Source organism: Chanodichthys erythropterus, chromosome 2 (assembly GCF_024489055.1).
Source record: "Chanodichthys erythropterus isolate Z2021 chromosome 2, ASM2448905v1, whole genome shotgun sequence".
Classification (NCBI taxonomy): Eukaryota; Metazoa; Chordata; class Actinopteri; order Cypriniformes; family Xenocyprididae; genus Chanodichthys; species Chanodichthys erythropterus.
Genome location: NC_090222.1, coordinates 11,466,203 through 11,538,291, shown reverse-complemented (window position 1 = coordinate 11,538,291; position 72,089 = coordinate 11,466,203). Strand labels below are relative to the sequence as shown.

General features: G+C 38.9%; 1 protein-coding gene across 1 annotated transcript; it reads right to left on the bottom strand.

The window, feature by feature from the left end:
* Window positions 1–23,484: 23,484 nt before the first annotated feature.
* On the bottom strand, window positions 23,485–66,999 carry gask1a (golgi associated kinase 1A). The gene is made up of 5 exons (XM_067392610.1): window positions 66,700–66,999; window positions 45,295–46,656; window positions 31,997–32,119; window positions 28,421–28,524; window positions 23,485–24,609 (listed from the first exon to the last, which is right to left on the bottom strand). Exons 1-5 carry the CDS (start codon window positions 66,700–66,702, stop codon window positions 24,405–24,407), a joined length of 1,797 nt encoding a protein of 598 aa, XP_067248711.1. The 5' UTR covers window positions 66,703–66,999; the 3' UTR covers window positions 23,485–24,404.
* Window positions 67,000–72,089: the final 5,090 nt, after the last annotated feature.

The window sequence follows — 72,089 nt, the reverse complement described above, 5'->3', positions numbered from 1 at the left end:
CTCATCATGATACACGAAACATACAGAAAAATATTATTACAATATAAAGTAATGGTTTTATATTATACTTTAAAATATAATGTATTTCTGTGATGCAAAGAGTCTGAATATAGGCTTTTAGTTTAAAAGCATTCATATTTGGAGAAATATTGGATTCTCATATGCTTATGTACATTTTCTATACAGAGGAGTTATATTTATTTAATATTCATTGTCATTATTATGAGCGCTGGTGTTTTCAATTCATACTTGAAGTCAGAGGGCGCTCTCTGTGCCTTTTTAGTCCACAAATTCATCTAAGAAGAAGAGGCTATTCCATGAATGGAGTTTCCCATTCATACTGCAGCCGGAGGGCGCTAAAGAAACAAAAACTCATCAAAAATTCATCTATAGAAGAAAAGAAAACAGGAACTAACTGCATGTCTTCTAGAGCTCCCTAACCATGACTTTTACATCCAGATAAACACTTTTCAAGACAATAAATACATGATTGAGACGATGAATGCATGTATTGCCTCTGAATTTGCATCTGAATAGCACTGGCTCCGTGGGCGTGGCCGCATTAGCAGATAATGAGTTGAATCACGGACTTCTGACATGGCTCTCTCTTCATACAGATTACATAAACACAGAAGGTTTGTTTTCGATTTGACTTACATGATTTAAAACCTGACATCTTAACATTTTTTTTAGACATAAGAGTATTTTTTCTGTGATTAGTATTCACTAAGTTACAGTTCATTTTCTGAGAACTATCAGACTTTGCTCAGAGGGAGAGGAGAAATCACGCATCATGTTAGTTTTCTTTATTTTACAAAAAGCACAACATTTTGTTTTTACTCTGAGTGTATACAAATAAAAGAAGATATTCTATAGTTTCAATTGATATATTACTTATGTCTCTATGACAAAAAATGACAGAGTATTTTAAGTCTGTTTTGCTGCAATGTGAAAAAAACCTGCAAAACGCACCGGCGCGTTTTCAGACCTCTGAGTGTTAATGAGGGGTCAGAGGCAGGAATGCTTAGCAGACTGCCTTCACTATCCCTAGCACTTAGCCTAGACCAGCTGTCAGGGTGGCCCTGGTGAGGGCCAGCCCACAAAGCATAGATCTACCTGGCGCTCCTCACAGCAGTGGCCTCACCAGAACAACTCTCAAAGAGGGGAGGCATAATCACTCAATCTGAAACCACTCAGGTGGCAGATTTCTCTTTCTTAAGAGAAATCTGCCTTAACTATCCTTACTAGAATAGGAGGAGTGGTGCAAACCAGGTAACAGTGTCAGGCGGCCCCGTGGGTCGACGCTAGAAATTGAATCCATCTGAAGTCAAAGTGCTCGTCTCTTTCCAAAAACCTCTTTCCAAACCTATAGGAGAGGAGAAAAACTACTCTACCCTGAGGTGGCTATCAGGGTGGCCTGAAGAGGGCCAGCGTGCAACAGAGCAGCGGCCACAAAACCACTCTCAAGTGGGACAAGGCCAACTTATTCACTAATAAAGAGAAATACAAGAGTGTGGTTTCTCCAGAGAACATACAATAGGCGAAAACCCACACTCACCTAAGACAACCCAAATGATACTTCTTTCTCTCTAAAAATCGTTCTAGCCAACCTATAGGGAACTTCAGGGCCCTAATTATATTTTTACAATAAAAATAAAAAATCCTTCCTAATTAGATGAATGCCCACGCACATCCTACACGGGGTACAGCGGTCTAAAAGAAATACATTAGTATTTTAAATAGATACAAGACCTGGTTTCACCTGCAGCCACAGGGTGGCGACCAGGGTGGGACAAATGCCCCTACAACCTCAGTATGCAGGTCAGGAAGGAATGGAAAGCTCACTTGAGCTGTAGGATTATGGCCTGAGAGAAACCGATCATCATGCCTTTTCGAATGCTTGCAGTCTCTCTCCTAACACGCTGCCATTGGCAACATTAATCTGCCGGCAGCTTGTTCCATAATCTACAACAGCTCAGCATACGCTGGATAGGGGGGAAGAGGACAACGTATCCTCTCCCAGCAGCTCACTCCCACAAGCCGCTGAATCACGCGAGTGGTCACACCCCTCTCAAAATTATGTTTTATTAACAAAATTCGGGAGGAGCAACGTTCAAATAATCTGACTAATCATCACGTCATCTCGGCCAGCTGTCAGCAATCGGTAATCAACATATCTACCCAATCAGCATGAGTGAAAGCATATATATTAGACACGGTCGACTCACCCATATTCCTCAACAGTTTGACAGCATCTGACCCGCCCTAAGTTCCCACCATGTCCGAAATTAATCTCTTTGTGTCCGATGAAGAATCTTTCGTCCTCTAGGAATCTTTGCCACAATCCTCTGGCCTTACTAGGAGCAATTAAGTTACACCGCCATCTTTCATCTCGGGGGAGCGTCAGCCCAAACAAACGGGTCCCCGCATGCCAAGACGCCGAGGCGACTCTCGTCACTGCGGTCGAAACATCCGCGATCTCCTTCCGTGTATTCCTAGTCCTGCCCATTCTATCATTCCTGCCATAAAGAAATGGACAACAAGGCAGTCGAGCACCAAGCTCGAGTCTCGGGCAATACCGCCTCTTCCCGCGAAGGAACGGGCCTTGTTCCAGCATCAGGCCGCCGCAGCAGGCCTTCAGCAAGCCAGAGCCGCGCCACAGCGCAGATTCAATCCCAGCCAGCTCGGACTTTCCTCCCCATCGACTCAACCCCGTAAAAGCACAGTTAAAATCCTTCTCGTTTTCCGTCCCTGAATTAATTTCCACATTATGACAACTGTATCAATGCTGATCGGGGGAATTCACGTTTTAAACTGTTTCTGTAAAGTTTGCCGTTCTAATTAACGTGCCGCTTGTGGTTTAAACACTCAATCAGCTGTATATGCTCGTAGCCTATGACGTTCAGATTGCACGCACGGTCGCATAGATTCATTGAAACACAGAACTTATTGTCATCGCTGTCCTGCGATTCATCAACAAATCGCTTAGAATATGTATTTCTGTTTCGAAGTATAACCACAGCTTCACTATTGGAGACGCAGAGACTGGTAGGACAAATTCTTTTCAAATCGTTATTTTGATGCATTTAAATAAATCTTACCGTCCCCTTTTCGTCTGTATCCGTTTTATAGCGAGCAGAAAGCTGTAAGTAACTTAACAAACCATAGACAGATAACCAATGAATAAACTAATTACCTTACAGTTTGGAAAGTATGGAATTGAGTAATTTCCAGGTTTGGATGGAAAATATAATAAATATAAATAAACAATATTAAACAAGCAGCATGTCCATGGTTAAATGTTAGTGATTGTTGAAAACAATTAAATAAATTCAAGGTGCACATTTTTATTATGCAAAGCTGTCTTTTACAAATGTGACTCAAACCAGCAACAGTTAAAAGAACAAGGATCATCCAAATTATATTGTACTTCGTTTGATGTTGAATGATCATCAAACAGCAATGATAGTACAACAGTGTCATTTACAGTATCAAACCATTGTGTCAGAGGTGAATATGCAGGTTTAAAGGATTTCAGGCTGCTTCTGAGAAAATAAGAATATGTAAAATGTTTAATAATCTATCTCTCGGCCCTGCACTTTCGCTGAGCTCAGGTTTCCAATCGCCCCGGATAAACGATGGGTCCAGCCACGTCCATTAAATTTCTGGGATTTAACTTGAATACAGTTAATTTCCAGGTACAAAGAAACAATAGGACATTTATGTTCGCTTCCACCTTCTTAAACAGTCCAAACTGTTCTAAACAGGAATTACTATCTTTGCTCAGCTACTTAAACTTCATGATGCGAGTAATTCCACAAGGCCAGTCTTTCATCTTACATCCTCACTCTTGTATCTTCAATTCATGTGCTAGAAACATGCATCAGGCCACAGCAGCAGCAAGCCTGGGTCGTGCCCCAGATTCCCCACTTTCCTCCTCCATCCGCTTGGCCACACACCGCGGCTTTCACCGGCGCCACACACCATCCAACAATGCCTGCCCCTCTTGGTAAATGCCTTCCCTCTTAACATGAGGATGCCTCTACTAGCGGAGCAAGCTCAGCCGTCTCAGCCATTTCATCCCACCATCTCTCACCCTACCTCTCTTTGGTCTTTGGTCTACAGTGTCAGCTACGGACCTTAGCGTGAGGCTGCCTCCGCTATCGCCGCAGGCCTAGACGTCCTATTTTCCCCAGCTTCCCTCTTTTTCTAACCACCCTTCTCCTTCCCAGTCTCCAGCGGCCAACCCGAGCAAGAGGCTGCCTCTGCTAACCTTGCAGGCCCGGACACCCCAATTTCCCTTTCTCAGTTTCCCTCTTTTCTAATCTCCTCATCCCTCCCCTGGCTCCAGGGGCCGACCCGAGCGTGAGGCTGCCTCCGCTATCGGCACAGGCCTAGACATCCTACTTTCCCTTCCTTCCTTTTCTAACCACCCTGTTCCTTCCCAGGCTCTAGGGGCAAACCCGAGCGTGAAGCTGCCTCCACTAACGGTGTAGGCCCAGATGCCGCAATTTCCCTTTCTCAGTTTCCCTCTTTTCTAACCTCCTCATCCCTCCCCTGGCTCCAGGGGCCGACCGAGCGTGAGGCTGCCTCCGCTAACGGCCTCGGTCCCGGCCTTTCTTCCTCCTTCCTCTGTCCCACAAGCAAACGCAGTTCACCCTGTCTACTACACTGATGCCCATCCCACCAAATGCTACAGCCCTGGAACCAAACCATGTTGCCAACAACATCAGATCCTCTTAGAAATTTAAGCTGTTGTCACCAGAGGTGGACCCATTCTCAACCCCGGTAGCTTATTCTGAGCTGATATTTCCATAAACCACCCGCAAAAAACTCTCCTTGACACCTCTCTCAACTTCATTCTTCAAGCTGCCTCCCCTAGAACCCTACAATCCATTCTGCATAGGAGCAGCAACTACAGCCACCCAAAAAGGCCACTCCCAGCATCAGATTCAAACATTTGGTCACTGGAAGCTTAAGAACTACATCCGATCTGATCGCTTCCATATTTAAGAAGCCCAACGAACACCTATCGGTTAGTTTCAGCTCCAGCTCGTTCTCTCACACATACCTGCAAGCCGCCATATCCAACTCAACTAATACCATCATTCCAATACAACGAAAAATTTCTATCATTGCCGCAGCAGTGATGTCGCCTCGGCTCCCGCAGGAGCTCAGTTCTGGCTAATTCCTCCACTGCCGCAGCAGTGTTGTCACCTCGGCTCCCGCAGGAGCTCAGTTCTCAGTTCTTCAGGAGGCCAACTTCTCCACTGCCGCAGTAGTGATGTCGCCTCGGCTCCCGCAGGAGCTCAGTTCTGGCCAATTCCTCCACTGCCGCAGCAGTGTTGTCACCTCGGCTCCCGCAGGAGCTCAGTTCTTCAGGCCAACTTCTCCACTGCCGCAGCAGTGATGTCGCCTCGGCTCCCGCAGGAGCTCAGTTATTCTCGCTTTTCTCTCCACTGCCGCTGCAGTGATGTCGCCTCGGCTCCCGTAGGAGCTCAGTTCCTCTGGCTGTTCTCTCCACTGCCGCAGCAGTGATGTCGCCTCGGCTCCCGCAGGAGCTCAATTCTTCAAGCCGATTTCTCCACTGCCACAGCAGTGATGTCACCTCGACTCCCACAGAGGCTCAGTTCTGGCTAATTTCTCCACTGCCGCAGCAGTGATGTCGCCTCGGCTCCCGCAGGAGCTCAGTTCTTCAAGCTAATTTCTCCACTGCCGCAGCAGAGTCGTCACCTCTGCTCCCGCAGGAGCTCAGTTCTTCAGGCCAATTTCTCCACTGCCGCAGCAGTGATGTCGCCTCGGCTCCCGCAGGAGCTCAGGTCTTCTGGCTATTTCCCCCACTGCCGCAGCAGTGATGTCACCTCGGCTCCCGCAGGAGCTCAGTTCTTCAAGCCAATTCCTCCACTGCCGCAGCAGTAATGTTGCCTCGGCTCCCGCAGGAGCTCAGGTCTTCTGGCTATTTCTCCACTGCCGCAGCAGTGATGTCGCCTCGGCTCCCGCAGGAGCTCAGTTCTTCAGGCCAACTTCTCCACTGCAGCAGCAGTGATGTCGCCTCGGCTCCCGCAGGAGCTCAGTTCTGGCTAATTCCTCCACTGCCGCAGCAGTGTTGTCACCTCGGCTCCCGCAGGAGCTCAGGTCTTCTGGCTATTTCTCCACTGCCGCAGCAGTGATGTTGCCTCGGCTCCCGCAGGAGCTCAGTTCTGGCTAATTCCTCCACTGCCGCTGCAGTGATGTCGCCTCGGCTCCCGCAGGAGCTCAGTTCTTCTGGCTAATTCCTCCACTGCCGCAGCAGTGTTGTCACCTCGGCTCCCGCAGGAGCTCAGTTCTTCAGGCCAACTTCTCCACTGCTGCAGCAGTGATGTCGCCTCGGCTCCCGCAGGAGCTCAGGTCTTCTGGCTATTTCTCCACTGCCGCAGCAGTGATGTCTCCTCGGCTCCCGCAAGAGTTCAGTTCTGGCTAATTCCTCCACTGCCGCAGCAGTGATGCCGCAGCAGTGATGTCGCCTCGGCTCCCGCAGGAGCTCAGTTCTTCAAGCCAATTTCTCCACTGCCGCAGCAGTGTCGTCACCTCAGCTCCCGCAGGAGCTCAGTTCTTCTGGCTATTTCCTCCACTGCCGCAGCAGTGATGTCGCCTCGGCTCCCGCAGGAGCTCAACGCTGTCCAATGTCTTCATCCATATGACGATAACTCTACCGGTCCTTTACTAACCCTCCTAGCAGCACATTCAGCCTAAGCAAGGCAATTTTGGGGGTCATCAGTAATGTTCCGGCTGCTGTCCTGCATTGGTTTGCAATTTTTGGGGGGAGTAATCTGGGTTCGGGCCAAAATACCGAGCTCGGAGCCCTCTCCTCGGACAGCACGCCAAATACGCATTCTACTACGCATACTATTTTCTATCTGATTATTTGTAAGTGTGAACTCGTGAAATGATGTTTTATTAACAAAATTCGGGAGGAGCAATGTTCAAATAATCTGACTAATCATCACGTCATCTCGGCCAGCTGTCAGCAATCGGTAATCAACAAGCATATATAACAAAGCATATATATTAGACACGGTCGACTCACCCATATTCCTCGGCAGTTTGACAGCATCCCTCCACCACCCCGTCTCCTCACACCTGCACTGGTTACTTTCCAGAATACTAACCAGGATGGGGGGGGGAGTAATCTGGGTTCGGGCCAAAATACCGAGCTCGGAGCCCTCTCCTCGGACAGCACGCCAAATACGCATTCTACTACGCATACTATTTTCTATCTGATTATTTGTAAGTGTGAACTCGTGAACTGTGCAGCGAACTCTATCTGAGAGCCCCATGATCTGAGTCTCTTCTCTGCCTCAGTGCGAGTGGGACCCGAACCACCAGGTCCAGATGCTGAACTCTCTTCCTTCGAAAAGAGAGCCAAACAAGAATGGAGCATTCTTAACATAGGAAAATGCAGTAAACAGTTTGCACAGGCAACTCCCTCGAGAATTTCCTGTGTGTGCTCTTCCCCAGACAGAGAATGCACAGCTGGTGTGTGTCATCTGGTGTAAGATAACGAGAACACGGATCCACACACTACATAAACCTTCTAGTTTCTCTGTGCGTTTTATAAATGCCACGATAGTGTTTCACACAAAACAGTCCCTGAAGACGAAAAGAGGATGACATGTTATCTGGGCGCCCCTTATATACTTGTGGGTCGCATTGTTTTGATGTCATGAACTGTCACCGGTCAATATGAAATTGCCGAGATTGGCAGGGGGAACAAGATGGCGGGCTAAGCACATGTAGATTTCTCTGCTCTCCAGCAAATCTTGATTTTTATGTCAGCATTCAATTTTTAATCATCCTAATTGTTGTGTATCAGCGAGTACTGGACTATGTCAACAAAAAAAGCTGACAAAAAGGGATGCCTGTAAAAACTTTGGGTGCTCTTGCTGAACGCGAATACGTTATGGAAGTCGACCACGTCGATCATAAAGAGAAATGCAAAGAACCTTCCTCCTTGCAGAACACTCCAACTAAAGTCCAGGCTAAGAAACAGAAGGGTGAAACCATAGTTGCCAGATTCGATCCACAGGACGGGAAGTTGAGCAGCATTGAGCATAAGATCACTGAGAACAGTCTAAAGCCCGGAACACACCAAGCCGACGCTGATGAACTAGTGGCGATGAAAGCAGACTGCGGGGTTGACTCACGTCGGCAGCATCTGGATTCCAAAGTTGCCCTGACACACCAAACCGACACTCGACACCCGACGGCCAAATAGCACGTCTGTTCTGTGGCTGCGTAAGAAGAAATGCCTTTCCGTACCAGCAGGTGGCAGTAGTTGACCAGCCAATCAGAATGATCAGATGGCCAGACTGACCGACAAGCTCCGACGCCGATTCAGCATGTCGAATCGGCTGAAAAAAGCAGACGAGGACCAACTTCAGTTGACGATGCGGAACACACTATGAAAACTTAGTTGGCCGACGAACAAAAACTGCCCAATGGCTGACCGTCGGCTTGGTGTGTTCCGGGCTTAATGATCGTCAGCCTGACAAAAGCTGTGGAATTCAACGAATTGAAAGAAACCCCAGGTGAAGATATCCGAAGAGAAGTCGTCTCCCTGTTAGCCGAAAAAGCTCCTCACCTGCAGCAACAAACTTGAAGGCATCGTGGATACAGTCCACCGCGTTGGCCCCAAAACGAAGGATAAATCCAGGCAGGTGATCATTCAGTTCTGCATGCGGAAACACAGAGACGAATTCTGGCACTCCACCAAAGTATCGGATGTCTGTAAACTCAGGGGAATAAAGTTTACCGAAGATTTATCTAAGGAAGATTGCGAAGCCCGCGCTGCAATATGGCCGAGGATCAGTGAGGCTAGAGCCACAGGGAAGAAAGCCTACTACCGTGGTCCCTATGGCTACATAGAGGGCACCTGAATAGTCAAGGATGGTTGATCTCAACAACCTCGAACACACTCGTTTTCCTTTTGTGTTGGCAAGAGGTGTAAGTGGGATGTTTGTCTTTGCTGTTGAGCGAGATATCAGTGCTCTGTTTGAGAGAGACATTGTTTTGTGTTCATTAGGGCACGGTTACATATTTTCTATTTGACTGTTTATCTTCTTATTTCACATTTATTTTATTTATTATTTGTTTCTATCAGTTAAATGTTCTCAGTGAGATCGTCTTTTTCCTGTATTTCTTTAAACGCAAGGGGTCTCTGTAACTCAATCAAAAGAAAAGCTTACTTTCTTTTTTGCAAAAACAAAAACTCATACTGTATATTTTTGCAAGAAATGCATTCCAGCCTTGATGACGTGAAGTTCTGGATGAGTCAATGGGGGGCAAAATCATCTTCAGCCATGCATCTACACATTCTGCACGAGTGGCAATACTGTTCAACAACCTGCCAGGCAAAATTATTAAGGTAGAAACGGATTCAAATGGCCATTGGGCTTCAGTTGTTATCAACATTAATGATGTTTTGTTCATTTTATTCACTGAAATTTCTGATTCTCTGTTTGAATTGAAGCTTGTTTATCCACCTGATAATATTATTATAGGAGGAGATTTCAACATGGTTATGGATGAAGCATTAGATCACTTTCCAGCCAAATTTAATACCTCTCACCCTAATCTTAACCTTCTTAATTTTTGCTTGAATATTAATGTAGTGGATGCTTGGAGAGCTGCGAATCCAAATCCTAAACAATTTTCCTGGTTCAAAACTAATGGGACTTCCAAATCGAGAATTGATTATTGGTTGACCTCATCTAACCTAACCGACTTTATCAAGGACATTTCAATATCCGCAGCACCTATAATTGATCACAGTGCATCTCTATATCATTCTACTCGGGCAAAAGAGAATCACATAACAAGGGTTATTGGAAATTCAATGCTGATTTATTAAAACACAAAAACTTTTGCTCACAAATTAAATCCATAATTAATGATGTAACATCGCATACCTAATCTCATTCATAAGTAAATGGGAATATTTAAAACACAAGATTGAAGACACAAGAACTCAATTGGAGTTAGAAATCAAGAGAATTAAACTATTTATGTAATAAAAGTGAAATGGACAATAAAACTAAATTACAAATTCTATCCTTGCAATCCAAAATTGATGATTTATATACTCAAAGCTAAAGGAGCATATGTAAGGTCTAGAGCAAGATGGATAGAGAAAGGGGAAAAAAGTAATCATTATTTTTGCAGACTTGGGTGACAGGAGAAAAATGCCATAAATTCTCTCTATGTGAACGGAGTTATAAATACTTGCCCTGAAATGATTTCCTCAGAGATTTTTCAATTCTATAGTTCTTTATATAGCTCATCCTTCTCTGTATCAGACTGTAATATTCTTTTTGATAATATAAACACTAGCATACCGCAGTTAAACCAGGAATTTAAAGAATTATGCAAGGCTGACATCAAAATAGAGAAACTGGATAAAGCAATAGATAAATTATCTTCAGGGAAATCTCCAGGCCCTGATGGCCTTACCTCTGAATTTTATAAATTCTTTAGGGAAGATTTGAGAGAACTATTGTTTCGAGCCTTTCTTGAATGTATCCAAAATAATTCACTATCTTCGACTATGAAACAAGGTCTAATTATTCTTATCCCCAAACCAGGTAAAGATGCACAACATATAGATAACCTTCGCCCCATCACTTTACTCAACTGTGATTATAAAATTCTAGCTCATATATTTTCCAATAGGCTCAAAAAAAAAACCATAAATCAAATCATTAGTGAATCACAGTCTGGTTTTATCAAAGGCAGATCGATACATCATAACATCAGATTGATCTTAGATATGTCACGGAATGAAGGAAGGATGCAGATGCAAGTTAAATCTCTTTAATAGAGCTTCACACCGAAGGTAGTCAGATTCAACATACACAAAGAACATATAACAGTCAGCAGGAGAGTGGTAACACAGGGACGTCGATAGGCGGTGAAGATCCGTGAAGAGCGATGACCGAAGAGCAGTGTCCGTGAAGTGATCCGTGCGTGAAGTCCAGAGAGTAATCCAACGAGAACACGAAAACCAGGAAGCAATGAATCAAAGTCCAGTCCAGGGAAACACACAACAAGCAACACAGGAAACAACACGCGGACACCGTACAACGATCTGACAAACAAGAGACGAAAGACAAGGCGTTATATAGGCAGATGGTAATTGCTCACAGCTGCCGCTGATCAACAATCAGCGGCGACGCCCACACAAAACAATCAGGTGACACACCCACACCATCACACAGACACCAGAATGAGACAGCGGATTCATGAACCGTGACAGTACCCCCTCTCCTAGGAACGCCTCACGGCGTTCCCAGAACTCCTTACCTGCCGATTGTAATCATCGATAAGGGAGTGATCCAGAATGTCTCTAGCAGGAACCCAACTTCTCTCCTCCGGACCGTAACCTTCCCAGTCCACCAAGTACTGGAATCCGCGTCCCCTCCGCCTCGAGTCCAGAATGCGATTAACCGAATAGGTTGGTTCCCCGTCTACGAGCCGCGGCGGTGGGGGAACCGGAGTAGGCGGATTAAGATGCGAGTGAAAAACAGGCTTAATTTTGGAAACATGGAAGGCGGGATGAATCCTCCTGTACGCCGGAGGCAATTTGAGTCGGACTGCCACTGGGCTAATAATCTTAGTGACAGGAAACGGGCCAATGAATTTGGGAGCTAACTTATTGGCAACGGAACGGAGCGGAATGTTCTTGGTAGAAAGCCACACTTTTTGACCCACGACGTATACGGGAGGCTTTGACCGGTGGCGATCAGTCTTAGCCTTGGTGCGCGCCCTCACTTGCAACAGAGTCTCGCGGGCTCTGTTCCAAGTGCGGTGGCACCTCTGGACAAAGGCGTGAGCAGAGGGGACCGCGACTTCGGATTCCAGACTGGGAAACACAGGTGGCTGGTAACCTAAACTGCATTCGAACGGAGAGAGGCCCGTAGAAGACACTGGTAACGAATTGTGTGCGTACTCAATCATAGAGAGTTGTTGGCTCCAGGAGGAAGGATTCTTGGACGCCAAACATCGCAACATACGCTCTAAATCTTGGTTGGCTCTCTCGGTCTGTCCATTGGTCTGGGGGTGGAACCCAGAGGAAAGACTAGCCGTCGCGCCCAGCAGTCTACAAAACTCCTGCCAAAATTTGGACACAAACTGGGGACCCCTGTCGGACACCACATCTACCGGGAGGCCATGTAACCGAAAGATGTGGTCTACGACAGTAACCGCTGTCTCCTTGGCAGAGGGCAATTTGGTCAAGGGAATGAAATGAGTCGCCTTCGAGAACCGGTCCACTACGGTCAAAACGACCGTGTACCCCTGGGAGGGTGGGAGGGCGGTGACAAAATCTAGAGCGATGTGGGACCAGGGTCTCAAAGGGACAGACAGCGGTTGGAGTAACCCATCTGGAGGGCGGTTGGACGTCTTACCAGTGGCACAAACCGAGCAAGCCAAAACAAAACTGCGGATGTCCCGAGCCATAGCAGGCCACCAGAATCGTTGCTTAACCAAAAATCTGGTTCGATTAACCCCTGGATGACAAGCCACGTTGGAACAATGCCCCCACTTGATGACGCAGGACCTTAACTCCTCCGGCACAAACAAACGGTTTGGTGGGCACCCGGGCGGAGGCATTACCCCTTCTAAGGCCGCCAGGACCTTCGATTCGACCTCCCATGTAAGAGTGGAGACTACTAATGTCTCAGGAAGAATACACTCGGGAGTGGACGGGCGCTTGGATGGATCAAAAATACGAGATAAAGAATCGGGCTTGATGTTTTTGGAGCCCGGGCGGTACGATAGAGCAAAGTCAAAACGTCCGAAAAAAAGTGCCCACCGAGCCTGCCTGGAGTTGAGTCTTTTGGCCGATCGAATATATTCTAGGTTCTTGTGATCAGTCCAAACGATGAAGGGCACCCCCGATCCCTCCAACCAATGACGCCACTCTTCCAACGCTAATTTGACTGCCAACAACTCTCTGTTACCAATGTCATAATTGCGTTCAGCGGGAGACAAACGATGAGAAAAATACGCGCAGGGATGCATCTTCTCGTCCGAGGGCGCCCGCTGGGAAAGAACTGCTCCTACCCCCACCTCTGACGCATCGACCTCCACCACGAACTGACGCGAAGGATCAGGGGCGATAAGAATGGGAGCCGAAACGAAGCGGCTCTTCAGTTTGGCAAATGCAACCTGAGCTGCATCTGACCACCTGAAGGTCGTTCGTGGTGAGGTCAAGGCGGTCAGAGGCGCGGCTAGCTGGCTGAAATTGCGAATAAAACGCCGGTAAAAATTGGCAAACCCCAGAAACCGCTGTAGGGCCTTACGGGAATCTGGACTTGGCCAATCCACCACAGCCTTAACCTTGTCAGGATCCATGCGAATTCCCTCGGACGAGACGATGTACCCTAGAAAGGAAACAGACTGTGCATGAAATTCGCATTTCTCCGCCTTGACAAAAAGCCCATTCTCTAGCAGACGCTGGAGCACTTGTCTGACGTGTTGAACATGTTCCTGGAGAGACGACGAAAATATCAATATGTCATCCAGGTAGACATAAATGAACTGATCAACCATGTCTCTCAACACGTCATTGACGAGTGCCTGGAAGACCGCGGGCGAGTTGGAAAGCCCGAAGGGCATAACCAAGTATTCAAAGTGCCCTCTAGGGGTGTTAAAAGCGGTCTTCCATTCATCCCCCTTCCTAATGCGGACCAAATGATAAGCGTTCCTCAAGTCCAATTTAGTGAAAACGGACGCTCCCTGCAACCTCTCAAAGGCTGAAGACATCAACGGCAAAGGGTAAGTATTCTTTACCGTGATGTTGTTCAACCCTCGGTAATCAATACAAGGTCGCAGAGATCCGTCCTTCTTCCCCACAAAAAAGAACCCCGCCCCCGCTGGAGAAGAGGAAGGGCGGATGAACTTAGCTGCCAGAGAATCAGAAATGTATTTCTCCATGGCCTCCCTCTCGGGAACAGACAGAGAGTATAATTTGCCCTTAGGCGGAGACTTACCCAGAACTAAGTCTATGGCACAGTCATAGGGACGATGCGGAGGGAGAGAAGCAGCACGGGACTTACTGAACACTTCCTTCAGGTCCAGATACTCCGCGGGCACGTTAGACAAATCCGCAGCCTTTTCCTGTAACACAGAGACAGACACAGTGGGACAAGCAGACTTAAGACAAGACCTGTGACACAAAGTGCTCCACTCGGTGATGGTGTTGAGTTGCCAGTCGATCCGAGGATTGTGCTTGGTGAGCCAGGGGTGTCCGAGAACTACGGGTGCTTGCGGTGAGTCCAAAAGCATGAACTGAATCCTCTCGTTGTGGTTACCGGAGGTGGTGAGGGTGACGTAATCCGTGATCTGAGAGATGTTAGGAAGACGTTGACCGTTGAGTGCGTTGACTGTAACCAGGTGAGTAAGTGAAGAGATGGGTAGTCCATGCTGTAGTGCGTAACTGGTGTCCATAAAGTTCCCCTCAGCCCCGGAGTCAATGAGTGCATTACAGGTGATGTTGTGAGACGCCCATCTCAGTCTTACCGGGAGAAGAGGTGATGGTGAGGACTTCTCAGCGGAGATCCCGCCCGATAGTAGCCTCGAGTTTACTATCGGGCTTGGTCTTTTACTGGACAAGACCTGAGAAGATGTCCCGATGCTCCACAGTATAGGCATAAGCCCAGGGATCTCCGCCTTTCTCTCTCCTCCCGGGAAAGCCGAGCTCTCCCTACCTGCATGGGCTCAGGATCTGTGGCGGGACCGACCGTATTAGCAGCGCTGGCCGTCCGGCCCTCCGCTCCCTGTAGTCTGGTGCTGGGGACCTCCAAAAACTCCAGTTTCTGGAGGCGGGAATCCACCCGTAAAGCGAGATCAACCAGCCCGTTGAAAGTCTGAGGAAGGTCCAGGGTGTAAATCTCGCGGTGAATACGGCCGGCCAGCCCATGCAGGAACACATCCCACTGCGCCTCCTCGTTCCAACGGCACTCCGCCGCGAGGGTGCGGAACTGGATGGCATAATCCGCGACCGTGCGGCTGCCCTGCTTGAGTTCGGTAAGCTGTCGAGCGGCCTCCTTTCCTGCCACCGCGCGGTCGAACACCCTCTTCATCTCGGCGGAGAGTGCCTGGAACGAGGAACAACATGGGTCTTTATTCTCCCACACCGCCGTTCCCCATAAAGCCGCCTTCCCAGTCAACAATGTAAGGACGAACGCCACCTTGGATTCCTCATGCTCGAATGTACGAGGCTGCAGAGAAAAATGCAGGGAACACTTATTCAGAAAAGCTCTGCAAAACTCTGGCTCACCGGCATAACTCTGGGGCACAGGCAGGCGGGGCTCCGGTAGATCGCGTCGCTGACAGGCGGTGTGGGTGGCGCAGTGGGAGCGCGAAGTTGTTGAAGTTCCCGGGAGAGCTCGGACACCTGTATTACCAGCGCTTGGACAGCGCGTCCGGTGGAAGTGATGCTCTCCTGCTGCTGGTCCATGCGGGAGATGCTGTGGTTGATGAACTCCGTTAAAGCTGCTGAACTCGCTGCATCCATAATGGTCAGATCGTTCTGTCACGGAATGAAGGAAGGATGCAGATGCAAGTTAAATCTCTTTAATAGAGCTTCACTCCGAAGGTAGTCAGATTCAACATACACAAAGAACATATAACAGTCAGCAGGAGAGTGGTAACACAGGGACGTCGATGGGCGGTGAAGATCCGTGAAGAGTGATGACCGAAGAGCAGTGTCCGTGAAGTGATCCGTGCGTGAAGTCCAGAGAGTAATCCAACGAGAACACGAAAACCAGGAAGCAATGAATCAAAGTCCAGTCCAGGGAAACACACAACAAGCAACACAGGAAACAACACGCGGACACCGTACAACGATCTGACAAACAAGAGACGAAAGACAAGGCGTTATATAGGCAGATGGTAATTGCTCACAGCTGCCGCTGATCAACAATCAGCGGCGACGCCCACACAAAACAATCAGGTGACACACCCACACCATCACACAGACACCAGAATGAGACAGCGGATTCATGAACCGTGACAAGATATTTTTGATTATCGTGAATGTATTGAGGATGATGGCTATATTCTCTTTTTAGATTATAGAAAGGCATTCGACACGATCAAACATAGTTTCAGATTTAGCTCCCTTGAAAATTTTGGTTTTGGCAGTAAATTCATTTCTTATATAAAAAAAAAATATATAAAGACATCAATAGTTCTATATCCCTTTCATTTGGAACATCCCAGAGATTCAACATTTCACAAGGAATGAGACAAGGATGTCCCATTTCCCCTTTTCTATTTATCTTAACAGTAGAAATGCTCGCTATCCTGATAGATAAAAACAGCAACTTTGATAGACTCAATGTATTTGGAAGACAAATTGGTATTAGTCAATCAGTAATCTTTTTAAAGGACCAATTTCAAATTGATAAAGCCTTTCAACTAGTTAATCTCTTTTCCAAAGCATCAGGTCTACATTTAAATTTGAACACTGTCTGGGTGAATTGTTTATTAGGGATCATAAATGCAACAACAAACATAAGTGTTTTCATTGATAAACTTCATCCAAATAGAATAAAACGATATTATGTTTTCAAAGATTTTAACCCTAAAGAGGTGAAGGAAATGAGAAGGAATTAATCTAAAGAATTCCTCAAATCATAATTTGATATTGGAGAAAACTCTTGTCAATTCTGTGAAATTGATATTGCCACTACTGAACATATATATTTATTGTAATTATTCAAAGTTGTTTTGGACCCAACTGTGCAGTAAAATGTCATGTATAATTACATGTGTAAAACCCCTACAAACAAATTAAGTTTGGTGTACTTAAGAAAGATTGTTCACAACATTACTTGATTAACAACCTAAATACTTCATTCATAAGTGTAGATTTCAGACCTCCCCATCCTTTCCCCACTTTTCTAATGAACTCAAAATTTTTGCTGCTTCTCTTGATGCCCTTTTTAAATGAAAAAGCTACTACAGTTGCCAATTTCTTCAGTGAGCTAAGTGCCCTATAACTCCTTGTTAATCCTTGTACGAACTTACTTTTCTATAAATGCTTTCTATTGTTAATTTTACTTTATTTTAACTTTTAAAAATTAATTTAATTTATTTGTTTTAATTATTTTTTGTTCTTCATTGCCCTTTACGATTGTACATTTTATGTAAAACTTCACTGTTACATATTGTAATCGCAACTATGTCTGCCTTAGAGAATTGCTATTTGTTAATATTGTTTGTTCAATACCTATTTTGTATGTACATTTGTTTATATGCTATTAATAAATATATATATATTGCCGAAATTGGACAAAGAACACTGACAAGCGAAACTCAATAGAACGTTCCATTGCAACACCAGCGCCCAGCAGCAGCCCTGCGTTTCCGCCATTTTGGGGTGAAAGCAACTCGGCAGGCCACTAGTTTCTATGGCAATATCAGCTGCTTTGTTAAAAAAAAAAAAAAAAAAAAAGTACATTAAAGTTAAAATCCAACCTGAGTGATGACAGCACAGAATAAAATACTATCACTAGTGATCAAATCCTTTCAACAGTTTATTATACAGACTTTGTGTTTAAGTCTTCCACTTTTTTCACAAAACCTTTTTGCTCTCTAGAAACCCAGTCAGTTAAAATTCTTTGAAGTTCAAGTATTAGCATTATAAACACTGAATTAATACCAACATATGAAATTAAATTAAGGACATGCATCAGAAAAATTGGGAATGTTGGACAATAAATATATATAACAGCTAGACAGCTAACTGTTTTTGCAGTGTTGTCTTATATTAATGTCCATTAAAGCAAGACTATGTAAACAAAAAAACACAGCCACTGTGTCCAAAAGTCTCAATAATGGCATAACAGACACAGCAATGCATCATGTTCCGTAAGATCATTATGTTTGTAGCGTGATCCAGTGGATTAAAACGTATTTCAGACCTAGTGGAGTGATTTACTATTACTACAATAGGTGTCATCATCGTGTACAGTCTACATATCATACCAAAGTTCAGGCTATTAGATCCATGTCATACAGTGTGACTTGATCTAATGATCTTATAAGATTGCCGAAATCACACAGTGTAGCAGGCATAACAAAATATCACTGTTAATACTAAATATGTGAAGACACACAACTAGTTTTACTGTGTGAGGCATGGATGATGCTTTTATCTATGCTCAAGGGGAAGAATACATTATGTGCTCACTTGTCAACAGAAACATTTATAAAAACAGAGGTTAGAAAAGGGCTTTCTTTCATCTGGAGAATTGCATCCTTGTTCACTTTTGCGTTTCTGTCTCATTCTCTTTCTTTCTCTAATTACACTTAGTTCAATCACTCCCCTGGTTATGATTAATTAAAATGATGTTTCTTTTAAAATGGATGCAGGCCAGAGGTAACACATGGCAGAGTCTTCTGCTTTACTAACAGTCTTCTGAGAAACCCTCTTACATGGTCCAGCAATAATGGCTTGGTCCACTCATCTCTTGCCTAATGATGAGAGCGTGTAGTTTTATATTTCATCCTTTTTTTATTCTGACCTTGTAAGACAACTGCGATCGAGTTGCACTTATTTATAAATTGCAAAACCATAGACTTGGAAGGAAATTAAACGCTTATGGTCTTTGGCAAATTAAGCTGATTATAAAACAGAAAAGTAATTATATTTCGGAATACTTAACGGACAGGCTTTAATTATTATGGTAGGGGATTATTATTTGAAATAAAACAGTATTGTGCAGTAATTCTGATCAAGCAATGAAACAAATGTTCTTTAAGGAAATTATTTCTTCAGTTTTTACAATTAACATTTGCTGCAGGAGGGAAAAGGTTATATTGTACTTTCCTTCTTCACACCACAATGTGAATTTCTGAGGTTTCTAGACTAGAGTCACGTTTTGTTATTATCGGGTTAAAATGTTTCCCCTTAAAGGGTTAATTTACCCCAAAATGAAAATTATCCCATGATTTACTCACCTTCAAGCCATCTATCTTCTTTCAGATGAACACAATTGGAGATATATTTCAAAAATGTCCTTAGTCCTCCATGGTTTATAATGGTTGTGAATTGGGGCCTGCATTTTAAACAAAAACGTATATAACCATAATCAAAGTAATCCATACGGCTCCAGGGGGTTAATAAAGGCCTTTTGAATCCAAGTGATGCATTTTTGTAATAAAAATATCCATATTTAAAGCTTTATAAATTCTAACTTCCAGCGGACTACCGTACACATACTGCACAAGTCGATTTTTTGGGGCGGAACGAAGAGCAACTTTTGAGAGGTGCAGAGGAGAGAGCAAAACAAAACACCAGTCATGAATTAGAAGTCTAAAACAAGAAATTTTAAAGAGAAATGTCAGAGGATTTCGATATAAGAGGAGCTTGAGTTTGTTGCGCAGCCCTATTTGTTTGAACCGCGAGAGGGTGTCTAAGCTTACGATACTCCTACATCCTACAACCATTATAAACCTTGGAGGACTACGTGTGCTCGGCAAGACTGTTTTGTGCTTGAGCGCCACCAAGTCGTGTTTTACTGTAACTTCAGCAGCTCCAGGCACGTGAACAAAAGCACCAATCTCAATTGATGGTCGGCCAGGTTTTAACGCGGCGGGTCAAACCAAAAAAAAAAAAAAAAACAAGGGGCGTTTTTTTTTAAATGACGCGTTTTTCGCGTTGGTGTGCACACTCACATTGGCGCCCGTTGTTTAGTCACGAGGCGTTAAACGTCGACGAAAATCGCGCCTTAATATTTTTAATTATATCTCCGATTGTGCTCGTCTGAAAGAAGACAGTCATACACCTAGGATGGCTTGAGGGTGCATCACCTCTAAATGTTTAGTTCACCCAAAAATGAAAATTCTGTCATCATTTACTCACTCTGTTGTTCCAAACCTGAGTTTCTTTCTTTTGTTGAATTATGAGATGTCAACTGTAAAAAGCATTTACGTCCTCGTAGAGCTCATAATTTGAATTTGTAAGCTGGAAATTTTCAGAGAGCTCCTTACTGAACCACATAACTGCTATACTGCCTGAGCGCTGTAGTTTCATTTTGCACTTGTAGTACACTTATTTATTGTACTACAAGTGGTAAATAAAAAAATATTTTTAATACAGAGACAGTATGTTAAAAACACATTTTAGTTCATATTCATGATGTCTCAAAATACCACACTTAGTATAAAGTAAGTTAGTACAGTAAGTACAAGTGCGTGACAATAAAGCACTTTAACTACATTATGAAAGTGTAGCTACTTTTTTTCACCTGGGGTCACGTGTTGTCATCTCGAAATTACATAATTATGACACAGTATAGTATGAACACAGTGTACAGTAAGCCCAGAAATTAGCATGACACAGTCCATCATGAGACAGAAGAGAGCCAATGCCATTCACAATCAAAGCTGACGTAAGGCTTATTCTGGTGGCAAATCTATCATTTGGCCTTGGAACACTTGAATATTTGTTCTTTTTGAATAAATTGTGACTGTACTTGTATTTGCCTGTTATATCCTGTGTTTTATATTATATAATAAACAAGTGGGTAGGATTTGTCTATATAGTGTAAATAAAGAAGTAAAATAAATGTAAATAAAATTCTGCTGGCTGATTAAATTGAAAACCACACGCCAACATATGTATCATAATGGAAAAATTATACCACAATATATAATTTCATCATGATGATAAAATTCCCATGGCCATCATGTGTAATGCCAAAGTTTGTCATTGAAAGCAATGGAGCACCCTCCATGGCAAAAAAAATAAAAAAATAAAAGTGATGCAGAGAGAGGGGTCCTGACCAACCGTCAATATGTGGCGAGCTGGTAGTGAGAATGTGTTGCTGATATTGGCCAATGGCCAAAATCAGTTTGGTGTGTCACGGCCCTTAGACTACCCTGTGCTTTAGTGGAGACCTATGAGTAGTAGGCCTACTTGTGATTTACCTATCTTGTCTTACAAAAACACTCTAACACTATAACACTTTCCTTGGCATTTTAAATATAATATCACCTCATCGGGAATGTAAAATATCTCTGCATTCAGCGTTTATGCTAAAAAAGTCTGATGTTCTCGACTCTCGAGGCAATTTCTTACAATCTCTGCTGTTTGGTGAACTTTCTAAGTTTAAAAAGAAGCAGTCAAAGTACTTTGAAGTGAAATTGGAAGCAGAACACAGGCAGGAATCTCTGGCCCACATTAGGCAAATGTAAATGAGACCTGTGGGAATTTAAACTGGATGAGAGGGAGATTTAATGTTTCGCTGATATCATTTATTTTTCTCCCTCTGCACGCTCCTAATCTTCAAATGTATGATCAGTTTGAAGCTTATAGGAAGTGATAAGATCAGCTCATGAACAGATAGGCTCGATATAGCCACTCTAAACTCTGCTTCAGTCTCTGTCTCTGATTGAAAAGATATCTGCTGAATATCTTTGGATTATTTTAAAGTTTTCAGTTGTATTAGAACAAAGAAAGACAAACTCAAAAGTGCAAACTCCACAAATGTGATTTAATCACTTATGTTTGTGTGCATTATAAATATGCTGTCAGATACTTCTTATGATTGAGGTCTTGAAATACTTCATAAATCTTATATAAACACATTTATTCAAGACAAATTTCTAATTCAGCTTTTTAATTATTCATAAACTAATTATGCATAAACTAATTTTTTTTTATTATGCAAAACACGTACACACTACAACATTTTGGGAGAAGCAAATGCGTGTAAATTTGAGTGAATCATCTAATATTGATGTTCGATTCTTGAACAAAATATTCTTTAGGGTAAATGGTTGAGTCGGTTCACAGAATCGAACTGAATTCTGATTCTGAAGTATCACAAATAAGCAAACCAGATGGGTTATTGAACCATAGAACTGGTTTAAAAATGAATGAATAAAAAGAGAACCGACTCAAAAACAACTGACGTTTTCTGAGGTTCCTTGGAAAACTTTGACAGATTTGGCTAATTTGGTTCTTTTGAGTCAGACATGACTAAAATGCTGACTTTCAGCTCTGACTTAATTTCAGACCAGTTCTTTGGTTCAGTTACAGTTCTGGGTATGCTTATTGGCTCATTTGGTGCTCCACAAGCGTGCTTGCTACTTCGGATGTCCGTTTTGAGTCATCAGCCTGTACCATGATGGCAGCTGAACAAACTCAGGGTTATAGGATTAGTTTCAAGTTGACAAAACCAAACCACTCCAATCTGGCTTTCTTGATACCATGATGCTGATCATCTACTTTCTCTGTCAACTAAGTCTTTGATATATATATATATATATATATATATATATATATATATATATATATATATATATATATATATATATATATATATTAATATTAACTTAAACTAAATGCTTAATAATAACTGATAAACTAAAATTGCTTGTGTGTAATGGATTAATAATAATATAGATCATAAAATAATTATATAAATCATATATAAATCATTAAATAATTCTAATTATCATTTATTTTTAAAGCCATACAATTTCATCGTTAAATATTTGTTTTTATTATAAAGTGACCTTTAATTTGGACGAAGAGAAACTGGCGGAGTGTCACATTGCTCACATCTGATTGTCCAGTTTCAGTTTGAAATCTCTTACCCAGAACAAAACCTGTCTTGGGGCAGGTTAGCCGGAGCATAAGTTACTATGGTGATGAACACCGCTAAAAGCCAAGTCACTTTCATGGTACCTAAAACTGGCGCAAACTAATCTGAAACTTACCTGGCTAGCCAGCTACATGGTACAGGCCCCTGGAACTAAAGTTCAAATCAGATCAATTATGTGAACCGGCTCAACTGGTTACTTGCTTAAAGGAATGATTCCTTCAAGAAACAAATATCGCTATCATCTAAATCAGTAGATGTGAACCAGGGTGCCGGGGCGCATAGGGGGTCTCAGCAAAATTACAAGGGGGCCTCAAGATGACTTAAAATGATTTAAAATTAGAGAAAACAAGCATTACAATAAGCCAATAAGATTATGTGGCCTATAAGATCCAGTCGAAAGCCAAGAATTATGTATGAAAAATGACAGCACAAATTTAGACTCAGCAGTTTTGTGCATAACTGTGCATTTAGGCTCTGAATGCCCTGTAGGAGCCAGCAGGAGATACCTGGATATGGGCTCAATTTCACACCATAACACAGTTTTATAGTCCTCAGCACCTATTCTAGACTGAATCAGCCTTCACTGAAGATTTAGCTTGTACAACATAATTCTATTGTTTTTTCAAGTTTCACATACACTTTACAACAGTGGTTCTCAACTCCAGTCCTCGGGACCCACTGCTCTGCACATTTTGTATGTCTCTCTTATCTGACACACTCAGTTCAGTTCATGCAGTCTCTCCTAACAAGCTGATGATCTAAATCAGGTGTGTTAAATATGGGATACATACAAAATGTGCAGAGCAGTGGGTCCCAAGGACTGGAGTTGAGAAACACTGCTAAGAAGAATATTTTGGAATCATTTGTTACATTTCTCTTTTAATGCACCACAGAAAGGCTTGCAAGACTTGTCAATTTCTTCCATGTAAATTATGGTTTTGTAAAATGCAGATGAGTGAAAGATTTTTTCAATTATTTGGTGTCTACATTGTAAAAAACATTTTGCTTACACTTTTAGTGCTGTAGTTACATTGTAATTACTCAAATAAGTACAGCATGCTTTTAATTAACTATGTGCTTACTATAGAGACAGTTAGGGTTAAGGTTTGGTTTAGGTTTAGGGTTAGTTACTTGTAATTATGCATAATTTACTGTTATTACTAGTACATGTAATAACGTGTAACCACGGCACTGTAAAATAAAGTGTTACCAAGATTTTTTTTTATATGTTGTAAATAATTCAAAGATTATTGGAGTAAGTTTTACTATAAAATTTCACATTTAATTCATTATGAATTGACTATAGGAATTTCTGAGTGAAAATTGTTTCTACACATTCTACACAATCAGCATGGAAAGACAAATTGCTTGTTGTTGAAATCTTGCATCGCGTCTGGTAAGTCTCTTCACAGTGATGGGCCTCTGCATGAGTTCTGCTTTGCAAATGACCATCTGGAATCTCTTCTCTCGGATACTGAGAGCGCCAGTTAATCACAGTTCAAGGACTGTCAACCCTGATTAGGGAAATCACTCAAAAATCCATGCAAATGCACTGCCTCCTCTCATTTAAGCTGTCTTTTATAGTTTGCATGACTTTCTAAACAGCACAACAAACACACTTCGAGACATGCACATAAATGAATCTGGGCAATTCAAATCAAAGCAAACAATTTCCATAAACCTTTTGTGTCTTCTGAGAATTCAGTATGGATATTTACAAAATGAGAGAATCTCTTCATGGGAGAGTTATAGATCTCTGTTAAGTCTTAGTTTCTTCTCTTGTATATGCTGGAGGAGGGCCTTGGCTCTTTGTTCTATGTGCCGGATGAGAGATTTGAGTCCGGACGCCTCTCCTCTGCTCACCCAGAATTCCTGATCCACAGATAGGGAGCGAAGGAGCATCCTCTCCAGACATCCTGACTGCAGCACTGAAACAGCTCGTTCCGGAAACCTGCCAATCAACAAATGCACTGTTCACACCAAGAACGATAACAATAAGAATAACTATATTACTGTCAACACCAACACACAATTACATTCTGTTTAATCTAAGCGTGCGGTTTTGTCGTCTGCTACTTTAAATGCTTCAGCTCTTCAAAGCAGGATGGATTCTGATTGGCTGTCAAAGTTTTCATCATTCATCAGCTGGAAAAATCCTTCTGATTTCATATTATTTCTCTGTGCCGTTATCGTTAGTTGTGGTGTTTAGAAAAATGTTTAGAACTATATCTTTATTGTTAGAGTTACAGTCCTTGGTTTTAATGGGCCTTTACACTGAGAGTTTTGTACATGTTGATCAGTCCTTAAGAACAATATCTGGTAACACTTTAGTATGGGGAACAATTCTCACTTTTAACTAGTTATGCATGCTTATTGGCATGCATATTGGCTGTTTATTAGTACTTATAAAGCACATATTAATGCCTTATTCTGCATGACCATATTCTACATCCCTTAATCCTACCCAATACTTAAACTTAAAGGGTCATGAAACCCCCCTGTTTTAGCCTGGTCGGGCACACCTAAAAGCTTGAAATTTCTGTTAAAATGGGTGTGTAAAGCTCTGGAAAAGTGGGAGTGTGTGGGGGGGCACAGGCATATAGCACAGGCATATAGCACACTTATTATACAGAATAATGAATATTAATATATGAGAACGGAGAAAATGACAACAAACTCCCAAGCACAAGGTAGAAATGCGAAAGAATATTTAACCCCTTAACTGTCACCCCCACTTTTTTTTTTTTAGACAAGAAAATGCACTATCCAAACTTAAATGGTTGTAATTCAAGCATACTTTGGAGTATAGACAAAAGGCTGGTCTTGTTTTAAAGATGAAATTTGGCAGATCATTGTAGATGTGAAAAAACTTATGTAAGTGAAACAGAAGAAAAGTTATAGAAGTTTATGTTTATGAAAATGTAAAATGTAAAAATATAATATTTTATATTTTACATAAAATATATATTTTACAAAACAAGTTTTACTCTCAAGCTGCAAGGAAATCAAAGCCAAAAATCTGAACAAGTTGTGTTCCAAATTTCAGGTTGATATCTCAAAAAATGAGCTTTCAGTAAGATTTTGTTTGGGCGCAGTACCACACTTTTTCACTAGATAACAACCAAGCTCCATTACTGACCATATAAAGGCGCCTCCATTTCCATATATGGTTTGAGTGATCTGAACCATATATTTCCATTATTTTCATACAATTTATGAAGTAGATATCCTATATAGAAGTAGTATGGGAAGTTTGGCAGAATTTGATATGAATTCAGCCTCTAATAAACATAAAAATAACATGTATGTAGGCCTAGGTTATAGATCGGCGCCACAATCATAAATGTATTTTTTTTCCTATTAAAAACATTTTCAGACCTTTTTTTCTCAAAAAATTTAATGGATGTTATCTTTTGAACTCTTGGCATGAAAAAAAAAAACATGTTTCAACCAATCTTTAATGATTTTTCATGTTCATTGCAATTTCAAAATAAAGGTCTGAACATGCCTTATGAGTATGAAAATATGCTTGTTGCAAATTGATAAATTACTGCTCCTATGTAATTTATTCTGGAAATCAGTCACCAAATATGTAAACTAGAGATTCTAAGCTTTCAAATGATATATAGTTTGTCAAGATTCGTTTAGGTTTAGTATAGAATATTACTGTTTTAAATATGTAATGGCAAACGTCCCACCTGTGGGACGGTGACAGTTAAAAGGGCTAATAATTTTGATTACGTTTACGAGCACTGCAGTCTCATGATAAACAACACTTAATTTAACATGGAAAGAATAAAGACATAGTTTATTTTTTGTCCATTTTCTTTGAATTTACGATCTAAATCAGTCTTTTGTCTATTAGAATAATTGTGTCATCGCGTTCAGGCTACACCACTGTAACAGTGTTCAGTTTGCACACATAACCATTTGAAGAAGACTTGATGAAATATGTGTGCATACACCGTGCTGGTTCATGTTTGGTTCAGGAGAATATGTGAAATATATCTATAAAAACTTTAAACATGGATACTTTATTCTGTATATGAGCTATGAGCCACGTGGCTAGTGTTGTTAACCACAACGCAAAGCTCCGCGCTGAAACCGATCATATGCGCGGTCTGTGTATATATCATAACAATCGCATTTTTGATGTGTTCGTATTCAAACTCCAGTTCTGACCGCATCACGGGAAAAATACAAACAACACTCATTGACTGCTGTGCTGAGGGAAACATACATATGGCTCGCGTATCCGAACGCAGCTAGAGCAGGCAGAGGTAAATGAACAGCACTTTTGTCACATTTGAATTCTCCGCTGTAATGCGATCTCATGCGAACATATTTTCCATTTGTGATGGTAGATTACAGCAAAACAATCCACATTCACCCAAACTTCTGCTCTGGTTGCCTCGCAGGAAAATGCATTTTTGTGTTGTAGCACTGAGGAAACAACTATACGGCCCATGTCTCTGAATGACAAGAGACCGAGGCGAGAGAAGTGAGACTTCCTCATGCATAATACCGAAATGATAATCTGATGCATACTACAGCGCAGTGATTAGATTGAATGAGCTTTAAGTCATGAATAAATGCAGAAACTGTTGACGTCAGCATGTTCGACCAGCCCATACTTGGAGGCAACTTTGCTTTTCAAAGCGGAAAACAACTTGCAAATAAAATTAATGAGTACCTTTAGTGTTTTCAATGATGTGCAGCCTATGCATATTTGTTCACAGCTCAAAAAAAATGTGTTCTGGGGTTTCATGACCCTTTAAACGCTACAACAACTACCTTACTATCTATTAATAAGCAGTAAAAGCTACTACCAAAAGTCGTAGTTAATAGTGAATATGTGTTCCCCATAACAAAATGTTACCCAGTATGTACCCAATGTAACTTTATTCTAAAATTTGTATCTGTAAACTTCTTTTGCACTTTTATCCAAATGTATTTGAAATGCATTTTACAGGGATAGTTCCTCTGGGTCAACATGAAGTATGTTGCTCAAGGGCACAATTGTAAGAAGTGGTTCAAACCTAATAATAGTTAACACATTTTAAACAGTTTTATACTTTGCCACACCACTCTAGCCATATTTTTATACAATAACACTCTAAACCAGGGGTCTTACGGAAATCTCTGACAAGGATTAATGGTTGGAATAAAATCTCAGATTGACTGAACTGCATCAATAAACTCTCATACTGAAAATGATCAGACTTCAATTCTTTAGACATATATGATAATGTTGACATTTTACATTTTAAGAGAGAACATTGTGTGAATATACAGTATTATACTTTTTTAGTGGCTCTTCAACACAAACCAAAACAGCACAGCTCTGTGTGAATCGCTCCATGTTGTGCATGTCAAATAAAGTCAAATATAATAAATAAATGTAATTTCTTATTTTATTTGTATCACCTACTTATGCAACACTTACCTACATGCTACATTCTGCCTTCAGAACAAATGGTACAACCATATAAAGTACAGAGATTAGTTACAAACTAGTCAGTAGATTCTAAGCAACTAGTGTTGACTTTAGGCTCCAATTAAAGTAAGAACTTATGAATGGCTGGAGAGCTACTATCCTGCAGAGTTTAGATCCAACCCCAATTAAACACACCTTGAACAGACAGGCATATTGAAGAAGGTATGGAACTGAAGTCTCCAGAAGGTATCTTTCCAGGATCAGGGTTGGAGACCCCTGCTGTAAACTGAATGGATAGTATAAATATTCACATATTAATACTTACTCATCAATACCTTCAACAAGTCTGAAGTTGAGATTGTCTTGTGGTTGGTGAGGTCTTCCTGCATTGTCAATAAAAACCAGTCTGGATGGTTCTGTCTTACGAACCTATAAATAGAGGTTTACACACCATATTTGAATAGATTAATGCTCATTTATATTACATACAGTGCCCCACATTGTTTGGTAACTTTTGTTTTTTTACCCAAAATTAAAATTCCATCAATTACTCACCCTCATGTCATTTTAAAAACCATAAGACTTTTTTCATTTTTGAAACACATATGAAGATATTTTTAACAAAGCGTAAGCAATTTCTGCTTCATTGAATACCCATTGAATATTCAAAAAGTTAATAAAAACTTTGTAAAAATCGAGCAGTTTAATCCAACTCTTCTAAAGAGACTTGATCATTTTATAGAACTTCAACAGATTTAATTTTGGGTTTTATTTACATATAAACATTGATCAACACACATAGCCTACATAGAGCACATCAAATGTGGTAAACGGAAGCTCAGCTGTACTTGCTTGATACAAGAACAAACCTCATTGATTCTTGCGCATCAAGCAAGCACATTTGAGCTTCCGCTTGCCATATTTGATGAATGTTAATCCATCTTTATATGTGATAAAAATACTAAATTCTACTATCATATAAAGTCTTTGTGTCTCTTCAGAATTTTTGGATTTACCATTTTTCAGTAACACTTTATTTTAGGGTCTTTTAACTAGTTGCTTATTAACATGCATATTACTAGAATATTGGCTATTTATTAGTATATTAAGCACATATTAATGCCTTATTCTGCATGACCATATTCTACATTCTTAATCCTACCCAATACCTAAACTTAACAACTACCTTACTATTAGCTATTAGTAAATTAGGAGTTTATTGAGAGAATTAATAGTTAATATGTGTTCCCTATACTAAAATTTTACCTTTTTTCTTTTTTCTTTTTTTTTTTTTTTTTGAAGTGCCAAAGTGCATTGACTTTCAATTGAGGGACAGAAATCGCTCAGGTTTTAATATTTTCATTTGAGTTTCACAGATGGCTTTGGAACTACATGAGGGTAATCGATGACAGAATTTTAATTTTTTGTTGAACCCTTTAAGTCACACTTAAAAATATTAGAATTGCATTTCATTAGATACAAAATATCAAAAACAAGTGGCACCTGATACCAAATGCCAGACCTCTTGTTTTTTGTTTTGTTTTTAAATTACATTTCACATAATTGTACCAAAAGTATATTCAATGTGTACAAAAATAAATTCAGAAGTCATGAATAAAGTAACACAAAAACATCATGTCTGCCAAAATGTCAGACTTGCATAAAATATGACTTTTTCACTTCACATGCATGTTCAATTTCAGGGTTAGGGTTAACAAAAGAGACAGCTTTTATAAATTATACTGGTTGTTGTGAGCTCTGTAGGTTTTTCTAAGCGATGGGGAGATATTTCTAAAATTGTGGAATGATTTTGTGGGCAAGCAATATTAAAACAGATGACTTTTGCAGACTGGCTCCAAAAACCTAAACCACACCACACTGGAGCTCCATTTCTCCAGCTCTCCGAACACTATCAGATAATGGCTACAGAACCAATATAAAGGCTCCCATGGAAACTGATTGCCTTGACTCATTTCAGCAGCCTCACTTAATTTAGTTGGGTTTCTAACTCACAGTTTGAGTGGGAGCTCAAACTTCACATAGATCTCAAGGGCTGTTGGAAAGATATTACTTTTGATATTGGAAAGCAGAATGAAAGGGAAAAAAAATTGTATGACACTCTCCTGGTAGAAAAACGAAAACTTGCCAGCTATGTAACCTTGTCATAAGGTCAGTCAATAAAGCTAAATAAAAAAGGAACTGTTTCAAGTTTTGCTGAAGCCATAGTGTCATTATTATTTACTCTCTTCAAAGTTAAATGAAGTCCACTTGCACAAGCTTAAGGTAAAAAATGAACAACATCCATTTCTCATGGCCACAAAGTAAAAACCCGATTCCAAAAAAGTTGGGACACTGTACAAATTGTGAATAAAAAAGGAATGCAATAATTTACAAATCTCATAAACTTATATTTTATTCACAATAGAATATAGATAACATATCAAATGTTGAAAGTGAGACATTTTGAAATGTCATGCCAAATATTGGCTCATTTTGGATTTCATGAGAGCTACACATTCCAAAAAAGTTGGGACAGGTCGCAATAAGAGGCAGAAAAAGTTAAATGTACATATAAGGAACAGCTGGGGGACCAATTTGCAACTTATTAGGTCAATTGGCAACATGATTGGGTATAAAAAGAGCCTCTCAGAGTGGCAGTGTCTCTCAGAAGTCAAGATGGGCAGAGGATCACCAATTTCCCCAATGCTGCGGCGAAAAATAGTGGAGCAATATCAGAAAGGAGTTTCTCAGAGAAAAAATTGCAAAGAGTTTGAAGTTCATCATCTACAGTGCATAATATCATCCAAAGATTCAGAGAATCTGGAACAATCTCTGTGCGTAAGGGTCAAGGCCGGAAAACCATACTGGATGCCTGTGATCTTCGGGCCCTTAGACGGCACTGCATCACATACAGGAATGCTACACAATCCACCGTGCCATTCGCCGTTGCCGGCTAAAACTCTATAGGTCAAAAAAGAAGCCATATCTAAACATGATGCAGAAGCGCAGGCGTTTTCTCTGGGCCAAGGCTCATTTAAAATGGATTGTGGCAAAGTGGAAAACTGTTCTGTGGTCAGACGAATCAAAATTTGAAGTTCTTTTTGGAAAACTGGGACGACATATCATCCGGACTAAAGAGGACAAGGGCAACCCAAGTTGTTATCAGCACTAAGTTCAGAAGCCTGCATCTTTGATGGTATGGGATTGCATGAGTGCGTGTGGCATGGGCAGCTTACAAATCTGGAAAGGCACCATCAATGCTGAAAGGTATATCCAAGTTCTAGAACAACATATGCTCCCATCCAGACGTCGTCTCTTTCAGGGAAGACCTTGCATTTTCCAACATGACAATGCCAGACCACATACTGCATCAATTACAACATCAAGGCTGCGTAGAAGAAGGACCCGGGTACTGAAATGGCCAGCCTGCAGACCAGATCTTTCACCCATAGAAAACATCTGGCGCATCATAAAGAGGAAGATGCAACAAAGAAGACTGTTTGCAGACTGTTATAAAAAGAAGAGGGGATGCCACACAGTGGTAAACATGGCCTTGTCCCAACTTTTTTGAGATGTGTTGATGCCATGAAATTTAAAATCAACTTATTTTTCCCTTAAAATTATACATTTTCTCAGTTTAAACATTTGATATGTCATCTATGTTGTATTCTGAATAAAATATTGTAATTTGAAACTTCCACATCATTGCATTCTGTTTTTATTCACAATTTGTACAGTGTCCCAACTTTTTTGGAATCGGGTTTGTAAATGCATAAACAACCTGCACGACAATAGCAACCTGACTCTGAAGGATTGACAAACTAGAATAAGGATGGTGGGTCCTCGGTATTGAAATGTTATTATCAGATGATCTGACAAATATCAACAATTTTCAATTTACCAGGATGTGCACCAGATTTAAGTCCTTTGGGTTTTCACATTTGATATGCAGCAGGTTTTCTACACACAGATCTGATGGGTCTGGTCTGAAACCACAACAAGACCGGTCCAGTCTGTCATTCACCTGGAGAAAACAACAAATGATTCACATGTTAAAAGAAATTACATGTAATCTCTGTTATATAAAAAAAAAGACAATAACACTTTAGTTTGGGACCATTTCTCACTATTAGCTAACTAGCTAGCATATTGGCTGTTTATTAGTACATATAAAGCACATATTAATTCAGAATAAGGATTTATTCTTAATCATTATTCTGCATGATCATATTCTCTTAATCCTATCCCATACCTAAACTTAATCAACTACCTTACTAACTATTAAGCAGTAAATAATTTTTTTTTTTTTTTTTTTTTAGGAAAAAGTCTTAGTTAATAGTGAATATGTGTTCCCCATACTAAACTGTGACCAAACAAACATTCTTTTAATCTCTTTATGTCAATAGGCATTCACAAAAATAAGCTTTTAAACTACATATTTTAAAACCACTTATAACTTAAAAATAAAGTGTTATGGTGAGCTGTAGTAATCCAAGAGATGCCAGAAAATGATCAAACTGACTTTTAATGAACACCAGGTTTACGAGATTGCCTGTCCATTCAATCTTAATAGTTAATGGTAAACAACGTTGGCATGTTGTACCCGAAGGAGGCTCGAACTTTAGGCTTGGCTCGAGCTCCGAGCTAAAACCCCTATAATAGTACTGCGCAGAGGGAGAATAAGAGAAATAGAGGAAGAGATGGGGAGGAGGAGGGATGCTGGAAGAATGGCGCAATGACTGCTGGGATACTGGGATGACACAGTGACTGCTTCCTCTGTACATTCGTAATGATGATTGACAGGACTGAATGTTTAGGCTCTTCCTGAACCTTCATTTGGAACTACATAAAAACAATCCACTACAGTACACACTATAACATATACGTTAACATTAGACAAGGGACTAAGGAAGACTCAGGGCTTAAATACACAAGGAGGCTAATCAACAGAACTGGAGACAGGTGCGAAGCATAATCAGTAACCATAGAAACAAACAAGGATCGGGAACACAGGCAAACAGAACAGAACCAAACCAAAACAGTAAAGCCACATTCAGACTGTCAGTCCAAATCTGTTTTTGTGCATATTATCTGATTGGAATCTGATCATATTTAGCAAGTGTGAATGGCAAGAAAATCCAACATGTTCTCTAACCAATACGCCTATATAGGTCGTCCCTATCGACAACAGGACACTTTTATTTTCAATCATGAAATACGACCCAAAGGAGCGTTTACTAAATGTTCGCCCCTATCGACAACGTGACACTTTCATTTTAATGCATTGTTCCCTTTTATCTGCGTCATATTTCGGTTTTCGCGTCGCTCAATTGGCAGAGCATTGCAATATATAACAATATGCAATCATGTGATCATGTGATCATGCGATCGTGGGTTTGATCCTAAGGAACGCTAGTGCTCATGAAGTGTATATACACTATAAATCACTAAGGGTAGGTTTAGGGATGGGGTAGGTGTAATCATTAATAAAAAAAAATGAGTTTTGCTAAATGGAAATAGGACAAATGGTGTAAAAAGTCTCTTTACGCCAGCTAGAGGGCGCATGACTTTAAAACGTGAATATAGGTTGTAATAAGGTGCTTGAAAAATGGCCTATAGGGTCGTTTTTTTTTTTTTTTGAAGGATAACAGTACTGCACAGAGGGAGAATAAGAGAAATAGAGGAGGAGATGGGGAGGAGGAGGGATGCTGGAAGAATGGCGCAGTGACTGCTGGGATACTGGGATGACACAGTGACTGCTGCTTCTGTACATTCGTAATAATGATTGACAGGATGAATGTTTAGGCTCTTCCTGAACCTTCATTTGGAACTACATTAATACAATCTACTACAGTACACGCTATAACATATATGTTAACATTAGACAAGGGACTAAGGAAAACTCAGGGCTTAAATACACAAGGAGGCTAATCAACAGAAGGAGACAGGTGCAAAGCATAATCAGTAACCATAGAAACAAACAAGGATCGGGAACACAGGCAAACAGAACAGAACCAAACCAAAACACTAAAGCCATGTTCAGGCTGTCAGTGCATATCTGATTGGAATCTGATCATATTTAGCAAGTGTGAATGGCAAGAAAATCACATGAAATGTGATTTTTACAAATCTGTTTCGAGTCACATTCATATGTTGTTTAAAATTCTATTCACATTGCATTTCAGGAAATTTGTTTCAGTCTGACCACAACTAGATTTTGTGTGGTTTATGTGACTTTCTCATGCCACATAAAATATAAACATGTCAGATGTTGTTATAGGAAACATGCTGTAAGTCGCTGCAGAAGCAATGTTTTGTCTGTGGAGACAACAGCACAGAATAAGCTGCTCATACCAGCCTCCTACCTTTCTGACGCTGTCTCAGAGGATGTAGTAGTCCAGCGCTGCGGCAACATATTGTCATGTTATAAATAAGAAAACATCTGTTTGCAAACCCCTCCATGTTGTTGTTGTTTTTGGCGTATATTTACTAACGCAACTTCATTGCCATTTACGTAGAAACAAATGCAAACAGGAAAACAAAAGAGTGCCACGGGACACAAAAATCAGATCCGAACGGTTGTGATACACAATGTGGACAGTTAATAATTTAGATCAGATTCCCAATTAATCATACATAAATAATCGGATTTGGACTGACAATGTAAACATAGCCAAAGAAACAGTAAACCATTTTTTTCCTAGTGCAAAGAACATTTTTTAATATTCTGATTATGAATAACCTTTTTCCACTATAAAGAACTTTTTGTGCAGTGGAAAGGTTTCATGGATGTTAAAAGTTCTTCATGGAACTAGATACCCACATCAGTTTTCTTAACCTCCCAAACATTCAAATAAGGAACACAGGACTTTCAGTGTATTGTATAAAATAACGAAACCTGACTACTCAGGATTATTTTCTAACCCAGAGTAGTATGAGTTTTAGACTCATTCTTCCTTTAACCCTGTAAGCAACTACTTGCAGGACAGAGAGTATTCCAGTGGTAATACAGTGGATTATCTTTTCTCGCAAGATTGAACAACATTACGCCTCTTTGGTTCCTGTGTGTCATGATACCACAATGTGGGTGAGGAGTTAAGGTGAAATGTGATCCTGTGATACAGAAAGTGTATTTTACCAGCTCATTCCCAGTTAGAACACCTTCCTTCCCTCTCAAACTCCACAGGCCATACTGACACATCACTGCTATATTTCACATTGTAAAGCGAACCAGATCTGATCTCAGAACAACTCTGTTTATCCACTGAAAATGGATATGATTTCAAAAGCTGAGTAATAATCTTGCTATTAAGTGTTCTATGCAATTAATACCCCCTTCCCCATGGACTTTAGAGGGTTTAAAGATAAATAATAAATAAATTAAAATAAAACGAAGACAAACTGTTTGGACCGTTTGTTGTTGTTGTTGTTGTTAATGTAATGAACAACACCTGTGGCTACCAATGAAAGTGATTAAAGGTAATTAAGGCATAGGCATAATTTATGTATAATTTTTGTATAGACAATGCATAATTTATTTGAAGATGCCAGTTGGTTTAATATATTGTATAGTCTTTTTATGCATTGAAATTCATGTTTGGACTGCACGATTTTTATTTTTTTATTTTAAATAAAACTGAAATCACAATATGGCTTATTGCAATTGTGTCATAATTTTCTCTTTTCATTTCATTGAGCATGTGTGTGTGTGTGTGTGTGTGTGTGTGTGTGTGTGTGTGTGTGTGTGTGTGTGTGTGTGTGTATATATATTAGGGCTGTCAAATGAAAAGTTTGAGTTTGCCTAATATATGTGTGTAATTATTAAGTATATGTAAATACAAACACATTCATGTATATATTTAAGAGAAATATGTTATTTATGTACAAAATATTTTTATTTATATATAATATAAATTATATAAAAATATAAATAAATACATTTACTTGTAAATATTTCTCAAATATATACATAAATGTGTTTGTATTTATATATACATAATAATTACACACAGTACACTCACATATATTAGGCAAACTCAAACTTTTATTTTGTACGTAATCACGATTAAACGTTTGACAGCATATATATATATATATATATATATATATATATATATATATATATATATATATATATATATATATATATATATAGCTATTATTATATATTATATATATATATATATATATATATATATATATATATAAATGATATTAATATTATATATATATATATACAGTATATGGATAAAAAAGTCTTTGTCGATTATGTAGAAGACGATAACCTTAAAAATAGACAGAAAAAGATGCCTATGTCACTTGTCTACATGCTGATATTATACTAAGAATAAAAACATTTTTACATCAGCTCGGTGTCTGTGACAGCTGCTGTCAGTTGGCAGTATCAGAAGCAGACAGTCGTCAACATACATTGTGTTCTTCCCGAACATCATACTCAAATCTATGCTCTCTTTCCTCACACAGCCGGCACTGTGATAACCTTAGGGTTCTCTTACGTAATGTTCTAGCCCAGCACTGCCACTGAACCATAGTGAATGCCACAGAGCATTTCTGTTGAAGATATTTCCATGTCACGGCCGCTCAAATTCCTAATCATGTGACCTTTTGCTCAGAAACCAAGACAATTATTTTTTTGCCATTGGTTTGAGAGATGTTGGGTTTATATATTCAGAGAATTTATACATACCACATGACACTACAGGTAAAAGAAAATACTTCTGTTTTGCAAAACAAAAATAACAAAAATATTGTAATTACAAATTATATTGGTAAAACTTTATTTCGATGGTCCACTTTAGTTACTTATAGTTCAATTAACCTTGCAACTACATGTCAGCTAACTCTCATTAGAGTATTAATAGACTGTCTGCTTAAATCTGCTAACACTATTTTGTTGCTCCTCAAAAGACATTCTACTGACTATAACTACATTTCAACTTATTCTACAACTCGAACCCTAACACCTAACCCCTAACCCTAAAGGTGATGATACACGGGGCAACTTTTTGAGCAATGTTGCCGTCAACGGGCAACCTGATGAGACACAGGGCAACTAATTAGGGCAACAGACAGTTGGCAGCAACTAATCAGAGAGGAGCAAATCTATTGCTAACTCAATAAATACTTTATTATAAACACTTGTTAGGCACTTTATTTCAACTTTTCAAATATTTTCTTCATTTTTATTAAAAATAAATGCCTTTCCGAATTGATTTGTGACAGGAAAAGGGAGAAGAGCGAGTTCGGCAAAAGGCGGATTCGAACCCGCGTCGATCGCATCAAAAACTATTCATATGTCAAACGCCCTACTGCCTACGCTACTACAGACTTTAAAAATACTTCCGTCTTTTTAGTATTTAACTGAAATCATTCAATAGCATCATTACAGCATACACACATTACTTTCGGACAGTTGTTGGTATTTTAAGCAATATATGAGGTAAATTCCCTGTTTTGGGTTGACGCATGACAACTTACTAGCGTAAAAAGATAAAGGTTCACACTCCTTTTCTCCGCTCCACTGCCGCTGAGAGGCCGCCATCTTGTTTGAATTTTTTTCTGAAATCTCCGAACCGGTCATGTGATCGGCTGCTAACATTCTGATTGGAGGATCTCAAAAAATTGCCCACGACCGATCTAACGTATCCAGATATACATTTGTTGCTCATTCTCAGTGGGAAAGTGCCCAAGCAACGTTGCTCGGCAACATTGCCCGGCAACATTGCTCAAAAAGTTGCCCCGTGTATCATCACCTTAACAGTCTACTAAATGTCTAGTACACTCTCTATATAACCTAATGAGAGTTAGTTGGCATGTAGTTGCAAAGTTATTAAAGTGTTTAAAGTGGACCATCGAAATTAATTGTAACCATGATATTTATTATATACAGAATTACAATTTGATTTAAAAGCATCTTGAATCCTTCAAAAGATGCAAGGAACTCTGACATTTGTACAAAGGAGTTCACATGGTCCAAATGTTTGTATATGACCGTGAAGTAATGCAGGATGTTAAACATGTGCTATTAATTATACATCAAAATGTTCCTTATTTAAAATGGCAGATTTGGACCGCATTGTAGTCAGACTTTTAACCACTTACAAACAAAAGTAAAGTAACAATATTTGAATATTATAACTTATAATATTATTAGTATCCAGTTCCTGTTTTATAGAATCTTGTGTTGAGTGGAAACTGTGAAAAATTATATATATATATATATATATATATATATCTCAAAGAGGAGAAAATAGAAGCCATGACACATCTTTATCTATATCAGTGGTTATCAAATGGTTTTACTTAAAAAGATTTTCTGTTCTGATACTCATTGATTTTTTTGTGATTTCCTTGCCTGGAAAAGTCTGGGCAAAGGATAAAGTTCTTAAAAGTTGAAATAATGGAATACTAAATTATAAAAACGACATAGAATGAAAAAGGAAAATTGCAATAACAATAGCTGGCCATTATCCATAGTGTCAATAGTGCAGCGATGCATGAAGCTTGCTTCCAAACCAAGCAGCTTTATATTGGTAAATGTGAAAATTTCACCAAAATAAAAAAAAATTAAAATAAAAATACAGAAAAACAACAGCAGCCTTGAATCCAGTGTTAAACCCATGTGGAGAAAATGTTCACCTCTTGTGTCTCTCGCACATGGAATCTCACCCATGGATTTTCACTGTACAAAGGTAATATGGTAAAAATGCCAAATTATTTGACATCAACAAATGTTTTCCTCAAAGTGTTTTCCTCCTCACAACAAAAGTTGCTAAGCCTATTTCATTTACTATCCTAAGTATATATCAGATTATATGGTTAGCTCCATTGTATTTACTGCATTATCTGTCTACCTCCCGTCTATGATCCAATCAAGCCAGATCGGCCCACCAGTTGAGAACCACTGATCTAGATTTCAGAGCAACACACAGAAGGTCTTGTGGTGACAGTGAGTGTGTCCTTCACACTGTTCTATGCTTAAGGGTGTGAGGTTTCACATCAGTGCCATCAGAGGTGCTAAATGAATAGAGAGGAACAAGTGTTCAAGGGTCCCAGTCAGCAATTTCACCAAATCAATACAAAGCTATTAGCTGTTGGCCATATTACAGCTATTGACTTTTCTTCTAAGATCTAATGTTTTATTCATGGACATCCATACACCCACGTTTTCACAGTACACACAGTTTTCACACACACAGATTATACTCACAAATCCATCAAGCACATTCATGAGCACATGCAATTACACATGCAAGTCATGTGTGCGCAACATTATCTACAGTAAATGTGCCATCAAGTGATATTTTCACACTTCATTTAGCATGGTTTGTAATCAAGCGGGAAGACCTTGCAAGTTTTTTTCTTGAAAAAAATTCTCTCAAACAAAATTTGTTAAAACAGTACAAACAAAAAACCCCCAAGAAGCTCCATTGTTGTACAAAAGTGCTATAAATTGCATAGAATGCTTTCTTAAAAAAATTTCCTTTAGGCTCATCATGCAGAATTAGTAAAAGAGGAGCGATGATTGTACTTTTGTAACGATTATCATAAAATCACAAAATCGCAAAGGAAGTTTCAACCAGTCACTTTCAACCAGTCACTTTCTCTTTCAACCTGTTCAATAGAAAGGATGCATGCATGCATGCATTTATTCTATTACCTATGTTCAAAATTTTAATTAAGCATCACCATGACGACAATGGTTCTTTCAAAAAAAAAAATAAAAAAATGCTGCTATGTGTAAAAAACATCTTCTAAACCTGTTAATGTGATACCGAATTACAATCCTCATGTGATTAAGATTTTGTATAATCATTCACAGTGAATGAAAGTCTCTAGTTACATATCCAACATCATATAATTGTGCTTGGATGATGCTCTGGAAATTATTTAATTTATTTGTTTTATTTGTTATTATTTAAATTAATTCATTTATTTGTTTGTTTGACTTTTTATAATTTAGTCTGAAAAAGTTAAGTCTTTAACATATTTCATTATTACAGGTTTGCATTTCACAGTTTTTATTAATTTTGAGGAATACTGATTCCCTTTCAGTCGGTCATGTTCGACGTACATCAGTAGTGACTGACGAATTGGGATATCGCTAGAGAGCCCTATCAGCTTTGAGTGAACTAAAATAAGCCAATGGAATTGGCATGCAATATTTGCATAATGCGCACCGCCACCAACAGGTGTATATAAATAGGAAGCAGATGCAATCGCACTGTCTTTCGCTTCGAGCCAACCGGTTGGTCTCTTCAGCTTTCAAGACAGAACAAGTCAGAGTGTTCTTCAGCCTTTGAAGTGGTGCAGCACTTTCTGTTGGCGTTACAGCACAGCAGCGAGGTCACAAGCTTCTTCAGGAGCCTGAACATTGAGCTCTAAACTGCTGTTTTCACAGCAACCTTTTGTCCCATTGAAAGCGTGCTGTACGGTTGCGATTTGGGCCGGTTCCTGCTTTGTGTTCGGGGAGCGGTGTACCCGAACACATTGTGACACTCCCTGCGTGCTTCAGCACGAGAGAGCTGTAATTTCCCCTTCTGAAAGAGCTGGTCAACCAGCGTGAAACTATTTCACCCTGAAACTATTTCAGAGGCTCCTGGGGCATATGGCATCTGCAGCCGCGGTAACACAGCTCGGATTGCTCCATGTGAGGCCGCTTTAACATGGGCTCCGCGGCCGGGTCCCGAGATGGGCGTGGCAGCGCGGTATGCTCTGTGTCCCTGTGAACGAGGGGTCCGACCACCGGATGAGGGGCCACGTAAAACGGGCATGCAGAATCGGGTCTGTGGACGGGGCCTCAACTGCACTGGCATATCAATTGCCTGGAGTTGCTAGCAGTACATCTTGCACTGGGCCGCTTCAAGGAGCTGCTGTCAGACAAGCACGTACTGGTCCGCTCGGACAGCACTGCGGCCATTGCGTACATCAACCGTCAAGGTGGTCTACGCTCCCGTCGCATGTCGGTCCAGCTGATTTGGCAGCATTTCCGTGAGGCCCAGGTAGACCTGTTTGCCTCCCCAGAAACTGCCCACTGCCAGTGGTTCTATTCCCTGACCGTTGGCACGCTCGGCATGGATGCCCTGGTTCTTACATCTCTCCGAGGTCAGCCCTTCAAACCTTTGCAATCAGTCGAGTTAAAAGCACTGTCTCTCAAGACCGTCCTCCTGGTTGCATTGGCTTCTCTGAAGAAGGCAGGGGATCTGCATGCATTTTCGGTTGACGAATCGTGCCTAGAGTTCGGGCCCGGTGACTCTCACGTCATCCTGAGACCCCGGCCCGGATATGTGCCCAAGGTTCCTACCACTCCCTTCAGAGATCAGGTAGTGAACCTGCAAGCGCAGCCTTCAGAGGAGGCAGACCCAGCCCTAGCTTTGCTCTGTCCCATCCGCGCTCTGTGTGTGTACGTGGACCGAACGCGAAGCTTCAGGACCTCAGACCAGCTCTTTGTCTGTTACGGAGGCCAGCAGAAGGGAAAGGCTGTCTCCAAGCAGAGGATGGCCAACTGGATAGTGGATGCCATCGCCTTGGTGTACGAATCCCAGGGCGTGCCTTGCCCGCTTGGGTTGAGAGCCCACTCCACCAGAGGGGTGGCCTCTTCCTGGGCGCTGGCTCACGGCGCCTCGCTGACAGATATCTGTAGAGCTGTGGGCTGGGCGACACCTAACACGTTCGCTAGATTCTATAGCTTACGTGTAGAGCCCGTATCTTCCCGTGTATTCACTTCCACTAGCCGGTAGATGCGTTGAACCCGCTCTAAGTGTCGGCTTGCAATGCCATTCCCGCCCCCTGGGCCGGATGCGTGCATATTTTTGACTCCAGTTGTGTTCCCCGCTTGGCGAACCCTGTCGAGTTCCTCTGCCTCCCCCTTCGGCTCGGACATTGCGGAGTGTCTTATGCCAGGCCTACATCCGTCACTGACGTTGTCTGTTGGCTGAGTTCCATACGTCGTGACTCCTCTACGTGAGCGATCCCATATGTGTAATTGTCCACGGTTTAAAACTCCCTACGGGCGAGTCCGTGTCTTTCCCTTAGCAGAGCCAGCTCTGCTGTCACCTGTCAGATGAGTCTCCCCCTACCCAGGTGGAGCCATCCCAGGGACTCCATATACGTACTGCCCCTCGGGCCAGTCCATATGTGTATTCTCCACGTAAATTCCTACCCCGTGGGTAGGTAGTGGCCTCTGCAGCGTCCCCTACGGGTTCGCTTTCTCAGTGTAGTCTAGTTTACTTAGTGGGTATTTGGTAGAACAGCAGTAGACTCTCTCGGCGTAAGCTCGCCCCCTTCACCATTCCCGCTAGTGCCATGGGCCGCTGAGCTTGCGCTGGGTACTGGAAGGGATTTCGTAACTGTGGCGTTTTAGTTGGGATCCCAATTCGTCGGTCACTACTGACGTACGTTGAACGTGACCGTCTGAAAGGGAATGTCTCGGTTACGTATGTAACCCTCGTTCCCTGAAGGAGGGAACGGAGACGTACGTCCCGTCGCCACAGTTTATGTACCCTCGCTGCTGTGCGGACACCAGTTGTCTCCTCAGCGAAAAACAGAGTGCGATTGCATCTGCTTCCTATTTATATACACCTGTCGGAGGCGGTGCGCATTATGCAAATATCGCACGCCAATTCTATTGGCTTGTTTTAGTTCACTCGAAGCTGATAGGGCTCTCTAGCGATATCCCAATTCGTCGGTCACTACTGACGTACGTCTCCGTTCCCTCCTTCAGGGAATGAGGGTTACATACGTAACCGAGACGATCTGTTTTTGTGTGAGTGAGATGAGTAAATAAATACATGCTAACATTTAGTCTAGAACTACAATAACCATCATGTTTACACAGCGCACACAACACCTCTGCACATATGATTTCTTTCAACCTCGAGACAAGAGAGGTGTCAGTCGATAAATGGCAAAACAAAGTATCTTAGCATTAAGTGCGAGTGATTTACATGTTAAGTCAATGCAAAGACGTGAATAGACATCCTGCAGCGCGATTTACTAATGAGGTGGCGCGAATGACGTGGCGCGAATTGAGCATTTCAGGCGGTTGACGCGCGTAAAGGTGCGGCCCCACTGCACTTTTCGTTCCATTGACTTCCATTCAAACTCATGCAAAGGCGTCAGACTGGAAACGCAAGCTCGTGCAAAAAATTTTGCATTTCGCTGCTTTCAAAAGTTTAAGTTTGGTGAACTGTGACCTGCGAATTCGCATCACGTGAAGACGTGTGACCAGTAGAAGATTGATTCGTCACGGCATGACCTCTTGGCTGAATTAAAAGAATTATATTTTTGCAGTAGTCGAGTAGGTTCTATATTTTTTCATTTTAAATGTATCGCTTTAAGTTATGTGTTGAATTCATGTTTATAAAAAAGACGCTGTAGACCATGACATCATATCACGACCATTACAGCATTCCAAAAAATGTTGCGCATTCAAAGTCTAGTGTGACTGCGGCTTAACACGTGATTCTCGCGAATCGCGCAAGTTGAAAAATCTGAACTTTGGTGAAAATTCGCTCCGCATTAACCAATCAGGAGCTTGCTCTAGTAGTGACGTGATTACAACGTAGCGAACAAAGGCAGAAATCCTAAACAACAATGGAGGACAAAATCATCGTCACTGTACGATACATCTTCATACTTTTAGAGAAAAAGGAATAAAAAGGATCTTGTTTGGAAGAAAGTAAGTAAGGAGGTCGGACAATCTGGTAAGTTGTAAAAAATGCTCTTTACTCAATTTGAGCTATATAGCCTATATATATATATATATATATATATATATATATATATATATATATATATATATATATATATATAGAGAAAGAGAGAGAGAGAGAGAGAGAGAGAGAGAGAGAGAGAGAGAGAGAGGGACACTACAAGCTAACTAAAGCTTGAATTGAGCTTATTCGCTGTATTTTACAACTACTTTCCCGCTGATGAGTTGATGTGTTTATTCAAAGGAAGTGTGCAGAAACGAGACTGGAGCCACCTGGCAGAAGCCCCTCTCATGACGCGAATTAACGTCTGTTGTGAAGTGAATTTCACATGCGAATGAAGCGAGTAAACTCAAAATGTTCAAGTGTCCAACTACACACGAATAGCGTGATTTATTCACGCAAATCACGTCTGGTGTGAATGCCCCATAAGAACCGTTTGCAACAGAGGCTGGGGGTTCCTGTGATCAACAAGAAACTTATGACTTTCATTTTTGAAATAGCAGCTAAACGAACTAATAGCAGCTCGATTGTATTTGGATGCCGATGTAGGTTCGCAAAGCAATGAGTATCAATTGTAGCGAAACATCCGCCATTGTTGATGGAAGGCTTGTTCGAGATGCACCGGAGCAGTGGGGACAAGAGCATGCGTTTGGATTTTTTGTAGAGCATGCGGTGCTTTGATGTTATGTGCCGATCACTATGCGAGAAGCGAACGCATCTCGAACAAGCTTGGTGTGTTTGTGTTTGCCGCTTCGGCACTAGCTTTGCTGTGAAATATAAGACATATACAGTGATGTAAGACCTGGCTCTGTGGTGGCTATCTAGCCTGTGGAAAGGCAAACCGGTTCTTAGAAGACTCGTCAGTTTAACCAACTCCGAACTGGCACTAGCACTAGCTCTGAACTAGCACCTGGTTCATGCTGGTGGAAAAGGGGTAATACTGACTTGAGTTTGAGGCACAACTTACTGTTAGTCTAAACAATGACAGATGGGGCAAGTGTTCAGAAAACATGTTTGAAACCTAAAATCACACACTTCACCTTTAAGAGGGTCTGTTTTGATCAGGAAAAAAATGCCAATGCTAAAATTGGAAGACATGAATTACTTTAAATACCAGGCTTGGCAGGTCTGCCATTATGTAGCTGGCAGCCCTAAATTTTGTGACTCATAAAAGAGTTTCTAACCACAACAGTCAAAGACAATTTAAACTAGAAACTAGTCATAAAACCTAGTAACCTTTTAAACTTAAATTAGTGACTATTTCAATTTTATATTTATATTTATAAATATATATTTATATTGGGTTATATATATAATCATATTTTATATTATATTATAAGATAATCATGTTTTCTTGTTTAATTTGCAATTTACATATGCAATTTACTCTCATAAAAAATGTTTTTTACACATTTAGACTTCATGGATTTAGATTGTGGAAAAAAATTGTTTCAGTGTCTCTTACCTGCAGCATGAAGTCAAACAAGGCCAGCCGCCCCCACTCTGAATGATGAACTCCCACACATGTTGTAAAGTTCAACGGTACCCGAGTACCACACCTGCTCTTAAGCAGAGTCTGATATTGTGGCCAAGTAAGGGAAAAAGAGTTCTGGTCATTCTCAGCATCAGACAAATGCTGGATGCTGGGGTCCCACCACACCACCGGTCTAGGAGATCCAGTTATGTACCTGTATGGTAGAATCTCACTGTGGAATGTTCTTAACACTGCGGGCAAGCTCCGGTTCAGACCTAGAACTCTGTCCAGGTGAAAGGCGAACACCTCAAACCAGTCACTGGGGCGTTTTATGAGAGCACAGCTTCCTGCCTGACAGCGTTTGATATGATTGTCCCCTGCAGAAGCAAAAATGTCATATCTATCACTGAATCCAACCTGAATAACTTGACCATGGCCCGGTAGCCTGGCTTTACTCAACACAGTGCCTCTGGAGAGAAGCGCCATCTTTTTCACATCGTCCTCACTCAGCCAGGGTAGAGACTCTGCTTTGGTCTGGTTCCAATTTTTAATAAAAGTCTCATCAGCGACAGTCTTACACCAGTCAGTGGCTGAATCCTTGATGCCAGCCTCTGCTGGAATCCTGTCGTTGTTTTCTGCCCTGGATTTGGGCCTCTTCCTCTCAAAGGGCCCTGCTTGTCTTTCATGTGTCCCTGCTTCTCCAGGGGCCTGTTTCAGTTTTACCACCTGCTGTGTATCAGAGAACTGCCCCACAAGCCTCTTTACTTTGTCCCCATCTGGAGCACATTTGTGCCTGCATGTCTTGTTATTTGGGTGGAGGCTTTGGATGCTGGCAGGCTGAGGGAAAGCTGGGTCATGTCTGGAGCGAAGAAGATGGATGGTTGTGTTAGAGTTGCTGCTATTTCCTAGTCTATTGGCTCGCCCTTTTTTGGCACTGGCTGCAAATGGCTTGGCTAGACGCTTGTTTGTGTTCTGCAGATAGCGTTCTTTTTTGTTTGCTTTACTTTTTGGAGGCTTTTTGGTTGATACTTTTTCCTTAACTTGCTTTCCAAAGGAAAATGATAGTTGATGATTGTTGACCATCAGGAGATGCTTTGCGGAATCTTTAATTTCAGGGTTCTTCCGAGTTCTGCTGTTCTGTCCGTATGAAGACACTGGAAGGTAAGGTCTTAGAGACCACTTCTCGACCAGCTTGCTGGGTTTGTTATTGCGGGGGCCCCGTACATTCACCCTGCTCTGCTCAGATGGGAAGGGAGGAAGGGTGTATATCATCGCCACTGACAGACCGAAGAAAAAAAGGAAGGCCACCACAAACCGACATTTTAGTCTGAACTTCAACCACACTCTTAGAGCCTGAAAAGACACAGCAGAGAAGGTAGTGGTAAAGATAAATGGTACAATAAAGTCAGCAAGCAAGTCGTAAATCTCAAAGAGAAAAGGTTTTGTAAACTCTACTACAGGAAAAGCAGTTTGGATTTCAGGGAAGGTAAGGAAATCTAAATGAGCGAATGTTTTTAGAGGGAATTTCATTCAAAGGTCTGGATGTTGAACACACACACACTCATTTCACACTTTTCCATATGTGGGTAAGATTGACATTATGCCTAGAGATATTTTCCATATGTGTCCATTCCATTGTACACTCCAGGTTCTACAGTGTCAGACTGGAATGTAGATTGAATATTTCAAAGCTGTTAGATTTACAGAGATAGGCCTACGCTGGAGAATTAATCAGACTGAATCAAAAAATCATGAAATCAAAATGAACAATTCTTATTTTGTTAACACTTTATTTCGATGGTCCACTTTAGACGTTCTAATAAGTATTAGTAGACAGTCTGCTTAAATCTGCTAACACTTTATTTTGATGATCCCCAACAGACATTCTACTGACTATAAATAACATTGCAACTATATGTCAAATTATTATACTAACCCAAATCCTAACACTTAACCCTAACCTAACATCCTACTACAGTACTAATACTCTAACGAGAGTTAGTTGACATGTAGTTGACAAATTACTTATAGTTAGTAAAATGTCTAAAGTGGACCATCGAAATAAAGTGTAACCCTTTTTGTGTATGGAATATTGTTGTATTTTTTTATTTTTTTTTTATAAATGATTTATCTGTGCACATCATTATATATATATATATATATATTATATATATATATATATATAATGATGTCAATAATGTCGTTGTATTTGGCTTGTTTTTTAGTTGCAGTCTCTAATTTTCCTGCCCTAACCATGACCCGTTCTAAACTATGCAAAGCCTGTCATTTAAGGTTTAGAAGAGGTACCAATCCTCACAATGTACACACAACTTAAAAAAAAAAAAAAAAAAAAAAAACTTTTGCTAAAAAGCCTTGATTTTTTTGTTTGCTGTGTCAAACAGTGTTAGGTAAACTTAGCAACAACAAAATATAGTAGTCAAACTAAAGTGAAACTCTTTTGAAAAAGTAGTTAACTACATTAATAAAAAAATAAATAAACTAAAGATATTTAAATATTTTTATAGCCATAGTTTGATATAATTAATTTAATTGAATAACGCTTGCCATTACAAAAAGTAGTTTGTTTCTGAAAAAGCTTGGTGTTCTGACGTAGAACACGGAAGCGCTTCATTGTGCTTACTACGTCAAGGAGACTGACATGGAAGAGAAGAGATTCTTAAATAAATTGTTATTTTTGTTTTGTTTTTTCCCACAAAAAGTATTCTCGTCACTTCATAAATTTAAGGTTGAACCACTTTAGTCACGTGGACTATTTTATCAATGTATTTAGTACCTTTCTGGGCCTTGACAGTGGTAATTAAATTGCTGTCTATGGAGGAGTCAGAGAGCTCTTGGATTTCATCAAAATATCTTAATTGTGTTCTGAAGATGAACAAAGGTCTTACAGGTGTGGAACAAGGGTGAGTAATTAATGACAGAATTTTCATTTTTTGGGTGAAATAACCCTTTAAGCTGGATAATGACACTTTTTTTTTTTTTTCCTAGAGCTGCTGTACAGCCAAAACAAACGTTGTTGGGTCATTTTCCTGTTATCACTGTAAAGCTGCTTTGAGACAATCTGCATTGTAAAAAAGCTATATAAATAAAGGTGACTTGACTTGACTACTGATCAAATGTAGAATAGTTGAAACACTTGAAAATGCAGTTGTAGAAAAATGTAATATACAAAACCTTAGAAAATATGGATTTCATGATATCTAACTGCCATGTATTTTCATTCCACATATAACTGGATGCTAAACAGGAAAGAAAGTTCTCAATACAGTAAGATCTCTCCTTCCTGGCTAACATTTTTATGACTTTAGCAGTTGTGCACCTGTGAAAGACTTCAATTATGCTTCAGTTTAAGGAATGCATTGTGTGCGTTTTCACAAGGCTGAGGGGCGCATCAGTTAAGACACAGACAGGACAGGTTACGGCCTGTTTGACTGCTAACTTACACAAAAAAGTGAATGTTTCTTTGAAGGCAAGTTGATATTTAGGTCATAATTATGCATGGGGGAACCTTGCAGATTTCTTGCTGCCAGGTTCAGTAGGTTTTTGCCATATTTGCTGTGCAGTAGTTTGGTAATGGTGTAAAAATCAAATAGATGTACAGTGGACACTTAAGCCACACATGCACGTCACTGCATTATATAGCACAATACTAAAGCAAGTGGTCTAAAGATAGCACAAGCACACTTTCCAAGACCCTGTTTTCACCTGGTATTAAGATGTTTTTTGGTCGACTGAATCACAAGTGGACAACACTAAATATAGGTGTAAATGGGGTGTAAAATGTTTTGAGCTTGTCCACTTTCGACCACTTCCAAAGGTAGTTGAAAACGCATTCGACCCGGATTGCTTTCATAGTGGGAACGCTCATGTGGTCAAATGTGTTTGAACAGCCACTAAAGACCACATACTCTCCGCCTACTGACCTTGTGCGTAAATATAATGGGAAGCACGCGAGCCAAGACAGACTTAAAATTTTGTCGGCTGAAGATCCGAGTTTGAAGACGAAAAACATACCAAGCACAATGTTCTCTCACCATTCTTGATTTCTAACACACTCTCACAGCGTCTGGCGTGGTAATATGTAAATTGCGTGGGCTTATTTTGTCCATTAGATAGAAGGATCTGAAAAACCCATACATTTACCCACTCATAGACCCTCCCCTCGAGGAAATCAGGACAGAAGTGGTTGAAAGTGGACAAAAGAGGTGTAAATGAGAATGTGTCTTCCTCGTCGACCAAAACACAACGCGTCTGATTGTGTCTGTGTGTAAGAAAATTACTTTTTGCAGCCAATCATGGTCGAAGTGCAGGTCGGATAAAATGTGTCTTTATTCAAGATGACAGGCTTTAGATATGTTGTTATGAGTTTTATTCAAAGAGATTTGGCTCTCTCACACACATTCAGAAACATATATACAACAAAATTTCAGTTTCACAAAGAAAATCTTTAAATTCAAGGCAGTTTGATAACAGTGAGTCAGAGCCAAAACCCCTTAGCAATTCACATTATCTATACAAACTTGTTAGGAAATCACACAACACACTGAAGCACTGATCCAGAGACACAGAACATCTGCCACAACAAATAAAACAAAACCTTCACAGCCATTAACATATCTTAGACCTTTAAAGTATCAAATGTGTTTGATTACCAACTGGTGAGTGAACGGAAAGGTAACTAGACATTCAGATGGTTAAAGGAAGGGGTTGAAAGTCCTATATAGCTGGTGTGAAACTTGAAATAGACAGAACTTCATACTGAAAGTTGTTGTGTCTGTGGTTTAGATGACACTTGCAAACGAAGTGCCTTGCATTAAGCTCTCAGTCTTCCTTTTAACAACTAAGCATATTGACACTGTGTGTTAAACTGGCAAACCCAAACAGCACAAACAAGTATGGCAAAGACATCACACTGTTAAACAAGGCAGCAATCCAAGCACAACAAACACAAGGAGACAGACTGAGAACATGAAGAGGAATTACTGAGACAAGTACAATGTTTTGTGGAAAACATGCTCACATCTCAAAGTTATTGTTTTTATGGGTCTTACTTGCACAGACTACGCCTTCATGACTCAAAACACAGTGTATTAGCCACTGGTAAAATAATGGAAAGAAATTATATAAGTAATAAAAAACGAATAGCATTACATAAAAAACCCTCCAAATGAATCCAACCATGTTGTCTTCAGTCAAAATAAGACATGATAGTTACTTCTCAAAGTGGATCATTCAAAGCAAGGTGTTTGAAGTGTTAATGTAAGGTGATATATATCACTCTTGTTCGTTCTTGCTATCTCTTTCTCTTATCTGCACAGTTAATTTGGCTCATTTGGTCCCATTTTACCAATAGTGATGAAACCCTATTAATGTAAATGTTCCCTTCAGTAAAATATACACTACCTGTCAAAAGTTAGGAATAGAAAAATATTTATATATTTTTATGTTTTTAAAAGAACTTATGCTCACCAAAGCTGCAGTTATTTGATCAAAAATACTGTAAAAACAGTAAAATTGTGAAATATTGCTACAATTTAAAACAACTGTGTGGCGAGGGGTGCATGGTTCAGCTCAACTGACCCTGCCTTTCTACTCATTTCCTTGAACCTGCGTTACAAGCTCTTTTCTATTTTAATATATTTTAAAATGTAATTTTTTCCTGTGATGGCAAAGCTTAATTTTCAGAAGCTCCAGTCTTCAGTGTCACAGGATCCCTCAGAAGTCATTCTAATATGATGATTTGAGGCTTAAGAAACATTTCTTATTTCAGCTTTTGCTGCGTAATATTTTTGTGGAAGCACTCAAAAGTTTGGGGTAAGAAAAAAAAAAAACTTTTAAAATGCAGCCTTGGTGAGCATAAGAGACTTCTTGCAAAAACATTAAAAAATCTTAAATATTCCAAGCTTTTGACCGGTAATGTGTGTATGTATGTGTGTGTGTGTGTGTGTGTGTGTGTATATATATATATAAGCAATAAGGTATGAGAGGCTGTGCTGTATCGTGAATAAGTCACGGCTGAAGGCTGTTAGGCACAACGCGATCGAATATTAAAGCCAGAAATATGTATCAATGCAATTTTCATGAAGTAAACTTTTTCTAAAAGCCTTCCCTCTGCCGGAAAAAAAATGGTCCCTGACTATGAACAGCAACAGAAGTTACATTAGTACACCAATAGATGGTGGCAAAGCCTGTCTTTATGAGTGTGTCAGTCAGTAGTGAAGACTTTTATATTGAAAAGACTGAAGTGTTTTGAAAACGGAACAAGACGCAACTGACAAATGGACAAGATAATACATCAAACATTTAAATAGATTATTTATTATGAACATAGGACTGACCTGAAGGAAAATGCTAAATCTGAATACAGGTAATAAACTCACTTACTCGATCTCTTTCTCACAATACTCTTCTACATAATACAGTAAGCTTTAATGAACAATATTAATTGAGAACATACAGTTAGTTTTGCTAAGAGTGGTTGCTAAGGGTGTTGTGTTGTGATACACAGAACCGTTGGGTGAAGCGGTCATAGCCGTGTTTTATCGTGAATAGGAAAAGAATCAAGGACATTTTCAATTATATATATATATATATTAAACGATTTTTTAGGAAAATGTAAGCATGAAGAGGAGTAAGCAGATTGCATGAAAACATGCAAATGTGATTCAGACGAATTAGCCACCAATTCGCCAAAATGTAAAGTAATTATGACTTGCCATGAGAGTATGTTGGAATTTGAAGTAAACTAAAGTAAAATATTGAAATGACCCTTATTTTAATCAAAAGTAGGTTACTCTTTTCCCCCAAAAAACACAATGAAGACATCTGAATGAGAGTTTGTTCTTTTTGGAATAGCGATTTGTCAAGCTATTCTTAGACGAAAGGGGACAGCAAAAGAAAACCGTCACACTCTCACTTTTAAGGGCTAGTCAGAAGGATGAAAATAGACCAAAACCTACAAGAAAAATAGAAACAGTGTTCTATGGAAGTTCTAGCTCCCACTCACCTGCTCACTGGCCCTTCTCATTGAAAATAAATTGTGATCATTCAAGTAACTCTTTCTGAGCAGCTCCCTGTGCTTTCATTCTCTGTCCTCTCTCACTTCAGCTGCTTTGTGTCTACAGTACATCATAGAAATAGGATAAGCGGTTTGTCCATGAAAATCTCTTTATGTGCTAGAAGCCAAAAAGCTGCTGTCAATAGATGTTAAAGGTGAAGTATGTGTTTTTCAAAGTTAAAGGGATAGTTTACCCAAAATGAAAATTTGATGTTTATCTGCTTATCCCCAAGGCATCCAAGATGTAGGTGACTTTGTTTCTTCAGTAGAAAAACAAATGATGATTTTTAACTCCAACCGTTGCAGTCTGTCAGTTGTATAATGCATGGCAATGGTAACAAAATCTATGAGAGTAAAAAAAAACATGCACAGACAAATCCAAATTAAACCCTGCGTCTCGTGATGACACATTGATGTCCTAAGACACGAAACAATCATTTTGTGCAAGAAACCGAAGAGAATACATAATTTTTACCTCTAATACACTATCAGATGACACTAAAAGATATACACTATGACTATTGACACTATATCCAACTGCCTTAAGCGCACGCATGGCATCCGGTGCGTGAGGTGTGTAAGCGCTCTGGCGTAGTTTAAACATGGTGCCTGTAGTACAACTGTTGCTATACAAATGGAATTAAACCACTAAAAAACATGGTTTTATTATATCAAAAATTAATTATTTTTTTTGTTACTTTTCGTGAGGGCAGCTTTACAAATAAAAAGGACGCATACAAAGATCTTGTTCACATACCTCAGTTGGATGTGGAAAAACCATAGGCACAGCTAATGGTTTAAGTCGTACGTGATCCTCTCCTGGGTATGTAAAATCATCAGGGGAAAAATGATCGCTGCAGACCCTCAACAACTTTAGTACGTTAATGGGTGTGTTGATATCCAGCCGAAGAGCAATCAACCATAACTTCAGGTGAGCAGGCTCAGAAGTTGGGAATAAGTGGAAAGTCACCACTACCGAATTAGTTTGCACAAGAGAATGTAATCTTTTAGTTTTAAGTCAGTTTGAGCAATCTGGATAAGCGCAAGTAAGTACCATTTTGATTAGCCGTCGTAACTACAATGTTTGTGCGATGTGTAAACAATGAGTGACTTATACGTGCAAGCGATCACTTCCGCCACTTACACCAGAGCGCGTACACACCTCACGCACCGGATGCACCGGAAGGCAGTTGGACATAGTGGTGTATTAGAGGTAAAAATTATATAAATACTGTTCGTTTTTTCACACAAACTGATCGTTTCATGTCTTAGGACATCAATGTGTCGTCACGTGCAGGGTTTAATTTGGATTTGTCTGTGCATTTTTTTTTTTTTACTCTCATAGATTTTGTTACCATTGCCATGCATTATACGACTGACAGACTGCAACGGTTGGAGTTAAAAATCATCATTTGTGTTCTACTGAAGAAACAAAGTTACCTACATCTTGGATGCACTGGGGTAAGCAGATAAACATCAAATTTTCATTTTTGGGTGAACTATCCCTTTAAAATACCTTTTCCTATCCTGGTTTAATATGCAGAGACAACTATAATTAAGCCATTTGCTCTGTTCGTTTGAACACTCTGACCAGCCCAACATAGCAACATTTTCTCAACCAATGGCAATCTGTTTGGATGACCAATGACAGATCGGGGGAGTGTTCTATGACTGTTTTTAAACGTTTATGACAGTTCATAAATTTGTTGCTGCAAGTGCCACAGAAATGAAATACTTCACTTTTAACTTGTATTTACCCAGAACATTCATTTAAATAAATACAGGCAGTTCTGTTAGATTTCTATACATCTTAAAAATGGCATCAGTCCAGAGGAAGTTCCCTGGCATCTAACATTGCTCAGAAAGGAGGAGTTGCTGAATTTCTGATTGAATGAAAAGACTTTTTAGAAATGTCAAACTACTTTACAACATCTATCTCTGTAAAGAGCAAGACAAAGGAAACAACCAAACTGTCAGCGTCTGAGTGGTTATGACAGCTGTATTAGAGATCTGAATGAACATCTCATGACAACAGAGAACAAAGACTCACTCAATTCTAAGATGTCTATAGAAAGATGGATAGATCCATCCATCCATCCATCCATCCATCCATCCATCCATCCATCCATCCATCCATCCATCCATCCATCCATCCATCCATCCATCCATCCATCCATCCATCCATCCATCCATCCATCCGTGAATTATTGTCACTGTACACTTATCTGCCTAATTATATTTTCATATTGTCATGAAATGGTTAGGTTAAGATATTGTAACTAAAATTAATGTCAAAATGCATAAGCAAAATGCACAATATGTTTAGTGTAGGGGTGAGATTAGGTGCTCAAAAATGTCTTTATAAAGATGTTTTTCCTTTAAAAACAAGCAAACAAAAACATCAAAACATGTATCATAATGCTTACATTAAGAAACTCTGTAGGCCCCTAAAACTAACAAAAAGTGTAATGTCAGCATACCAAGATCTTCCATTTCATGACTGGCTGTGGGAAAACTCTCTTTGATGTATGATCTTTCATGCATTGTGCAAAGGTCAGCATTACCCTCTATCCATATAGGGGGATCAGCTATACCATTGCATGCAGGAAGAAAATGGTTCAGGGGGAGAGAAAGGTACACTGAGGGGGAAAAGTGTGAGAGAAGAGAGAGAGGAAGAAAAAAGAGATCAACCATCTGCTGTCTTGTCTGTCCTGCCTCAGAGTGTCATCAGTGGAGTGCCTTTTTTTTATTACAGAGCAGATGCTTTTGACACTAGTGTCATCCTGAAATATATAATGTGCAGGTCTCTGCGTGTAGGATGAAAATGTGTCAGTGACAGTCTGCTGCAGTCATTTATATTCAAACACAGAAAAACAACAGAGAAACACAGTAAAAAAATAAAAAAATAAAAATAAAATAAATAAATATATAGAAACAGGCTCTCGTGCCCCATCCTTTGGTAAGCTAATAAATACACAACCAAACATACCAGTAGTATCTGTACACATGTAGGCTTACTCATACTAATTTAAATACCACAAACAGATGCCATGCAGTGTAGATTCAACATTCATTGGTAACACTTTAGAATACTGATCCTTCATTAATGAATAACTACACAGGAACAAATGAATAATGCATTATTAACTCTATAGTAACTACTATTAACTAACAATAAACTCTGATTAATGAATTAGTAAGTAATAGTGCTTAGTTGTAGGTGGTAGTTCACTATTAGCTAATCAGTTTTTTCATACCTCCCAGATGTAAGGCCCGTCCAATCGTCCCAACGGCAGTTTCCCACAGACAGGATGGGGAAGGTTTCTTGCGTGTTCAGTCTTTTCAGTGTGGCAAATTAATTTGATTCCAAGTAAACTTTTATCTGACTCCATGTTATTATGACCTCATGTCAATTGATTATTGGTCATTTGTATAATAATTTGGCTCTACATTTGAATATTCTGTTTAACTCTTTACTCTTATTGTACTCGTTCAGTTCTCAGAGTCGCACAGGGTCCTCACACTGGCCATTCATTAATTATGCGGGCCCACGATCACAAACTCACCAGTCTTGATCACTAGACAGAGGTAATTGACTATACTGTTTAGAAGGCCGCTTTCATGCTTGCTCTATCTAAAAGTATTTTGTTTAGTCCCCATAGATCTGTATACACTTGAATTAAAGTAACATTATCTCTAGTCAGAAGTCATAACCACTACCACAGATAAGCCGACCAATATTACTTCTCTTATAGTAGCTTTGGTTTGATTATGCCTTGGTTTCCCACGTACACTTAGCTAGAGTAACATTACATTAAACAGAGGTAAGGCTCACCCTATTTAGGTTGGTCGATCAACAAGTACACTTGAACTCATGCCAAGCGTTAGTCGGAGCTCTAAAATCACAGTTGGTGTGCCCTATGCTCCACTCAAAACTGGACTTTAGTCCGTTACTAACCTGACACAGATTTGCGGTAACAATGGATACATCGTAATCTACTTAATTCAATAATTTCAGAGTAAGTCAGAATAAAATCAAATATGATGATCAATACAAAACATCAAATGCTCAGAAATAGAGTAGGATGCATACCTGACATTAGAAAAATACACATTGCTGAGTGTCCTGGACACTCAGCAATTTGGGCTTCATCTGAATACAGAGTTGCCCCGAGCCTTTTGCTACATTTCTTTAAATACTCAGACCAAGACAAAAAATCCCCCAATGTGGGGCATGAACTTACAATTTGCATCAGAATTTGCATTGACTAGGGTCACAGACCCAGGGAGTTCACACCTTGCTGTGGAACAGGAGGTGGTTTGAATGAAGGACCCCGGGAAAGGGGCGCACCCACAGTTGCAACCAAAGTATCTCTAAACTCTTAAAACCTTTAATACCTTTGGTTTACTTCCATGTAGACGAGACCATTGTACCAGTTGCACTGAGAAATTTCAAACGATACCAAACATGTATAGCATTCTGTGATGATTGTTCACATTACACCATATAGATTTTGGGTGAATTTCAGGTCATCTCTGCATGTAGAGAGAAGAGATGGGGGAAGAGGGGGTGAAGGAAGGCAAATGTAGAGGTGTGAGGTGTGAGGTGTGATTGACTGTCTCGGATGAGGATGCTAATTTTGCAAGAGAGAGTTCAAATGTTTATTTCCTTTGTTTTCTCAAAGAGTAGCCCTTTCTTAGTCCAGGCACTCCGGCATCAGTCTTACACAGAGAACTACTAAGAACTACTATATACAGGTTCACAATTAACATGAATGATGCATAATGTATAATTAATTCTAAAGTAAAGGTCTTGGTAACACACTAGTACTGACTGAAGTATTACCAAATACTTAATAAGGAATTACTAATTATTTGGATCAGTATTCTAAAGTAAAAAACATGATAACTCTAATAAGTACTGAAGTCTTTGTAAACATTTGATGTTTTTGTATGTTTTTGTACAGTAATTCCTTATGATATATTTGGTAACACTTAAGTAATTACTTGTGGGTTACCTTGATCTTCACTTTAGAATACTGATCCAAATAATTAGTAGTTCCTTTAGAAGGATGTAGTAACACTTTAGTAATTACTAGTGTGTTACCAAGATCTTCACTTTAGAATACTGATCCAAATAAGAAGTAGTTCCTTTAGAATTATGTAGGAGCTCTTGAGTTATTACTATCCAATACTTTACAAAAACCTCAAAAGTTTACAATGCCTTCAGTAGTTACTAGAGAGTTATCCTGTTTCTCACTTTAGAATACTGATGCAAATAATTAGTAATTCCTTCTTAAGTATTTGGTAATACTTCAGTCATTACTAGTGGGTTACCATGACCTTCACTTTAGAATTAATTATACATTATGCATTATTCACATTAATTATTAACATGCATATAGTAGTTCTGCGTAGTTCTCTGGGAGGTATGAAAAAAACAGTAGTTACTGATTAGCTAATAGTGAACTACCGCCTTCAACTGAGCACTATTACTTACTAATTCATTAATCAGAGTTTCTTGTTAGTTAATAGTAATTACTATAGTGTTAATAATGCATTACTCATTTGTTCCTATTCATTAATGAAGGATCAGTATTCTAAAGTGTTTGCATAAAAAAACACTGTCCACAAAACAAAATGTGAACAAATGTTTGATGATTAATAACGTCCATGACAAAAAATCAATTGCTATAATTTTAATTCAACATTCATTGCATAAACAAAAACAAACGCTGTCCAAAGAACAAAACTTGAACAAATATTTGATGATTAATAATGTATATGAAATGTAATGTCAATTGGCATAATTTTGTTAATTATGTACATCTGTATAAACATCTGTACATCCAGCACTTCCAGCTTCTATGTCAGAACGCCGACTCAGTATTGGCCAAAGCTGTAACATTTGAGCAGCACAAGGCATGCAGGAGCCGGCCCATAATGCGCCGCCATTCTGATGTAGAACCTGGAAGCGCTGGACGTAAACAACATAGCAGTAAGACAGGGGAGGGAAAATATTGTTGAATAAAGTCATTTTTATTTTTTTATGCACGTCGCTTCATAACATTCGGATTGAAACACTGCAGTCACATTGACTATTTTAACAATGTTTTTACTACTTTTCTGGACCTTAAATGATGGTAATTGACCCTTCGTAAAGACCCACCCCCCTTAGTTACTGTTGTTTTGTCTGACAAGCCATGCCGCTGTCACACCACTCGCTGGACACAGACAACACGTTGATTGACAAGACAGAGCAGGTTACTTATGATATTAAACAAAGTCCCAGCTTTCAAATTGTGTAATTTTTAAAGAAATTCGAACAATAAAAAGTTTTGTGGCTCTTTAATGTGTCGTGTCAGACTGATGTAGCACCTCAGCTCAAGCGGCTTGTGAACCGATCATCTCTTCCTATAGTTAATTTATAGCATCAAATAAACACGAATGAACATGAGAAGGAATGTTGTTTCAAACGCAGAAAGACATCAATACACATAATTTTTCAAGTTCAAGTCCACCGAACTCCTGAATGCTTTGTTGGACAAAATGGCAGATCCAGCATTATTATTGGTTAGATCGCTTGTCAATCAAACTCCCGGTGAAGGGTGAAAATATCTTAATTTGTGTTTTGAAACGATGAACGAAGGTGTGGAAGTGTGGAACCGCATCAGGGTAAGTAATTAATGACAGAAATTTCATTTTTGAGTGAACTAACCCTACTACAATTAAATTTCGAGTTCACACAACTTTTTTCTATTAAGTACAATGAACTTTCATTAATATTTGAGTGAAATGAATTAATTTCACTATTCATTTATACAGTGGTGTCAACACCAAGATTCAGCATCTTGTTCCCCTTCTCAGGACACCAGTGTTGCATATGCAACCTGAGACATTTCTTATATTTGATTTTATTGTATATAGTAAATATAAACCATGGTAAACAAAGTGACATCAAGCCTGAGGTCAGATCAGTGCATCTTAAGAGGTTAAAAGTGGAGATAAAAATGTAAACATGAAAGGTTACAGTTTATTTTGATAGACCACTTTAGACATTCTACTAACTATAAGTAACATTGCATGCCAACAAACTCTAACTAAAGAATATTAGACTGGTAGACATGGGTAAGTACAATAAGTTGACATGTAGTTGCAAAGATACTTATATTCAATAGAATGTCTATTGGGGGAGCATCACAATAAAGTGTTATCAGATATTAAGTAGACAGTCTACTTCTCTAATGACTGGTAGTTGACATTTAGTTGCAAAGTTACTTGTAGTTAGTAGAATGTCTAAAGCCATGCACACACTTAACGATTTTAAGGCCGATTATGAATATAAATTGATACTTATGATTGATCGCACTCAAGCGCGTCCAGTCAGAGACAGTTGCATTCAGTTGGCAGTTACAGGCAGTGTTCAAATTCTGTGCGTAAGTATTTAAATCTGCTTCAGTTGAAGGAAACAATTGCTGTGTGTTGAACACAGTCTTAGGATGTTTTAGCTAGCCGTTAAATGTGTGCCCGGCTTAAAGCGGATTATCAAAATAAAGTGTTACCACATGAAATATTAAATCTACTACCCTCATTGAACTGTCAAAATATCATATCAGCAGTGGGGGCTTTCTAGAATTTTAATCTTATAGGTGGGCTTGGCCCCCTACCTGGCACGAGCTGATGTGTCTCAGAGGAATATTTCTTGATAAAAGTTTGAGAATCTTGACTAGGCAACAGCCTTGACTGACAATGTTTTTAAATAAATTAGAATAGCATCTGTCTGCCGGTAGATGCAGTATATGTCAGTAATGGCATGTGTGATTGCATTTTAATGTTTTAATTTCACTGGACTGAGAGTTTTTGGATGAGGAATAGAGAAGTGAAGTCTGAGAGTTGTGTGACTGAGAGTTGTGTGCAGGGGCTTTGCTGCCCTATGTCACCTATGACCATCTCTGCCACTGCCTATAGGGAAAAATAATACTTAATATAATGAAGTTGTTCTTTTTTTATAATGATTGGGAGGATTCTGAATGAAATAATCACAAACAGCTGCTGCTGCCATGAAAGGAGATGTCATAATCACAGAAGGGTGTTGACAACTGAGTTAATCACAGATTTTTAGGAGAACAAAGGCTACGTTAATTAAAGGCACATTAATCTGGATATATTTGAAAATAGTGTATTTGTTTCAAAAAGTGAACAAATACAGATACAAATACATCTAATATGCGATTGCCGTGTTTTGCCACAGGACAGCTATTGCAAGTACATTTTTCTGTCTTATGTCTGTGTGGAAGGCCAAAATGTAAGAGAAAATTTTCAAATTTATCCGGATTAATGTGGATGTAGCCTTAAGGCCAATTCACACTGCCAAATGGCAACAAACACGAACAAACAAGTTGGCTGTTGGATTTAGAATTTTATGAAAAATAACTGTCATATTCACATTGCCTCAACAGACTCAGAAAAACGCTGATTAAACGTTCAGTCGGGCGAAAAACAAACCCTGCCCGGCGGCAACAGTCGTCGACAGGGGTAACACACTGATCAGCAAAACCCATCAAACATGTTTGTTTGCATTTGTCTGTGTAATGTGAATTGGCCTTTAGTGCATTTTCACACCTGGCTGATTTGGAGCGTTTGTTTTGGAACCTGGTGCATTTTCTCCCTTGCACTCAAAAAAAAAACTCTCTGAACGAACATAAAAAAATCATGGAAAGGATTTCCACATGATTAAGTTGCTTTATTTCAGCATTATGCAATTCTGTTATTCCAATTGAATGTACTTGCGTTGGGTCAACTTAATTTATTAAGGTTGATTAAACTTATTTACTATGGTTGGGCACAGCTTAATTTAATAGTGTCAGCCCAACTAATTTGCAATGTTTTGGAAAATAAATAAAAAGCAATAAATAAATAAAAAATAAATCATTTTCATATACATTGACTTTTAAAATTAAATATTCTTGTTTAATTTTGTGATGTTCTGTGTTAGAAATCTAGATGTGATACTGGATTCATCCTAAATTGCCTTAACCAAAAACATTGTAAAGCCTAAATTGATCATAAGTCCATCGGTGGCAATGGTTTTACAAACAACATAGGCTTACAATGCTTTTTGGGAAATGCAACCCAGAGCACTACCACAGTGACTTTCTTATTAAAGTCATTCGAAAGTTTGTTAGCAGGTCCTCAACTCAAGCACAACTGCAACAATTCACCACACTGGTAGCCCTAAAACTAATAATTAACAGAAACTTTTAAATATCAACATAATAGAACTGTAAACATTAAAAAATCTTTCCATTTTCTCATCTTCCTAAAAACTGCTTAAAATAACACTTTATTTCAACATTTACACTCCTAGTTCAGCCCCTTTGCAAAGCATGATGGGAAGTGAAAATCCTGTTTGATTGAGTCCTGGTTGGGTTTACTTGATTGAAACATGTTATTCCAATATGAAAACATCAAGTTAAGTCAACGAGTAAACATTTCAAGTCAATTTAACATGAATCAATCACATTTAAACCAGAAACCTGATACAATGGTGTTGAATCAAAATAAATTGTTTAAATAAAGATTGCCTGAGCGAGGTGGTCTCAGCTCTTGCCATACATAATGTGTTACATAAAATGCAGCAGCATATTAATGGATGATGCAGATGAACGTAAACAGGTGAAATCTAACCAATAATAGGATGTTATTGGTTAAACACATTTTGTTACGCTTTGAAATGTTGCCTTGTGAAAGCGAACCAAACCAAGAAGAAAATGCAATATTGTAGTAAATTAAGCTACAGGTCTGAAAACGCCCTTAGATGAAAGACCGGGGAGCTGAAGCCCCCTTAAATAGGGTATAGTAACACCTACAACCAATGAGTACCACAAAGTAAGTTTGTCTTTAAAAAATCAGGCATACCTCAGACAGTTTCAGATCTGTTTGTTGGATAAACCAAGTGAATTCAGTATCAAGCATATCATCATATTTGTTGATTATTTACATTTAGTCTCTCCCTGACACTGACTTGCTCCAAAAGCTCAACCAAATTGTGTGCAGGTGCTGTTACTCCATAGCCATTTGAAAAGCCATTATTATAATGCCACAACTTCCTCAAACAATCAATTCTAATTCCCTTGGTGACTATCTCACTCTGCCATGCTCATGCACAGCTCACTGCTCATTGGCTGCCTCTGGTTAACAGGCAGGCCAGTAACACTGCAGACATGACTTTTAGATACTGGTTTGTGAGTCAGAGTATCTCAATTTATGGTGGAAAAAAATAGCAATCAACTGTTCAGCAATGTTTAAAACTCAAGTCTTTCAGTCTTACTATGTCACCACATCACTAGAGTAACAGAGTAAAGAAAAGCTGGCATACGTTTGAAGCTTATCCTTCAGCAATCTTGTTTATATGCTTTTTATATGCTTATTATATTTTTTATGCTGATTTGGTGCTCAAGGTCACAGCTGAAAATGATTGTGCTGCTTAATATTTTTGTGGAAACTGTGAAACCATGATTTTTTTCTCCCCATGATTCTGTGCATAAATGTTAAAATGATAACAGCATAAATTTTCTTTCTTTCTTTCTTTCTCTTTCTTTCTTTCTTTCTTTCTTTCTTTCTTTCTTTCTTTCTTTCTTTCTTTCTTTCTTTCTTTCTTTCTTTCTTTCTTTCTTTCTTTCTCTTTCTTTCTTTCTCTCAAAAAAAAATACAAATAAATAATATATATATATATATATATATATATATATATATATATATATATATATATATATATATATATATATATATATATATATATATATATATATATATATATATTTTAAAAGTAAAAATATTACTGAGCCCAAACTTTTGACTGTATAAGTAGGCTACTACGACTAAGATTTCAATATACTTTAAAGAACATTATTGTATTGTCATTATACAAGTAAAACTAATGTTTGAATTTTTTTTTTTTTTTTTTGGTACTACATTTTTCCAGAAGGAAATGTGTGCATCTACTGATGTTACATAAAGGAAAGAAATAAGCCTGATGTTCTTAACTATTGCTTGGGAATCTGGGACAACAATTCTTAAAGTTATCAGTAGAAAATACTGCTCTCTCAGAAGGGACTAAGTCAGCCAAGCAGTAACTGGCATACAGATGGCATAAATTTTTTTTCAAAAATAGTTCCCTTCTTGCAAGTCAATTCAAGATGTTCAGCAATGAGTCACATTTAGCAGATGTTACAACATAAGTTATGAATTAAACACCGAACGTTTCAACCTCACCTGCAAATGCTTCAGCTATGAAACAGACTTCACTAAATGATAGTGATGTGTTGGTTTTATGGTGCGTTTTCCTATATTTTGACTTTAACATTTCAGCTTTGACAGACACAGTTTTAGGAATAGTAATATTATTTGGGTTTTCAGAATCCATAAATCTGTGGCGAATCTGGCAAACACAGTTTTGTTTTTCCAATCTTGTAGAAAAGTCATGCCAGCTATCATAAAACAACACAAACAGAACAACAAACAAATACATACAAACAGGACCTTCCAGAATCATTGGAACCCTTGATACATGTTCAATTCAGTTGAAAACATATGGTTATTGCAAAGATGGCCAAAAATCAGAGATACACATGCCCATGTTCATGGAAGATTAGAGAACACAAGTTAATGAGACACAAGGCTATAGACATTATAGACAAAAAATAAATAAATAAATAAATAAAATAAAAAATAGAAAATGTGTATTGTCCACACAGCAAGGATCACAGATGGACAATTGCGGGTGCTTTTAGCATCCTGGTTTCAACACTCCTGCAACCTGTAATTAAACACCATCTCCATGCCAACAAAACAATTGGAAGGTTCGCCAGAAGAAAAACTCTTAGCTTTTGCCAAAGTAAAATTGTAAATGCCAAGGATTTTCTGTTGTTTAAAAAGTAAATTGCCTAGCACAATTAAACTAAAACAACAAATACACAGCTATCTGCAATATAGGTTTAGTTTTGGTGAAAAAGTGTTATGTCATGCAGACAATAACCGAATCTCCTTGTGAGGTCTGATAATTTGGTTTTCTGGTCACACTTTATATTAAGTGGCCTTAACTACTATGTACTTACATCAACAAATAAGTACAGTGTACTTATTGGGTTCATATTGAATTGCAAAACACTTTTGCTGCTATTGAGGTGGGATACGGGTAAGGTTAGGGAAAGCTTTAGTGGTATGGGTAGGTTTAAGAGTAGGGGTAAGGTGCAAGGGATGGGTCAATAGTGTAATTATAAATGTAATAACAGAAATTAATTACAGATGTAATTACATACAGGAGTCTTTAAATTTAAGTACAGTGTAAAAACATGTATGTACACAATAAGTGCACTGTATCAAATGATTAATTGAAATGTAAGTACATAGTAGTTAAGGCCACTTAATATAAAGTGGGACCGGTTTTCTTAATAAAAGAAGAAAAAGAAGCTGATTCAATTCCTTAAATTCCACATATTACATCAACATCTGTATACCAGTGCCAGCAGGCATGAAATGTTTTTTCTCACATGTATACATGCATTATTTCCTTATTATACTACGGGGGATGTTGAATGCTTGAATCTGATGGGTCGATAAATGTTCTATTGGTGTGTAATTGTTTTCAAGGAAAGTGCTAAAGTAGTTCAAGCCAGGTCATGACCGCATTTCAGGCAGTGGCTATTTGCAATAAGTCACTAAGTGCAAAAAGCGATATATGCTATTTACACTAAGTGAAAATAGCATATTTTCTTAGCAATAGATACTATTTACATTATGTGCAAATAGCTGTAGATGCTATTTACACAAAATGCAAATAATACTTTCGATTTACACTAAGTGACAATAGCAGCATTTTCTTAGCAATGTGCTATTTACACTAAGTGAAATTAGCAATAAATTCTTTTTACACCGTTTAAAAGTAACAGTTCTTTGCAATAGCCTGTAAGTGTAAATATTTGTTAGATGCTATTAATACTTATAAATAGTGGCATATATTGTTTGCACCTCAATATTGTTGTACACTAACAGGATGCAATAATAACATAGAAATTATTATATTTATTAAAATTATTAAATGACTGCCGACTTATTGGGACAATAAAGCCCTCCCTACACCTACTCCGAATCCTACCCAATAAATACATTATTATTAAACACTTGTTAGGCACTTTATTTCCACTTTTCAAATTTAAATTAAGGGATAAGAGCGGCAAAAGGAAGATTCAAACTCGGTTCGATCACATCGAAAGCTACTTCCATGTGTCATGCTCTCTATGGCCTACGCCACTGCTTATTCTTGTGTGATCCAACCAGACATCAGTGGCCGGAGTTAGTGTAAAAAGCCTTTGCCAACAAGACAGACTATTTACACTTAGTGTAAATAGACACTCTGTTTCAGTTATTTTAAAGGTTCTTACTACCTCCTTACAGCCTACAACAGCAAAAGAACAAAAACCCACAAGGACACTGACCAAGCAAATAAATATATTCAAATAATATATCAAAATATATTACTTTTTTTTTTTTTTTTTTACCTTCATGTAAAAATCACAGTGGGTTCGATTAAGAAAATATTTTATGTCAAATGTTTGGCTGACTAAAAAGTTTGGGAATACCTGTATTAAAGGACTCAGTAATGTTCTGAGTGTCCACTATGTTCTAAATGCATGAGAGCCTAAAGTAGTGACCCAGATCAAAGGTAACCTTAAATAATTTTACCTCATAAAAGACTAGATTTATCTTAATGGTTCAATGATTGGCAGATAAAGATCACATGCATTTTTCATCACCTTCTCTGCAAATAATTGCAATGCAATGCATGGTAACTGCAACTAAACCCTAAACTGCAGAACGCAGTGAACTTTGTGTCTGCTGAGTCAGGGAGTTTAACGGGGTCTGCTGGGGAGGGCTAGAGCTGGGATGAATGATTCAAAGAATTCTCAATGCTGAAAAAACAGAAACTGTTGTTGTACAACTCTTGGGTGCATCATGCATTACTAACAGAGTCTTTTCTGCGGAGTATATATCAGAGGTCTGATCTCAATACACACAATATGCTTTAGTACCATGTCCTGCAAAGAGCAACAAATTCTTTTGATCTGTCTCAGTCAGAACTATTATTTTCAGTGAATACAAAACATGCATTCCAATTCAGGTGCATTAAACAATAAAAGCTCATCTCAGGCAATTCATGCTTTCAGGTATTTAATAATTCACCAATAAACATGACCTGTGCAATATAAACTCTAGTAACGTTAATATGTATAATAATGAACAGTTCTCAATTGGACACTTACCATTATAAACACTAACGTCAGCAGCCTAATGTGCTTTGGCTGTTCACTCACAGCATCAGCGCCACATCATCTTAATTCCTGTGCTCCTCATTCAAACACACTATTATTCCAGCACACAAACCTTCTTGAAGTTCCTCTCATCTTAACTGGACCATACGTGAGATGCATCCAAAGTCTGATTCTTTAGTGACTTTCCCTGGGTTTATTCTTCAGTTTCCAATGAATAGTCTCCAAACTCTCAGAACAAAGCTCTGATCTCTAGCAACACGTTGCAGGAGGATGGTGGACTTGAGAAGGGAAAGCAGAGTGGAGGTTTGGAGAGGAATGTGCTGTGTAACATGAGAAGAGGCTTAAAAAAAAAAAAAAAAAAACATGCTGAGGAGGATTTATTGTCCTGGGCTGGGCGCTTCTAGAATTTACGGCGTATTGCTAATGCACAAATGTTGTATGTGATCTTCATTTAATATTTATATATATAAAAAAATCCTCATTCAGATCTCATTAAATTTTCTATGATAATTAATTTCCATCAAAGTAATTACAGCTAGAGTTAATGTTGTTACAACATTTCTGTTGCAGTTTGGTGTTAGCCTCCACTGTCATTAAAAAAAAGAGAACAAAATGATGAAATGTTCCAAAACATTGTTTGAAGGAGATCTGATGTTAATAAATTATGATTTCACTGTACTAACAATAATTGTTCTTAACATGGGGAATTACAGGAAGAAATGTAGGCCTTTGGAAAACTGTTTCACTTTAATTGTACAAAGACATATTCATTATTTCACATTTTGTGTCAGGTCCTCAAAGATTATGTTTAGAAATTATTTATTGGACCTTGAGAACTGATTTTGGGATTATACTGTCCTCTTCTGGTTAGAATGGTGATTTACAGTATAAGGGAAGATTGTACACCAGACTAGTGCATGAGGCCACTAGTGTACACTTCACTTTTTACCCTATTGTCAAACATGGAATTTCATCTGTTTGGACTGGAGTAAAATGCCCCCTTGTTGAGGAACCTAATGGGGCCTCAATAAAAAACCAAAGACCTTAAGGATGGCAGAGTAGAAAGATGCAATATATGTTTTCTGATTGTGAGAGAATGGATGAAGTCCGAAGTTTGTGCAAGACTAAAACTAAAACCATAAAAAAAATATTTTTAATTACTTGTAAAAAGTTAACTGAAAAAACAAACACAAAAAAAAACGTATTTAGCATTTATCATTTTCATTTAGTTTAATTTGATGTACTAAAATAACTTAAAGGGTTAGTTCACCCCAAAAGGAAAATTCTGTCATTAATTACTCATCCTCATGTCGTTCCAAACCCATAAGACTTTAGTTCATCTTCAGAACACGAAGATCTTTTTGATGACAGAATACTGTCAGATTTCACAATCATGGCAACCAAAATGGTACACTTAACCGGTACTGGCCCGAGACTTTTACTGAAACTGAGCTGACACTGGGCCACAATCACAGCAACACTTAGCCGGTACTAGTCTTGTTTGCTAAATTAAAAAATATACTTGCACTTACTCACATTTTTTGTGTGTTCAGTACAACTTCTAAAATATGTGTATTGAAAACTCCTTCCAGTTTTTATATAACGTTTTGAATAATTTGTTTTTCCATAAAATGTTACCTTAAAATCATTAAGATGGCATCTTAAAAATATAAAATAAACATAAAAATATATTTTATATTGTCCTTGCCTACATGTACTTAGCATGTCAAAAGCATGTCAACTTTACAAAGATTAAGGGTTTGGCCCTTACACTGTTTTTTTCAATCAATTATGGATTTATTTTTTTAGCCAGCAAAATAGTAATATAGTAAAAGGCATGTTTTTGCTCACCCCCAAATAGGGGCAAATTTGTGGGGTACTATAAGCTGAAACTTGACCAGACCATAGACTTATAATACATCTTGTGAAAGCGGGTGTAATAGGTGCCCTTTAACCCAACCTGCTGGGTTTGTCCATATTTAACCCAACTTAGGTTGTTTTTAACCCAGCATTTTTTAGAGTGTAAGTGTACCCTAAAAGAGGGACAGAGAGAGAGAGGCAAAAAGGGGAACAGACAATGACATGTATGGTTAGTCTGATCTCAGAAATCTCAGACTGATAACAGACTGAATGGTAACTCTGATAAATGTAAACATTTGTAACCTTTGAATATACCTTTGGTAGAATTTGTTTCCTTTCGGGCCCGCTCTTTTCTTCCCCCATCTCTGTCTGAAGTGAGCTACAGCCATCTTTTGATGAACTTTTCAGTCTCTTCGTCTGATGCACTGGTAGTACTTGCATTTCTTCGCACTGATTTAAAAAAAAAGAAGAAGAAAAAATGATCAGTCGCAATACTAAAGACTGTTACCAATCCAGTTTCTTTCAACATCAACAAAAGACATCTTTACACTGCAAATTTGGAACAGAAGTTGCATCTGACATGGCATTTATGCTTATTTACAGACTATTGGCTATTTAATGCTGTTCATGTACATGTATTATTGCTCCTGATAATAGCGATCATTGCTGTTTATTAATAGAACACTCAAAAATATGAATTGTTGGATTTACTTAAAAAATAAGTGTCAAGTGGTTCCACACAACAATATTGAGTAATTTGTACAAAAAACTATTTAGTTGAATGAACAAAAGAAATTCAAATAAAACTGACAAAATTTCTTTGAGTAAATACAAATCATTTGAATGTCACTGTTACATAATATTTATATGTACAGTTTACTTAATGTTATGTTGATTACATAAGGTGAACACATTTTTTTTTTTTGAATAATCATTTAAATAAAAAGGATACAACACATCAGAATGCAGCCCCTCACCCCAAAATGCACTCAAAAAATAACTAATTGAACAAACTCAATTGAAATTTCATCCAATAAACATGCGTATGAGTGCACACAGCCTAAACACAGGCGACACACTTCTGCATAATGGTAACCACAAAATAAAAAAACATTACAGAAACTACTCTAAATATACAACATAACTGAACATTAAACACTAACATAAACTAACAACATCTTTCCCTTTACTGAAAAACACATAAAATAACACTTTAATCCCTAAATTTACTCTCCTAATGCAGTCCCTTGCAAAGCATGCTGGGAACTACAGATCCACTGCACAGTTAGTTATGTCAATAATAATGTGTGCGTTTCACACAGCAATGTTAAGTTGACTGAACAAACACAATACTCAATTTTAGTAGAAACAATGCAGTTAAATTACGTTCATATAGTTACATGAGTTTTTTAAGTAATGTGAACAAGGGTGGTTTGAGTGAAACTAACAACAGTGAAAGTTCATTTTTTTGAGTGAATGCTTCTGTGGTAGAGAAAAAGCATGTCATATTCTGGCTTCAGACAAAGCAATAAGAATAGTTTATGAATTTATTAAAAATTAAGACTTTACATTGGTTAGATTAGTAGCTGGTGTCCTGCAGAGTGTAGCCAGAGATTGTATATAATAGGGAGATAAGAGGGTCTGTATCGCTTACCATTGGAGAAAGTTTAATGGCTAACTTAATCATGTGCGGCACCTCTCAGCCTATCGTGTAATGACAGTGACATCAGTCGCAACATTCCCTAGTCTGCCTTCTCTTAAAAAAATACATTTTTATCAAGCTAAAATCTACATATAGTTCCCAACGAAAGTATTGTTTAGTGTAAAACAGGCTGAAGATTAGTGAAGAGGCTGTCGATTAATTAAGTCAAGTCAAGTCACCTTTATTTATATAGCGCTTTTTACAATGTAGATTGTGTCAAAGCAGATTTACATTGATAACTGGTACATTATTTTGGCTGCACAACAGCTCTTAAAGGATAGTGTCAATACAGGCAGATCAAAGCACTGTTGAATATCAAATGTCAAGTCAAATGTCAAGTGTCCCCAACTAAGCAAGCCAAAGGCGACAGCAGCAAGGAACTCAAACTCTAGCACTATGTCAGCCAACTCACAATTATAGCTTTATAAACATTACTTTGATATTATATGTGTAGAACGGTTTATTATAATGATATTATATGTTAGATTATCAAAGTTTTACTCACCATGGTAGCAAGTTTTTCTGGTCTTCTGCCAATTAGCAGCACAAAAAGTCTGCCAGTTGTCGTCAACTTATATAGCAGAAATAATGTAAAAAGTTCCCTTTAACCACTTTAAGCTTGTTTCATTATATCATTCATTTCCAAATGTAGTTAGTTAAGGAAAAAGAGAAAAGAGGGGGAAATAGGAATTAAAAAAAAAAAAAAAAAAAAAACCAATAAATATCATAATGCTGACAGGGAATTACGTTTAAGTGTAAGGGTCACTGCTACATGCAATTTACCACAATGTAAAAGGAGACCCACCCCCAGAATTCAATCTAATCTTGTCCGGGTCTGTGTGGCCGTATCTCACCCAAAATCAGACAAGCCCTTATGGTCTGTAATCAGGTTGAATGTGGTTAAATGTGTCATGTCTCAGTGCAAATCGGACCAAATCCGCACATGCAAAGCCTAGCCAAATCTGGGTCCACTTTTGGTGAGCCACAGCCAGAACACAGCTGACACTCAGCCGCAATTGACCCGATTGCGCTGGCTACTAGTAATATTTCAATGAAAATAACATTGGTGCAAACTGGGCTCACACTGATTTTTAAATAAAACATTTTGGACTAAAAACATCTTTAAGGGATGTGGCTTTCTGAAATGAGGAGGCAAACAACGACCTCAGTTTTTTATTTATTTTTTAATTTTTTATAAATCAAATGTAAATTCATATCCGTTACTTTTAATGTTGTCACATTTTCCTCGTTAAATGAACATTACATTATATCAAAAAAGAAACCAAATACAATTCTATTTTGTATTTTTACACAAACAATGTAATTAATGTTCTATTTATTAAAACCACGTCATCAAGTTAGTGTTTAAGCATTTTTACATTTATTCCAAAATAATAATAGTGGCAGTAACAATTTAACCCTCTATTTTATGCAATATGATATCAATGAGGAAAAAATTTTTTGGTATATTTCCTGCTTAAAATTGGTCACTATAGCACAATCAATAAACATTTTCATTAATTTTTAATTAATTTATTTTTTTAAAAAGTTCATTTAAAAGTCTAATTTTATTAAAACCAAACTAAAATAGACTATTTTGCCTGGAGGAAACACCATACCATAAAGAGTTATACAATATATTTTATTTGTGTATTGTTTTCAGATGCTCTTTTTAATAGTCAACTGCCTCCTCTCACGTGACTTCCCCCCATTCATTCTCTATTACCCCCCACAAAACCCAATACAGACTTTAGGGGCTCTGTTCACTCTCTATGAGCTCAAGGGAGGCACAAGAGACACGGACTCCCACTGTAACTTT

What these genes read in the sequence shown, in the direction of transcription:
- gask1a (XM_067392610.1), bottom strand. An exon ending in TGTTTGACTTCATGCTGCAG is followed by an intron (nt 32,120 to 45,294) that starts GTAAGAGACACT and finishes TGTTTTCTCCAG; the next exon opens with GTGAATGACAGACTGGACCG. An exon ending in CTTGTTGAAGGTATTGATGA is followed by an intron (nt 24,610 to 28,420) that starts GTAAGTATTAAT and finishes GTTGATTGGCAG; the next exon opens with GTTTCCGGAACGAGCTGTTT.